Source organism: Bos mutus, chromosome X (assembly GCF_027580195.1).
Source record: "Bos mutus isolate GX-2022 chromosome X, NWIPB_WYAK_1.1, whole genome shotgun sequence".
Taxonomy (NCBI): Eukaryota; Metazoa; Chordata; class Mammalia; order Artiodactyla; family Bovidae; genus Bos; species Bos mutus.
In genome coordinates, this window is record NC_091646.1 from 32,520,025 (window position 1) to 32,580,015 (window position 59,991).

The 59,991-nt window shown below is 39.4% G+C and overlaps 1 protein-coding gene and 1 pseudogene across 1 annotated transcript; one reads left to right on the top strand and one right to left on the bottom strand.

The window, feature by feature from the left end:
* Nucleotides 1-20,302: 20,302 nt before the first annotated feature.
* LOC102267521 (histone H2A-Bbd type 2/3-like) lies at nucleotides 20,303-20,632 on the bottom strand (annotated as a pseudogene).
* A 14,057-nt stretch (nucleotides 20,633-34,689) lies between these two features.
* On the top strand, nucleotides 34,690-57,551 carry CLIC2 (chloride intracellular channel 2). The gene is made up of 6 exons (XM_005900054.2): nucleotides 34,690-34,983; nucleotides 47,872-47,981; nucleotides 48,107-48,232; nucleotides 55,559-55,665; nucleotides 56,351-56,532; nucleotides 57,141-57,551. The coding sequence occupies exons 1-6, from the start codon at nucleotides 34,927-34,929 to the stop codon at nucleotides 57,300-57,302; spliced, it is 744 nt and encodes a 247-aa protein (XP_005900116.2). The 5' UTR covers nucleotides 34,690-34,926; the 3' UTR covers nucleotides 57,303-57,551.
* Nucleotides 57,552-59,991: the final 2,440 nt, after the last annotated feature.

Genomic DNA, 59,991 nt, shown 5'->3' on the forward strand with positions numbered 1-59,991 from the left:
CTTCCCCAACCCAGAGATTGAACCCAAGTCTCTTGCATTGGCAGGCAGATTCTTTACCCTAAGCCATCTGGGAAGCCAATATCAGTCTCTAGGGAAAACTAGAATGTTCTCAATTGATTCCAGGTATATTTTAGTTTGTATTAGATCATGAGCTCCTATGAAGCTTCTCAAATGATGGAGCCCTTAATCCAGCACGCATCTAGGTCACCAATGACCTCTATTACTGAATAGCTGTATAACATTGGGAGAATCACTTTGCTTATCTGATTCTCAGTTTCCTCATCTATAAAATGATATTTAAAAGTAGTACCTACTTCACGAGGTTATGTGTACTAAAGGAAAGAATTCACATATTGTGCCAAGCAATATGCCTGGCACATAGTAAGTACTCAAGGAATGTTGGGTGTTATTATAAGAAGGGAAGGGAAATGGCCAAGTTAAGAATATGTAACTGAAATCAAAGCTCTTCTAATCTAAATGGTGTAGTCAAGCTATGCATGATTAATTTCTTTTCCATTTTACTCATATTTCCATGGTAATTACATATTGAATCTATTCTTTCCTCAAATAAAATTAGATATGTTTGCTTTTGAATACAGAGTTACCTGGACCCTTGCTTTCTGAGAAGTTGGGTCTTATCTGTCTAGCTGTGACTGACACACAGGTGGCATTTTCACTGGTCTTACCAATTAGAGTTGGACAAAAGTTTTCATCAGGGACTTTATGACCATAAAAAGCAGAAAGGATGCTGATAGATGTCTTTTGTGGGCAAGTGAGTCGCAATTTCTCTCCTTCACATGCATGTGCTGTATGGTTCTTCAAGACTTTCTTAAGATAGCCTGAAAGAATGTTAGAGACAAACAATGGAGCAAACACTGTATTATTCCCAAAGGATTTTGTGTAGGGTGTGGCTAGCCCTCCACATAGTTACTGCATATCTTTAACAGAATCCCAGCAATTGGTCATCTAGCATCTGCTTAGGCACTTTTAGGAATAGAAGATTTGAAATATGGCTGTTGGATAGTTGTATTAAAATTTCTTCTCATGTTAACTGAAACCCTGACCACCATGCTGTAACTTCTATTTAATGATCGTACTTCTATCACATGGAGTTATATAGAATTGGTCTGAGGACTCTTTCCCATGATGCTTCATTAGATGTTTAAGGACAGTGACTTTCTTAGACTTTCTTGAATCACAAACCAAATTTCCTCAACTTTTCTTCCTTCTAAATGGTCTTCAAATTTCTCACCATATTTGGAAATCTCATATGAATCCCATCTAGTTTGTCAATAAACTTCTTAAGGTTCTGGAAAAAATATGTGATGAGTCTGAATAAATAAAGCACAATGTAGTTTCTGGCAGCTACTGTTTTTTTCTATTTTGAAACCCAGGATATTATTCCATGATCTCATGTCTTATGAAACTGTATCAGACACTTTTAATAAAATACACAATATTTATTTCTCCTTTATTTACTAACAGAAGCCCTATTATTTTGTGTGTGAGTGGCAGTAATTTCCCCAGTCTCAAGTAAGATATTTACATTTCTTTGAATCATCTTCAACTTCCTTTATCATTGTTTTATACTTCTCAGTGTAAAGGTCATCATGTCCTTGGTTATATTTATTCCTAAGTATTTTATTGATATTTTATGTGATTTTTAAAATAGTTTTTTTTTTTTTTTTTTTTGCTTTTTATTTCTGATATTTCATTACTTAGTGTAAAGAAATGCAAGAGATTTCTGTACATTAATCTTGTATCCTGCTACCTTGGTAAATTCATTTATTAGTTCTAACAGCTTTTAAATGGAGACTTTAGGGTTCTTTATATAGAATATCATGTCGTCTGCAAAGAGTGACAGTTTTACTTCCTCCTTTCCAATTTGGATACCTTTAATATTTTTTCTTGTCTGATTGCTATGGCTAGGCCTTCCAATACTATGTTGAATAGCAGTAGTGAGAGTGGACATCCTTATCTTCTTCCTGAATTTAGCAGGAAAGGCTTTCAACTTTTCACTATTGGGTATTATTTGGGTTTGTCATAAATGGCTTTTGTTATGTTGAGATATTTTCCCTCTATACCCAGCTTGAAGAGACTTTTTATCATGAATGGATGTTGAATTTTGTCAAATGCTTTTCTGTGTCTATTGAGATTATCATGTGATTTGTTTTTACTCTTCCTTTGTTAATGTGGATTATATTGACTGATTTGCTAATACTGAACCATCCTTGGGTTTCTGAAGTTCAATTTGATCATGGTGTATGATCCTCTGTGTGTGTGTGTGTGTGTGTGTGTGTGTGTGTGTGTATTCCTTTCTCTTGCAATTACTTAATATCTCTGTGTCTGAAGTTACTCTTCTACCAAAAGGGAATAATAATAGTATGAGTTTGGTTCTGGACACTAGTGGCTTTGAGTTATGACCATATTTTCTAGAGTTGGAATGAGAACTTTATTATACTTTCAACAACAACAAAAATACAGTCCACAAAAATGAAACAAAAAAGGTATCAGCATCAAACTGGCATCAAACTGTTGACTCACCTAAATAACAGTAATGATGTTTCCAGTATTAAATCATGAGCCAGCATCTTATTTCAGGATAAACCGAAGAGCAATTAACTACTTAGGATCTCACAAGCTCTAGTAATGCTGTGGATAATATAAATCATCATATTGTTTAAAAGTGTAGATTTGGCTTTTACACTTACTTGTTCTCAGGGTCAACCATAGTTTCCCTGTCTATATAGTAAGGAAAGAATATATTTTCCTGACACCTAGGCCAGGGCTGATGTTCATCAGTGTCACTGTATCTAATGTCCCCAAGAGTCCTCTAGAGGGAAGCAGAGGGAAGGACTGTCAAAAGCTGTGGCTACGTAAACAAAATGGGAAGAAATATTTGTGGTGAATTTTGTTAATATAGGTATGGGTGCATGCTCAGTAACTCAATCATGTCTGACTCTTTTGTGACCCTATGGACTGTAGCCCGCCAAGCTTCTCTGTCCATGGGAGTCTCCAGGCAAGAATATTGGAGTGGGTTGCCATTTCCTCCTCCAGGGGATCTTCCCAACCCAGGGAATAAACCCGTGTATCTGATGTCTCCTGCACTGGCAGGTGGATTCTTTAGGACTGCATCACCTAGGAAGCCCTTAATATAGGTGCAAAACCCTCCACATCTATTACAATCTGTCCTCCACTCACAAGACAGCTAGTCTAAATCATTATTTTAATAGTATAGAGTATCTACTTTGCTCTGCTGGCAAAGACTCCATTTTTTTGTTCTCCAGAAAAGTATTTATTCTTGAACCCATTTCTTTCTCTGAAATACTTTTTTCTATAACCTGGCCTCTGGGGATATTTGCAGTATCAACAGGAAGAGATCTACCTCTGAAACATTCACAAAAGCCAAACAATACTTTGACCTCTGAAGAAAAGAGGTAGTCGGTATCCCTTTCAGAAGACTTCATAGGCCATTTATTCTTGACTTCCTTTTCTTGCTTTAGCAGTTCCCTGACAATATACAGTTTCCTGCTGTGTATAAACACAAGGCTCTCATGTACACAGAACAGCAAGAAATGCTTGAATAAAGTTGTTTTTTCTCTTTTTCAAGTGCCTCTCTTGTGTATATAATGAGGAAACTCTCAACTTCTATTCTCTTCTCACCTCAACTTTCTTATTCTCCCTTACATTTCCTTCCAAATTCAGCTTCATTCTGTGTGCTCTAAGAAGCCTTTGACTCAGTGCAGCCACCTTCCTCTTTACTGGTGCTGATCAGATGGTATGAGGAAGTATCAACTCACAGATATTTTCTATACTCATTCTACAACAGTAATAATATCTAAATAACTAAATGCAACAACTAATAATAATAAATAAATAAACATGTGTGGGGTAGGGAGGGAGCATGTCCTAGTATCAAAAGGAAAGAAAAGAGAAGGTCAGAAATTATCAACTCACCTGGAAATTCTGGGACTGCTTCCAGCACAACTGCCAAACAGAGACAACTCAGCACTGATCCAAAATGCAAGCCTTTGAAGCTCAGAAATTGTCCCAGAATAGCCATTTGGGGTCATGCTTCCTCACTTGCCTGCATCCAGCTCAGAATAGCACTGGAATCCAGAGTCACTAGCCTCAAACTTCTAAAAGACCCTCATTGTCCATAAACAAAGAGTCCACTCTTTGTCTCTTGTGTGTGTGTGTGTGTGTGTGCATCTGTGTGTGAAAGAGAGGGAGACAAAGAGACAGAAAGAGATCCATAGCTAGAGAGAAAAATGAAAAGAAGAAAAAGAACAAAAAGAAAGACTATTTCACACACATACAAAACAAATCACTTTAATTGGTCATCTGAAGGGCCGAAGAATTGAAGCTTTTGAACTGTGGTGTTGGAGCAGACTTTTGAGAGTCCATTGGACTGCAAGGAGATCCAACAAGTCCATTCCAAAGGAGATCAGCCCTGGGATTTCTTTGGAAGGAATGATGCTAAAGCTGAAACTCCAGTACTTTGGCCACCTCATGTGAAGAGTTGACTCATTGGAAAAGACTCTGATGCTGGGAGGGATTGGGGGCAGGAGGAGAAGGGGATGACAGAGGATGAGATGGCTGGATGGCATCACTGACTCGATGGATGTGAGTTTGAGTGAACTCCGGGAGTTGGTGATGGACAGGGAGGCCTGGCGTGCTGCAATTCACGGGGTCGCAAAGAGTCGGACACGACTGAGCAACTGAACTGAACTGAACTGAATTGAAGGGTCAACCGAGCCTAAGGAGGTATTGTGCATCGAACAAGTTTATGATTTTAGCTTTCACTAGAAAAATGAGGTCACTTAAGAAATAAGCGCGGGCGGCTGTGACCAGCACACTAAGTGCGGCCGAGAGGAGCTACCCCATGTGCGAGGTCAGGGGCAGAAGCCGGGAGGACCCCAAGCCTGAAGGGCGGCAGCCAAGAGGAGTTACCCCACGTCCGAGGTCAGGGGCAGCGGCCGAGAGTGCCAGGAGGAGCTACCCCACGCCCCCATGCCCAAGGCCAGGGGCAGCACGGGCGCAGGAGGGCCTAGAGGAGCTATCCCATGTTGAAGGTCAGGAAGGGCGGCGGTGAGGAGATACCCCTCGTCCAAGGTAAGAAGCAGCAGCTGCGCTTTGCTGGAGCAGCTGTGAAGAGATACCCCATGCCCAAGGTAAGAAGATAGGTGTTGCAAGAGGGCATCAGAGGGCAGACACACTGAAACCATACTCAGAAAACTAGTCAATCTATTCACACTAGGACCACAGCCTTGTCTAACTCAGTGAAACTAAGCCATGCCCGTGGGGCAACCCAAGATGGATGGGTCATGGTGGAGAGATCTGACAGAATGTGGTCCACTGGAGAAGTGAATGGCAAACCACTTCAGTATTCTTGACTTGAGAACCCCATGAACAGTATGAAAAGGCAAAATGATAGGATACTGAAAGGAACCCCCCAAGTCAGTAGATGCCCAATATGCTACTGGAGATCGGTGGAGAAATAACTCCAGAAAGAATGAAGGGATGGAGCCAACACAAAAACAATACCCAGCTGTGGATATGACTGGTGATAGAAGCAAGGTCCGATGCTGTAAAGAGCAATATTGCATAGGAACCTGGAATGTCAGGTCCATGAATCAAGGCAAATTGGAAGTGGTCAAACAAGAGATGGCAAGAGTGAACATCGACATTCTAGGAATCAGCAAACTAAAATGGACTGGAATGGGTGAATTTAACTCAGATGACCATTATATCTACTACTGCAGGCAGGAATGCCTCAAAAGAAATGGAGTAGCCATCATAGTCAACAAAAGAGTCCAAAATGCAGTACTTGGATGCAATCTCAAAAACGACAGAATGATCTCTGTTCGTTTCCAAGGCAAACCATTCAATATTACAGTAATCCAAGTCTATGCCCCATCCAGTCATGCTGAAGAAGCTGAAGTTGAATGGTTCTATGAAGACCTACAAGACCTTTTAGAACTAACACCCAAAAAAGATGTCCTTTTCATTATAGGGGACTGGAATGCAAAAGTAGGAAGTCAAGGAACACCTGGAGTAACAGGCAAATTTGGCCTGGGAATACAGAATTAAGCAGGGCAAAGACTAATATGGTTTTGCCAAGAAAATGCACTGGTCATAGCAAACACCCTCTTCCAACAACACAAGAGAAGACTCTACACGTGGACATCACCAGATGGTCAACACCGAAATCAGATGGATTATATTCTTTGCAGCAAAAGATGGAGAAACTCTATACAGTCAGCAAAAACAAGACCAGGAGCTGACTGTGGCTCAGATCATGAACTCCTTATTACCAAATTCAGACTTAATATGAAGAAAGTAGGGAAAACCACTAGACCATTGAGGTATGACCTAAATCAAACCCCTTATGATTATACAGTGGAAGTAAGAAATAGATTTAAGGGCCTAGATCTGATAGATAGAGTTCCTGATGAACTATGGAATGAGGTTTGTGACACTGTACAGGAGCCAGGTTTCAACAACATCCCCATGGAAAAGAAATGCAAAAAAACAAAATGGCTGTCTGGGGAGGCCTTACAAATAGCTGTGAAAGAAGAGAAGTGAAAAGCAAAGGAGAAAAGGAAAGATATAAGCATTTGAATGCAGAGTTCCAAAGAATAGCAAGAAGAGATAAGAAAGCCTTCTTCAGCAATCAGTGCAAAGAAATAGAGGAAAACAATAGAATGGGAAAGACTAGAGATCTCTTCAAGAAAATTGGAGATACAAGGGGAACATTTCATGCAAAAATGGGCTCGATAAAGGACAGAAATGGTATGGACCTAACAGAAGCAGAAGATATTAAGAAGAGGTGGCAAGAATACACAGAAGTACTGTACAAAAAAGATTTTCATGACCCAGATAATCACGATGGTGTGATCACTCATCTAGAGCCAGACATCCGGGAATGTGAAGTCAAGTGGGCCTTAGAAAGCATCACTACGAACAAAGCTAGTGGAGGTGATGGAATTCCAGTTGAGCTATTTCAAATCCTGAAAGATGATGCTATGGAAGTGCTGCACTCAATATGCCAGCAAATTTGGAAAACTCAGCAGTGGCCACAGGACTGGAAAAGATCAGTTTTCATTCCAATCCCAAGAAAGGCAATGCCAAAGAATGCTGAAACTACCGCATAATTGCACTCATCTCACATGCTAGTAAAGTAATGCTCAAAATTCTCTAAGCCAGGCTTCAGCAATACATTAACTATGAACTTCCTGATATCCAAGCTGGTTTTAGAAAGGGCAGAGGAACCAGAGATCAAATTGCCAACATCCGCTGGATCATGAAAAAAGCAAGAGAGTTCCAGAAAAACATCTATTTCTGCTTTATTGACTATGCCAAAGCCTTTGACTGTGTGGATCACAATCAACTGTGGAAAATTCTGAAAGAGATGGGAATACCAGACCACCTGATCTGCCTCTTGAGAAACCTGTATGCAGGTCAGGAAGCAACAGTTAGAACTAGACATGGAACAACAGACTGGTGCCAAACAGGAGAAGGAGTATGTCAAGGCTGTATATTGTCACCCTGCTTATTTAAATTCTATGCAGAGTACATCATGAGAAACGCTGGACTGGGAAGAAACACAAGCTGGAATCAAGATTGCCAGGAGAAATATCAATAACCTCAGATATGCAGATGACACCACCCTTACGGCAGAAAGTGAAGAGGAACTAAAAAGCCTCTTGATGAAAGTGAAAGTGGAGAGTGAAAAAGTTGGCTTAAAGCTCAACATTCAGAAAATGAAGATCATGGCATTCGGTCCCATCACTTCATGGGAAATAGATGGGGAAACAGTGGAAACAGTGTCAGACTTTATTTTGGTGGGCTCCAAAATCACTGCAGATGGTGACTGCAGCCATGATATTAAAAGACGCTTACTCCTTGGAAGGAAAGTTTTGACCAACCTAGATAGCATATTCAAAAGCAGAGACATTACTTTGCCAACAAAGGTCCTTCTAGTCAAGGCTATGGTTTTTCCTGTGGTCATGTATGGATGTAAGAGTTGGACTGTGAAGAAGGCTGAGCGCTGAATAATTGATGTTTTTGAACTGTGGAGCTGGAGAAGACTCTTGAGAGTCCCTTGGACTGCAAGGAGATCCAACCAGTCCATTCTGAAGGAGATCAGCCCTGGGATTTCTTTGGAAGGAGTGATGCTAAAGCTGAAACTCCAGTACTTTGGCCACCTCATGCGAAGAGTTGACTCATTGGAAAAGATTCTGATGCTGGGAGGGATTGGGGGCAGGAGGAGAAGGGGACGACAGAGGATGAATTGGCTGGATGGCATCACTGACTCGATGGACGTGAGTCTGAGTGAACTCCGGGATTGATGATGGACAGGGAGGCCTGCGTGCTGCGACTCATGGTGTTGCAAAGAGTTGGACACGACTGAGCGACTGAACTGAACTGAACTGAAGAAATAATATTGCAAAAAGAAATAATAATAATAATGTTTTAATGACAAGAAGGAAAAGATGTACCTCTCTTCTTGCCCTAACCCCATCTACTTTATATACCATGAGTGTTGATATGTAATTCAAAATTCTTGTCTATAGGTTGCATTGTAGCACTGCAGCCAATGAAGCCTAAGCATTATCACAGAGGGAATATATACACGAAGAATTTCCAAGAACTCACCTCCAGTTTAAGGGACTCATACAAATATTACTTGAGTTTTATTGCTATGTGTGAAAATCTTTTTTATAAAGTTTTTTGTATATGTATAGATTATTAGTTACTCATTATAAAATGTCTAAAGTATTATATTATTATAATAAAGAACAAGGAACATTATATATATATATAAAGAATATAATAAAGAAGAATATTTATTATACATTATAATAAAGAAGAGTATTAACTAAATGTTAAGCATAAGATAGGGGCTAAGGAAAATCTCTGAAGAAAAAGTGTCTGTAATATTAAGAAAACATGATCAGAGAAGATAGAGATGTGAAAATAAGATGTGTCCATCTACCCTCATTGGGTATTCAGCAGAAAGACAGATAGTCAAAGTTTCTATGTATAATAATACCAGTGTGATGATCTGAAAACTTTGAGACAGTTGCTAAGAAAGGAAGAAAATTCCTGATCTTTGAAAAAGAAACTTCATTTCAATCTTTGGCCGTTGAATCCTAGGTAGGCCTGGAGAAACATTGTTAATTTTTTTTGAACATTAGAGAGCTTAATCAAGATTTTTTAAATTCCATAAATCATTGTATATATAAAAGAAAACTATCTACAGCAAGAGATAAGAAGGGGAATGAGATGCTGAGTTCTCAGTCCTAGTACACGAGCATTTGGAAACCTATTATGCAAAGGCCATAGGGCAAAGAGGAGCAAAGGGTATTTTGAATTTTAATTCAAAGTAAAACATGGTTCTACCATCTTTAAAATATTGATAAGACTTACTTTCAGCTCTGGCAACATAGCAGACTAACATGATGATCATACTGTGTATAAAAGCAAGACAACTATATGCTGGCTAAATGCTCTTTAACACTACAGGTGAAGCTTGAGGACAATATGCTAAATGAAATAAACCATTCAGAAAGACAACTATGGCATGATTTCATTTATATGAGGTATCTAAAGTAGTAAAATGTGTAGAATCAAAGACAGCAATGGTAGTTGGCAGGTATTCAGGAGAGCGGCCATTGCTGCTGTTCAGTCGCTCAGTCATGTCTGCCTCTTTGCGACCCCATGGACTGCAACACAATAGCCTTCCCTGTCTTTCACCATCTCCCAGAGCTTGCTCAAACTCATGTCCATCAAGTCTGTGATGCCATCCAACCATCTCATCCTTTGTTGTCCCCTTCTCCTCCTGCCTTCAATCTTTGCCAGCATCAGGGTCTTTTCCAATGAGTCAGCTCTTCGCATCAGGTGGCCAAAGTATTGGAGTTTCAGCTTCAGCATCAGTCCTTCCAATGAATATTCAGGACTGATTTCCTTTAGGATTCACTGGTTTAATCTCTTGCAGTACAAAGGACTCTCAAGAGTCTTCTCCAACACCACAGTTCAAAGGCATCAATTCTTCGGTGCTCAGCTTTCTTTATAGTCCAACTCTCACATCCATACATGACTAGTGGAAAAACCATAGATTGACTAGACAGAACTTTGTTGGCAAAGTAATGTCTCTGCTTTTTAATACACCATACAGGTTTGTCATAGATTTTCTTCCAAGGAGCAAGTGTCTTTTGATTTCATGGCTATAGTCACTGTCCACAGTGATTTTGGAGACCAAGAAAATAAAGTCTGTCACTGTTTCTATTGTTTCCCCTTCTATCTGCCTTGAAGTGACGAGACCAGATGCCATGATCTTTGTTTTTTGAATGTTGGGTTTTAAGTCAATTTTTTTACTCTCTTCTTTCACGTTCATCAAAAGGTTCTTAAGTGCTTCTTTGCTTTCTGTCAAAGAGTGGTGTCATCTATATGTCTGAGGTTATTGATATTTCTCCCGGCAATCTTAACTCTGGTTTGTCAAGATTCCAGCCTGGAATTTCACATGATGTATTCTGCATATAAGTTAAATGAGCAGGGTGGCAATATACAGCCTTGAGGTATTCCTTTTCCAATTTTGAACCAATCCATTGTGCCATGTCTGGTGCAAACTCTGGCTTCTTGACTTGTTTGCAGGAGACAGGTAAGGTGGTCTTGGATTCCTATGCTAAGAACATTCCATAGTTTGCTGTGATCCACACAATCAGAAACAACACCCAGTTGTGGATGTGACTGGTGATGGAAGTAAAGTCTGATGCTGTAAAGAGCAATATTGCATAGGAACCTGGAATGTTAGGTCCATGAATCAAGGCAAATTGGAAGTGGTCAAACAGGAGATGGCGAGAGTGAACATTGACATTTTAGGAATCAGTGAACTAAAATGGACTGGAATGGGTGAATTTAACTCAGATGACCATTATATCTACTACTGCAGGCAGGAATCCCTCAGAAGAAATGGAGTATCCATCATAGTCAACAAAAGAGTCTGAATGCAGTACTTGGAAGCAATCTCAAAAATGACAGAATGATCTCTGTTTGTTTCCAAGGTAAACCATTCAATATCACAGTAATCCAAGTCTATGCCCCGACCAGTAATGCTGAAGAAGTTGAAGTTGAATGGTTCTGTGAAGGCGTACAAGACCTTCTAGAACTAACACCCAAAAAATATGTCATTTTCATTATAGGGGACTGGAATGCAAAAGTAGGAAGTCAAGAGATACCTGGAGTAACAGGCAAGTTTGGCCTTGAAGTACAAAACGAAGCAGGTCAAAGGCTGACAGAGTTTTGTCAAGAGAACGCACTGGTCATAGCAAACACCCTCTTCCAACAACACAAGAGAAGACTCTACACATGGACATCACCAGATGCTCAATACCAAAATCAGATTAATCATATTCTTTGCAGCCAAAGATGGAGAAGCTCTATACAGTCAGTGAAAACAAGACCAGGAGTTGACTGTGTCTCAGATCATGAACTCCTTATTGCCAAATTCAGACTTAAATTGAAGAAAGTAGAGAAAACCACTAGACCATTCAGGTATGACCTAAATCAAATCCCTTATGATTATACATGGAAGTGACAAATTGATTCAAGGGATTAGATCTGATAGAGTGCCTGAAGAACTATGGACAGAGGTTTGTGACATTGGACAAGAGGCAGAGATCAAGACCACCCCCAAGAAAAAGAAATGCAAAAAGGGAAATGGCTGCCTGAGGAGGCCTTACAAATAGCTGAGAAAAGAAGAAAAGCTAGAGGCAAAGGAGAAAAGGAAAGACACACCCACTTGAATCCAGACTTCCAAAGAATAACAAGGAGATATAAGACATCCTTCCTCAGCGATCAATGCAAAGAAATAGAGGAAAACAATAGAATGGGAAAGACTAGAGATCTCTTCAAGAAAATTAGAGATACCAGGGAACATTTCATGCAAATATGGGCACAATAATGGACAGAAATCTATGGACCTAGCAGAAGCAGAAAATATTAAAAAGAGGTGGCAATAATACACAGAGGAACTATACAAAAAAGATTTTCATGACCCAGATAATCACAATGGTGTGATCACTCACCTAGAGCCAGACATCCTGGAATGTGAAGTCAAGTGGGCCTTAGGAAGCATCACTAGGAACAAAGCTAGTGGAGGTGATGGAATTCCAGTTGAGCTCTTTCAAATCCTAAAAGATGATGCTGTGAAAGTGCTGCATTCAGTGTGCCAGCAAATTTGGAAAACTCAGCAGTGCCCAAGGACTGGAAAAGTCAGTTTTCATTCCAATCCCAAAGAAAGGCAATGCCAAAGAATGCTCAAACTACTGCACAATTGCACTCATCTCACATGCTAGCAAAGTAATGTTCAAAATTATCCAAGCCATACTTCAACAGTATGTCAACCGTGAACTTCCAGATGTTCAAGCTGGATTTAGAAAAGGCAGAGGAACCAGAGATCTAATTTCCAACATCCATTGGGTCATTGGAAAAGCAAGAGAGTTCCATAAAAACTTCTACTTTTGCTTTATTGACTGTGCCAAAGCCTTTGACTGTGTGGATCACAACAAACTGTGGGAAATTCTTAAAGAGAAGGGAATACCAGAGCACCTCACCTGCCTCCTGAGAAATCTGTATGCAGGTCAAGAAGCAACCATTAGAACTGGACATGGAACAACAGACTGGTTCCAAATCAGGAAAGGAGTCTGTCAAGGCTGTATATTGTCACCCTGCTTATTTAACTTCTATGCAGAGACCATCATGCTAAATGTGGGGCTGGATAAATCACAAGCTGAAATTAAGATTGAAGGGAGAAATATCAATAACCTCAGATATACAGATGACACCACCTTTATGGCATAAAGCAAAGAAGAACTAAAGAGCCTCTTGATGAATGTGAATGAGGATAGTGAAAAAGTTGGCTTAAAACTCAACATTCAGAAAACTAAGATCATGGCATCCTGTCCCATCAGTTCATGGAAAATAGATGGGGAAACAATGGAAACAGTGCCAGACTTTATTTTGGGGGGGCTCCAAAATCACTGCAGATGGTGACTGCAGCCATGAAATTCAAAGACGCTTGTTCCTTGGAAGAAAAGCTATGACAAACCTAGACAGCATATTAAAAACAGAGACATTACTTTGCCAACAAAGGTCCATCTAGTCAAGGCTATGGTTTTTCCAATAGTCATGTATGGATGTGAGAGTTGGACCATAAAGAAAGCTGATTGCCAAAGATTTGATGCTTTTCAACTGTGGTGTTGGAGGAGACTTTTTTTTTTTTTTTTCTAATTTTATTTTTAAACTTTACATAATTGTATTAGTTTTTCCAAATATCAAAGTGAATCCGCCACAGGTATACATGTGTTCCCCACCCTGAACCCTCCTCCCTCCTCCCTCCCCATACCATCCCTCTGGGTCGTCCCAGTGCACTAGCCCCAAGCATCCAGTATCGTGCATCGAACCTGGACTGGCAACTCGTTTCTTACATGATATTTTACATGTTTCAATGCCATTCTCCCAAATCTTCCCACCCTCTCCCTCTCCCACAGAGTCCATAAGACTGTTCTATACATCAGTGTCTCTTTTGCTGTCTCGTACACTGGGTTATTGTTACCATCTTTCTAAATTCCATATATATGCGTTAGTATACTGTATTTATGTTTTTCCTTCTGGCTTACTTCACTCTGTATAATAGGCTCTAGTTTCATCCACCTCATTAGAACTGATTCAAATGTATTCTTTTTAATGGCTGAGTAATACTCCATTGTGTATATGTACCACAGCTTTCTTATCCATTCCTCTGCTGATGGACATCTAGGTTGCTTCCATGTCCTGGCTATTATAAACAGTGCTGCAATGAACATTGGAGTACACGTGTCTCTTTCCCTTCTGGTTTCCTCAGTGTGTATGCCCAGCAGTGGGATTGCTGGATCATAAGGCAGTTCTATTTCCAGTTTTTTAAGGAATCTCCACACTGTTCTCCATAGTGGCTGTACTAGGAGGAGACTCTTGAGAGTCTGTCGGGAGCCGCGTTAGGCATTACTGACAAAATGGAAGCACGGTCCCCAGCCCCCTCTTCTCATTCCGCAGGCACTGATCCTGGGATGAAGGAGTTAGGCCTTGTAATTCTGACTTGTCTTTTCCTCTTGTTAGGTAGATAGAATAGGGAAAGGGGGTCCAAAATGGCGGTGGCTAAAAGACAAGGAAGGTCAAAGGACAGTCCGAAGACCAGAGTCAAGACTTTTCAGGCAGAACAAACAGCACTCCTGACTAAGCCCAATTTGCATAGGGCAGGCCCAGGTGGAGGAAAAAACATATAAAAGGAGGAGCCAAAGCGCTTTCTCACTCACTCTCTTTCTCTTCTGTGTGCATGTACACTTTCTCTCTCTCTCCCTCTCTCTCTCTCCCTCCCCCGTGCACTCCTCCACTCTCTTCTCTTCGAGTCTTTGGGTTAGCATGCCTTCACTCGTCAAGGATGAATTCTCCTGCTATCTTCTAAATAAAATAGAGCTGTAACACTGACTTGCCTAAGAGCTATAACATGGTTTACCAAGACCTGAGAGCTGTGACGCGCAGAGGGCTTTAATGTCCATCGCTCCAAATCTTTGTTATGATGAGACAAAGAATGGAGGAACATACACTTGCGTGACACTCTCTTTGGCTGAGTTGACTGAAAAGGAATATTAAGGTGTTTATTGTTCTTGAGAGGAGCATGAAAAGGCACAAAGCCTTCTGCCATTGTGCTCAGAAAATAATTCATAAAGTTAATCACTGACATTTGTTCAAGGACTTTTACAAAAGAGTGTTCCAGGATGAGCACATAAGCCGTAGCTTGAGGCCATGGGAGGGATTACTATCTGAAACTTAGTTGTGTGGAAAATGTTTATGGCAAAGGAGTTTACTGAATTTAGGGCTTAGAAATAATTAAAATAGAAGTTAAAGATTTAAGGACTGTTTTAAAGTTAGCATATTTTACTATAGCTTATAGAAGTTAAGAATTTTTAGAGACCCTATAGCTAGAAGCCTTTTTAAGAGATAGTGAGCTCAGGATGTTAAGGGCAAACAGGATTTAGGAAGATAAGTAGTAAACTGAAGAATGTAGTATGAGTTACAATGTAATCACAAGTTAACTATAGGACACATTAAAGGGGGTAGATAATAGATGATAAGGCTGATTCCAAGAGAATCACTGAAGTAGGAACTCTGTTTGAAGAGCAACAATGATTTATGGAGATAATAAATCTGGGAGAGGAGGAACTGAAAATGTCAAACCTCTGGTCTAATGTTTTTGTAAAAGTATAAAAGAGAATCTTAAACTTGAAATAAACAGGCAGTCCATAGAAAACTGAGAGGCTGTCTCATTGGCCGACACTGTCATCTCTTCAGGTTGAATCCCTGGTTGCTGGAGTTGGACTCTGGCAAGAGTCCCTTGGACTACAAGGAGATCCAACCAGTCCATCCTAAAGGAGATCAGTCCTGGGTGTTCATTGGAAGGACTGATGTTGAAGCTGAAACGCCAATACTTTGGCCACCTGATGCGAAGAGCTGAATCATTTGAAAAGACCCTGATGTTGGGAAAGATTGAGGGCAGGAGGAGAAGAGGACGACAGAGGATGAGATGGTTGGATGGTATCACCGACTCAATGGACATGCATTTGGGTGGACTCCGGGAGTTGGTGATGGACAGGAAGGCCTGGCATGCTGCTGTTCATGGAGTCACAAAGAGTCGAACACGACTGAGTGACTGAACTGAACTGAATTGAGAATGTGTAATCCATAATTATTTGAACCAACAGGCCTGTATATTGTTGCAATTTTTCAGTATTATAAACAATGATGAAATGGAAAAAAAAAAAAAGAAAGCTGAGTGCCAAAGAATTGATGCTTTTGAACCATAGTGTTGGAGAAGACTCTTGAGAGTCTCTTGGACAACTAGGAGATCCAACCAGTCAATCCTAAAAGAAATCATTACTGAATATTCATTGAAAGAACTGATGCTGAAGTTGAAACTCCAGTACTTTGGCCACCAGATGGGAAGAACTGACTCACTGGAAAAGACCCAGATGCTAGGAATGCTTGAAGGCGGGAGGAGAAGGGGACGACAGAGGATGACATGATTGGATGGCATCACCAATTCAATGGATATGAGTTTGAATAAGCTCCAGAGTTGGTTATGGACAGGGAAACCTGATGTGCTGCAATCCATGGGGTCGCAAAGAGTCGGACACGACTGAACAACTGAACTGAACTGAACACTGTTTTTCTGGAATACTGGCTGGGAAGGGGATGTTGAAATTTACTAGTCATTGTGCATTCAGTTTCAGATAAGCAAGATTAATTAACTCAAGATCTGCTGTATAACTTTGTATCTATAGGCAATGATAATATATTGTACACTAAAAAATGTAATAGGGCTTCCCTGGTGGCTCACCTGGTAAAGAATCTGCCTGCAATGAAGGAGACCTGGGTTTGGTCCCTGGGTCGCGAAGATCCCCTGGAAAAAGGAATGGCAACCCACTCCAGTATTCTTGTCTGGAGAATCCCCTGGACAGAGGAGTCTGACGGGTTACAGTCCATAGCAGTCACTAAGAGTTGAACACAAATTAGTGACTAACACACAGACAAATATTTTAAGAGAATAGATCTTATTTTAAGGTTTATCAAAATAAAATAAAAATTCAAAAAGACATGCTGTCTAAGCATGATGACAAAGAAAGATTGAAAGTAAATGAAATATAATATAAATATGTACTGCACAGAAGATTTGAGAAAGCTGAGGTAGTTCTTTTGATATTAGAAAAATAATAGTTATGTTGGATATTTTGAAATCACTTTTTTGGAAAATTGAAAATATCCTCAACATCTTTATTAATTGCTGCTGCTGCTAAGTCACTTCAATCATGTCCGACTCTGTGCGACCCCATAGACAGCAGCCCACCAGGCTCCCCCGTCCCTGGGATTCTCCAGGCAAGAATACTGGAGTGGGTTGCCATTTCCTTCTCCAATGCATGAAAGTGAAAAGTCAAAGTGAAGTCTCTCAGTCATGTCTGACTCTTAGCGACCTCATGGACTGCAGCCTTCCAGGGTCCTCTGTCCATGGGATTTTCCAGACAAGAGTACTGGAGTGGGGTGCCATTATTCATTATGTAATTTCAAATTAAAAATCACAATGAGATTTCACTATATATCCAACAAAATGACTGAAACTAACCAGTTGACAACATCAAATTTTGGCAAGGATATGGAACAACTAAAACCCCTATACACAGTGTAATATGGTACAAATACTTTGAAAAGTGTTTTTCAGTTTTTCATAAAGCTAGATATCTACTTATCCTACTACCTAACACTTCTGCTTTTAGAAATTACCCTAGGAAAATGAAAAAATATGAGTACATGGTAACTTGAACACAAATGTTTATAGCAGCTTCTTTCATAATAATAAAGAACTGAAAAGAAGCCAGATGTTCATCAACAGTTGAATGTATAAATCAACAGCAGTTTATTAATATAGCTATATAACATTTGGTGATAAAAAGGAATGAACATAGATACACACATCAAATATGAGTGCTTCTCAAAAGAGGCTTCACTGAAAGTGCTTACATGTATGATTCCATTATTTGAAGTTCCAAAACAAGCAAAATCAACATGTGGTGAAAAGCATAAGAACAATGCTTGCCCCTAGGGCATGAGAATGAGGCTAATTGTGAAGAGACCTGAAGAACCTTTTCGTATGATCCAGTCGCCCAACTCCTGGGTATATACCTTAGAGAAATGAAACTTGTTCAACATTGCCAAAAACCTGGAAACAACCAAAATGTCTTCCAATAGGCTGAAGGTTAAACAAACTGTGGTACGTCCACACAATGGAATACTACTCAACAACAGAACATAACTATTGATACACACAACAATCTTGATGAACCTCAAAAGCAGTATGTTTAGTGATAGCAGCCAGCCTCAAAAGCTGATAAACTTAATGAATCTACTTACAAGACATATGGGAAAGGTAGTTTTTTAAGAGATGGAGACCAGAGCAGCAGTTGTCAAGGACTAGGTTTGAAGAAAGAGTTTGACAGCTATTGAGAGTTTAAAGTACTCTATAATATCGCGTTCTTTTTGTGTGGCTAAGGGGCCTGCAGGGGCCTTGGGTGGACACAAATTTATCTTCAAGGGCATGCCCTGGATGACAGCCAGCAGAGTCATAAGAAATTGCAACTGAGATGACTTCCCCAAAGGCCCTGGCAATTTAACAGTCTCTTCTGCCTCCCAGCTCCTTCCTCTTGTGGGTCCGTTAGATAGAACTCCCACAGAGCTTACCAAAACTCTGCTGGCTTATTTATTTTATTTTATTTTATTTGGTTTTGAATTGACCAATTTGGCCTTATCCAGGGAACCTCAGAAACACTTAACCTATGGGCCCTAATAAAAGCTGTAAGTCCCAGTTCCTGCTGCCTTCTTTCTGCCTGTCCCCTCCCCTGACCTTCTGTGTGGCCCTCCAGGCATGCTTTGAACCTCCTCCAGGACTTATGAGTAATAAACTTCTCCATTTCACTTTCCCTTGTGGTATTTGTTGAATTTTTGCTCCCCATCCAACTCTCCACCCAGAGGTCTATTTAACCAACATTCTTTTTACAAAAATCAAGCACTTAAACAGGGACTGCTGTACCAGACCAGGGACTTGCTGGATTGGTGGAGCTGTTCCATGTTCTGAATATGGTGGTGAATGCACACATGTATACATGTGCTAAATTCATAGAACTGGGCTCCAAAAGAGGTTGATTTTATTGCATAATATAAGAAAACCAAAAACAAAAAAGAAATATCACAGTGCCATGGACTGCATACAGAACTAACCTTACTACTTAGTAAGTTTTTATTTTAGCACAGGTATACTTTTATATGGGCTTCCCTGGTGACTCACTGGTAAAGAATCCGCCCACCAAGGCAAGAGATGCAGATTCGATCCCTGGGTCTGGAAGATCCCCTGGAGAAGGAAATGGCAACCCATTCCAGTATTCCAGCCTGGGAAATTTCATGGACAGAGGAGCCTGGCAGGCTATAGTCCATGGGGTCGCTAAAGAGTCAGACATGACTGACTGCGTGAGTAAGCAACCTGTTTTCATATATTTTAAAAAGATCTTTTCTGTCCTATATTATGTATATCATATATGTGTAATTTCCTCTAATTCTTCTAACCATTATTCTGAAATGGTGGGCAGGTATTATGTTCTCATTATTTAAAATGAAATTAAAGGTCAGTAAAAGGCTAGTTCCTTATCAGGGAAGCAGCAGTCGGCATAAAGCTTCTTACTAATCAAATCCAAACTACCTAAGGCATAAAGAAATAGCATTAATTTTAAAACGTGGGTCTCAGATGTGATGACTACTCCAACTTTCTAGGCTAAAGCTCCATTTCCACCATGATATGCAAATCGAGTGGCCGGAGGCGGAGCCTGGTCCCACGAAAGTCACATATGTAAAATTAGAGTGGTGGCAGGGGTCCTGGCCACAGCCCACCATTACTAGGTGACAGCTTGATCCCGCAGGTTGCAAGCAGGGCGTCTCCTGGCATCTCTAAAGGCACACGACCAAAAAGTCAACTGGTGACCCCGAGTGACCCTGATTCAGAGTTTGCATACAGGCAGGTTGTGTCCCACCCCAGTCCCCATCCCACCACAGTCTTGTGGTCTAGGCCCCTGCCCCCATGGGAACTCCTGTCAAGCACGCTGTCCACTATCCCTGCATCCCATGCCGCCGGGCAGTCAGTCACCTTGGCACCTTCGCTCGACCACGATGCCGCCCTCTTGGTCTTGAGCATCACCGCCAGGACCCTGGTCCCTCTGGGGACTTGGCCTGGCTCCTACTTGCTCAGAGCCAACGGGGGAGCCTTCCTTTACCCGGCCTTCACCCCAGACTCCACTCCACCGCACCCCCACTGCAACCAGCCTCTCCCACCAAGGCCACTGCATGCGCTATCACCGTGGGCGACCACTCCTCTCTGCCTGCCATCCCCGACTCCACCCGTACCCACAACACTCCCACTCCACTCCAGTCAGACCCCCAACCCCCACCTCTCCAAGGAGGGTGTCCCATCACCACCTCCCAGGCCAAGTGACTGAAGCACACACAGGGATGTCTTGAAACACTTTGATTGATTTGACATGACTGGGCCCGATGCAACAGGCTGTGCGGTAGGTCAATGAGCAGGCTTGGCACCCGACAGCCGGGGGAAGGCCCGTCCAGGGGCCGGGCACACAGGACCCGGGACGCAGGACCCAGGGTTGAGCAGCTAGTGCCAGGCTGGGGCCACCAGGGAGATGGTTGTCATCCCAAAAAAGCCACTGAGCAGAGCATTGTGGTGGACCACCATGCCCACCAGCTCTAGGGTGATGTGCCTCTGACCGTTGTTCTGGGCCTCGTTGCCTGCCAGCTCCAGCACCTTGGTAGTCAGGTGCTACATGATGGCTGCTAGAAAGATGGGTGCGGACGAGCTCAGGCGCTGGGCGTAGTGGCCTTCCCGCAGGAGGCGCTCCATGTGGCTCATGGAGAAGGACAGCTTGGCACGGGCAGTGCAGGAGCGGCGACCAGACGACCTTTGACGGCCCCTCTCCCTGGGCATGCTGACCATTGAGCCCGCTTTCCCGGAGACCACGCTTTGCGGTGAAATGGGATGAGGTGTGGTGGGATGATATGCGGTGAGATGAGATGCAGTGGGATGAAATGCGGTGGGATGAGATGCGGTGGGATGAGATGTGGTAGGATGAGATGCGGTGAGATGAGTCAGCTGGTCCCAACCTCTCAAGACAACCGGTACTCTCAGACCTCTACTCTGTATCCTAGCAACCACGAGCCGGCCCCTCACTGGTCGGGGTGCACACTTTGTGACAGGCAGACCCCCTGAGATCACTGCTTTCCCATGCCTCTCCACCCCATCCTACTCCCACAGGCCTGGGCCTGGCCCTGCAAAGAAATGGCGCTGGCGGGATCCTGCTCACCCTGCCCATTGGACCCTCTCTTTGTCGGAACTCTCCCTTTCCATGGGAGGAGACTTTTGTACAGAGAAGGGAGCAGATCACCCAGTGGCACCAAGTATACACTGGCAGTGCTGGGCCACCATCACCACTGTGTCTAGTTCCAGAACGTTGGCACCACCGCAAAGAGAAACCCCTGTACTGGCCAGGCAGTCACTCCCCACTGCCCCCTCCTGCAGTTTCCCCCACCCGACTCTACCCCCATAATCCTCAGGCAACCAACCACTCATCAGCTTCCTATCAACAGCCCTTTGCCTGTTCTGGAGACTTCCTAGAGATGGAGGCATACAATAAATAGGTGGCCTTCTGTGTCTGGCTGCTGTCACTTAGCATAGGGTTTGTGCCCATGGAAGCATGAATCAGCACTTCTTTCCTTTTCCTGGCTGAATAGTATTCCACTGTATGGCTAGACCACACGTTTTCTATCTGCTCAGCAGTGGATGGACATTTGGGTGACTTCATCCTTGTGCCTACTGTGGTGGACATTCCTCTGTGGGGTTCTGTGTGAACGCCTGTTTTCAACTCTTTGGGATTTATATCCATGAATAGATTTACAGGTTTACTTCTAGACTCTTAATTATATTCCAATGATATAAGTGAAAACATGAGATATTCATTACCTTGAGTTATACAAAAAATTCTTAGGTGTGATATTCCAATTAAAAAAAAAGACTTAAATTGAATTTTATCAAAATTTAAAATTTAGCTCTGTGAGAAATACTGTTCAGAGTCTGGAAAGACAAGCAACAGATAGAAAACATATTTTGAGGTCATGTAACTGATAAAGTACACTTAGGATGTAGATATCTTAAAACTTATGATAAATAAACAAACAACCCAATTTATTTTATTTTATTTTTTTTTTGAAATAGTTGGACCTTGTATACATGTAAACAAAGGTTTAAATTATGTACCAATAAGATGCTAAATCAGCTATGTATATTCAAATGGAAGTTGGCCTGGCTGCATATACTAAAGGCACTCAGTACTCTGCAAGAGTTATTGGAATCCATATCTTAAGAAGAATAAATGGAGAAGAGGGTGGTGGCACTATTTATTTCATATCTAATTTCACATCATGGTAGCTAACATTATTTGGATGAAACTCTCTGGTACATATTATAATGATGAGTGATGAGCTGAGTTGTACAAACTCTCTAACTACCCTTCATGATGAAAAAAGGCAATAGACCCCAAGAAGGACTTCATTAAGTGTGTTTCTGGTCCAATAATCAGTTTCAGGACATACTGCTTCATCACCATCATCGAAGAGAAACTCTGACTGACCTCACAGACTCTAATCATGCTGAGTCACTTCAGTCATATCTGACTCTTTGTTGTTTTTTTTTTTTTCCTTGTTAATTTTCTGTTTAGTTGATCTATCCATAGGTGTGAGTGGGGTATTAAAGTCTCCCACTATTATTGTGTTATTGTTAATTTCTCCTTTCATACTTGTTAGCATTTGTCTTACATACTGCGGTGCTCCCATGTTGGGTGGATATATATTTATAATTGTTATATCTTCTTCTTGGATTGATCCTTTGATCATTATGTAGTGACCTTCTTTGTCTCTTTTCACAGCCTTTGTTTTAAAGTCTAATTTATCTGATACCAGTATTGTGACTCCTGCTTTCTTTTTGTCCCTATTGGCATGGAAAATCTTTTCCAGCCCTTCACTTTCAGTCTGTATGTGTCCCCTGTTTTGAGGTGGGTCTCTTGTAGACAACATATGTAGGGGTCTTGTTTTTGTATCCATTCAGCCAGTCTTTGTCTTTTTGGTTGGGGCATTCAACCCATTTACGTTTAAGGTAATTACTGATAAGTATGATCCCGTTGCCATTTACTTTATTGTTTTGGGTTCGAGTTTATACACCATTTTTGTGTTTCCTGTCTAGAGAATATCCTTTAGTATTTGTTGGAGAGCTGGTTTGGTGGTGCAGAATTCTCTCAGCTTTTGCTTGTCTGAAAAGCTTTTGATTTCTCCTTCATACTTGAATGAGATCCTTGCTGGGTACAATAATCTGGGCTGTAGGTTATTTTCTTTCATCATTTTAAGTATGTCTTGCCATTCCCTCCTGGCTTGAAGAGTTTCTATTGAAAGATCAGCTGTTATCCTTATGGGAATTCCCTTGTGTGTTATTTGTTGTTTTTCCTTGCTGCTTTTAATATTTGTTCTTTGTGTTTGATCTTTGTTAATTTGATTAATATGTGTCTTGGGGTGTTTCTCCTTGGGTTTATCCTGTTTGGGACTCTCTGGGTTTCTTGGACTTGGGTGATTATTTCCTTCCCATTTTAGGAAGTTTTCAACTATTATCTCCTCAAGTATTTTCTCATGGTCTTTCTTTTTGTCTTCTTCTTCTGGAACCCCTATGATTCAATGTTGTAGCGTTTAATATTGTCCTGGAGGTCTCTGAAATTGTCCTCATTTCTTTTAATTCGTTTTCTTTTATCCTCTCTGATTCATTTATTTCTACCATTCTATCTTCTAATTCACTAATCCTATCTTCTGCCTCTGTTATTCTACTATTTTGTTGCCTCCAGAGTGTTTTTAATTTCATTTATTGCATTATTCATTATATATTGACTCTTTTTTATTTCTTCTAGGTCCTTATTAAACCTTTCTTGCATCTTCTCAATCCTTGTCTCCAGGCTATTTATCTGTGATTCCATTTTAATTTCAAGATTTTGGATCAATTTCACTATCATTACTTGGAATTCTTTATCAGGTAGATTCCCTATCTCTTCCTCTTTTGTTTGGTTTGGTGGGCATTTATCCTGTTCCTTTATCTGCTGGGTATTCCTCTGTCTCTTCATCTTGTTTAAATTGCTGAGTTTGGGAGTCCTTTCTGTATTCTGGCAGTTTGTGGAGTTCTCTTTATTGTGGCGTTTCCTCGCTGTGTGTGGGTATGTAGAGGTGGCTTGTCAAGGTTTCCTGGTTAGGGAAGCTTGTGTCGGTGTTCTGGTGGGTGGAGCTGTATTTCTTCTCTTTGTTCAGTCGCGCTGTGGGGACGGAGGGAGGGATGCTGCAAACAAATGACACTGGCGTGCGCTTGCAGTGCCTCAGCCACACTGGGTCTGCCCCCGCTCACGGCGCGTGTAGCCTCCCTGCCCACACTGCTCAGACTCTAGGTTGTTCCGCCAGGAACAATCCGAGGCTGACCCTGGGTTGCATGCACCTCCCAGGTCCAAGCCGCTCAGGTTCAGGCACTCAGGTAGTCCTCAGAGGCGGAGACTCAGTTGGGCCTGCGTTTTGTGCTCTTCCCAGGTCCAAGCAGCTCAGGTGATGAGGTGTTTGGCGAGCGCCAATGCTGCGACTTATCGCCTCCCCGCCACTCGGTTATCTGGGTGTAAAACCGGCGCACCTTCTCAGGCAGATGTTGACCGTCCAGACCCCCAATAAGTTTTAGTTAGCAAAGAAGCCAGTTTTATAGATAATGTCTCTCTGGGGCTGCGATTGCCCCCCTCCGGCTCTGGCTGCCTGTCACCGGAGGGGGAAGGTCTGCAGCCGGCTATCTCTGTTTAGTCCTTTGTTCGTGCGCGGGCTGGCGGTGTCTTAGGTTAGGGCTGGCTTTTCGCATGGTAGATATCCCACAGTCTGGTTTGCTAGCCCAAATTATTTCGCTCAGATAGTGCTCAGGGTATTCAGGCCAGATTCTTACTCTCAGCGATGCAGCCCGCGCCGCGCCTCCCTGCCCAGCCCCCGCTTGCTAATGGCGGATGCAGGCCTCTGCGCTGCTTCTCCGCTGGGGGAGTTACCGTAGGGCTCGCAATCTGCGAGTTTTAATTGTTTATTTATTTTTTCTCCCTCAAACAACCCAATTTAAAGTCCAATTGTCCTGGCAGGTTACTTTGTAGATAGCAACAAATGGTTCTGAAGTTTATACAGACCCAGAATAGCCAACACAATGCACTTCCCAGGTGGCACTAGTGGTAAAAAAGCTGCCTGCCAATGCAGAAGATGTAAAGAGACACAGGTTCGATCCCCTGGAGGAAGCACAGCAACCCACTCCAATATTCTTGCCTGGAGAATCCCATGAACTGAGGAGTCTGGCAGGATTACAGTTCTCTGGATTACAGTGACTCTTTGTGACCCAGACACAACTGAAGTGCCTTAGCAGCAGCCAACAAAATATTGAAGGAAACGGAGAAGGTTGGAGGACTGACATTATCCTATTGAAGACATACCATGAAGCTAAAGTAATCAAAATAGTGTGGTATTTGTGAAAGAATAAACAAATAGATAAATGGAATAGAACAGAGTGCCCAAAAATGGACCTACATAAATATAATTGACTAATCTTTGATAAAGGAGCAAAGAAAAGACAATGGAACATAAATACTCTTTTAAACAAATGATACAGAAACAACTGAACATATACATGCAGAATGAATAAATAAATAAAGACAGACATAGATGTTACACTCAAAGGATGAACATCAAAGTGTAGATACTTTTTATATTTTGGATAACAATCTTTTATGAGATGTGTCCTTTTCAAATATTTTTCTCCCAGTCTGTGGCTTGTATCATGCTCTTGACAGGGTCTTTTGCAGAGAAGTTTTAAATTTTAATGGCATCAAGCATATCACTTATTTCTTTCACAGGTCATCTTTCATGCTTTATCTAAAAAGTCATCACCATACTCATGGTCCTCTGGGTTTTCTATGTTATCTTCTAGGAGTTTTAGAGTTTTGCAGTTATGTCTGTGATCCATTTTGAGAATGGGCTCCCAAAAATAGTTGTTGCCAGTGTCTGTGTCCCTAGGAGAGGTCCCCATTGCCTCCTACCTCTTTGGAGGTCTCTCCAAGATCAGCAAGTGGCTCTCTTCCAGGCATCATTCAAATTATTGCTTCTGACTTTGGTCTCAGAGTGTATGAGATCTTGTGTTCACCCTTTAAGTGTGGAGTCTCTATTTTCTACAGATCTCTCACTCTCCCAAAAGTAAGCCCCACTGACTCCAAATGCTTTAGTATCTTGTCCCTCTGGTACAGAACTCTTAGACTGAGGAGCATGATGTGGGACTCACTCCCTCTCTGTCCTTGAGGAGAACCTATGCAATAGTAATTATCCTCCCACTTGTGGGCTGCCTACCACAAGAATATGGGTCTTGACTATATCACGTCTTCACTCCTTCTACCTGTGTCACTGTGGTTCTTTCCTTCAGATCTTTTCTGCTAGTGTTCAAGTTATTCTTACCAACAGTTGCTCTGTAAATAGTAGTAATTTTGGTGTGTCAATGGGAGAGGTGAGCTCAGAGCCTTCTCACTCCACCGTCTTGGCCACTCCCCTATGGAAAAAAAAAATCCTGTGATTTTGGAGCAGAAGAAAATAAAGTCTGTCACTGTTTCCATTTTTCTGCTATTTGCCATGAAATGATGGGACTGAATGCCATGATCTTAGTTTTCTAAATGTCGAGTTTTAAGATAGCTTTTTCACTCTCCTCTTTCACCCTCATCAACAAGCTCTTTAGTTCCTCTTCACTTTCTGCCATAAAGGTGGTATTATCTGCATATCTGAGGTTGTTGATATTTCTCAGAAATCTTGATTCCAGTTTGTGCTTCATCCACCTGGCATTTCACATGATGTACTCTGCCTATAAGTTAAGTAAGCAGGGTGAAAATATACAGCCTTGACACACTCCTTTCCCAATTTTAAACCAATCCTTTGTTCCATGTCCAGTTCTAACTATTGCTTCTCCACCTGCATACAGATTTATACCTCTTAACAGGCAGGTTAAGGTGGTCTGGTATTTCCATCTCTAACAATTTTCCACAGTTTGTGGTGATCCACACAGTCAAAGGCTGTGACATAGTCAATAAAGCAGAAATAGATGTTTTTCTGGAACTCTTGTTTTTTCGATAATCCAGCGGATGTTGGCAATTTGATCTCTGGTTCCTCTGCCTTTTCTAAAACCAGCTTGAACATCAGGAAGTTCATGGTTCATGTACTGCTGAAGCCTGGCTTGGAGAATTTTGAGTATTACTTTACTAGAGTGTCAGATGAGTGCAATTGTGCAGTAGTTTGTGCATTCTTTGGCATTGCCTTTCTTTGGGATTGGAATGAAAACTGACCTTTTCCAGTCCTTGGGTACTGCTGAGTTTTCCACATTTGCTGGCATATTGAGTGCAGCACTTTCACAGCATCATCTTTCAGGATTTGGAATGGCTCAAATTCCATCACCTCCACTAGCTTTGTTCGTAGTGATGTTTCCTAAGGCCCACTTGACTTCACATTTCAGGATGTCTGGCTCTAGGTGAGTGATCACACCATCGTGATGATCTGGGTCGTGAAGCTCTTTTTTGTACAGTTCTTCTGTGTATTCTTGCCATCTCTTCTTAATATCTTCTGCTTCTGTTGGGTCCATACCATTTCTGTCTTTTATTTGTTCCCTTGGTATCTCTAATTTTCTTGAAGAGATATCTAGTCTTTCCCATTCTATTGTTTTACTCTATTTCTTTGCATTGATCACTAAGGAAGGCTTTCTTATCTCTCCTTGCTATTCTTTGAAACTCTGCATTCAAATGGGTATATCTTTCCTTTTCTCGTTTGCTTTTCGCTTCTCTTCTTTTCACAGCTATTTGTAAGGCTTCCTCAGACAGCCATTTTGCTTTTTTGCATTTATTTTTCTTGGGGATGGTCTTGATCCCTGTCTCCTGTACAATGTCATGAACCTCCATCCATAGTTCATTAGGCACTCTATCACATCTAGTCCCTTGAATCTATTTCTCACTTCCACTGTATAGTCGTAAGGGATTTGATTTAGGTCATACCTGAATGGTTTACTGGTTTCCCCTACTTTCTTCAATTTAAGTCTGAATTTGGTAATAAGGAGTTCATGATCTGAGACACAATCAGCTCTTGGTCTTGTTTTTACTGACTGTATAGAGCTTCTCCATCTTTGGCTGCAAAGAATATAATCCATCTGATTTCAGTGTTGACCATCTGGTGATGTCCATGTGTAGAATCTTCTCTTGTGTTGTTGGAAGAGGGTGTTTGCTATGACCAGTGCATTGTCTTGGTAAAACTCTGTTAGCCTTTGCCCTGCTTCATTTTGTACTTCAAGGCCAAACTTGCCTGTTACTCCAGGTATCTCTTGACTTCTCACTTCTGCATTCCAGTTCCCTATGGTGAAAAGGACATATTTTTTGGTGTTAGTTCTAAAAGGTCTTCCAGGTCGTTATAGAACAGCTCAACTTCAGCTTCTTTGGCATTAGTAGTTGGGGCATAGACTTGGATTACTGTGATATTGAATGGTTTGCCTTGGAAACAAATAGAGATCATTCTGTCATTTTTTAGATTGCACCCAATCTCAATTAATTAATATTAGTCATTAATTAATTAGTCATTAGAGAAATGGAAGCCAAAATCAAGATGAGATAACACCACTGCTACGTCCACTGTAATGACTATATTTTTTTTAAAAAACTAAAGATCAAGAGTTCAATCCAGTAAGAAGACATAACAATTGTAATTATTTATGCACCCATCATAGGAGCACCTCCATGATAAGGAAATTGCTATCAGCCATAAAGGGGGAAATCAACATTAACACAATAGTAGTAGGAGACTTTAACACCCCACTTACACCAGTAGATCATCCAGACAGAAAATCAATAAGAAAACACAAGCCCTAAATGATATATTTGACCAGATAGAATTAATTGGTATTTATATGCCATTCCATCCAAAAGCAGCAGAATACAACTTCTTCTCAGGTGCACACAGAATATTCTCCATGATAGACCATATCTTGTGTCATAAATCAAGCCTCTGTAAATTTGAGAAAAATAAGATCACATCAAGCATTTTTTTCTGAGGTTACAAATCAATTACAGGAAAAAAAAGATTGTAAAAAAACATTAACACATGGAGGCTAAACTATACCCTACTAAATAACCAACAGAATACTGAAGAAATCAAAGAGGAAATAAAGAAAATATCTAGAAACAAGTGAATGAAAATGAGACAAGCCAAAACCTGTGGGATGCAGCAAAAGCAGTTCTAAGAAGGAAGTTTAAGTTTAAAATTTCAAATAAACAGCCTAACCTTACACCTAACACAATTAGAGTAAGAGGACCAAACAAAACCCAAAGTTAGCAGAAGGTAAGAAATCATAAAGATCAGAGCAGAAATAAGTGAAATAAAAATTTAAAAAACAGTTGCAAAGATTAATGAAACTAAAAGCTGTTTCTTTGAGAAACAAAATTGATAAACGTTTATCCAAACTCATCAAGAAAAAACAGGAGAGGACTCAAATAAATAAAGTTAGAAATGAAAAAGGAGAAGTTACAACTGATACTGCAAAATTCAAATGATCATAAAAGAATACTCCAAGCAACTATATGCCAATGAAATGGACAACCTGGAAGAAATGGATAGATTCTTTAAAAGGTACAAGCTTCTAAGAATGAACCAGGATGAAATAGAAAATATCAACAGACCAATCACAAGTAATGAAACAGTGATTAAAACTCTTTCAACAAACCAAAGTCCAGAACCAGATGGCTTCACAGGCAAATTCTGTCAAAAATTTAGAGAACAGCTAACACGTATGCTTCTCAAGCTCTTCCAAAAAACTGCAGCATAAGGAACACTCCCAAGCTCACTCTATGAGGCCACCATCACCTGATACCAAAACCAGACAAAGATATCACAAAAAAAGAAAATTACAGGCCAATATCACTGATGAACATACGCACAAAATTCCTCAACAAAATACTAGCAAACAGAATCCAACAACACAGTAAAAGGATCATACACTCTGATCAAGTGGAATTTATCCCAGGGATGCAAGGATCCTTCAATATATGCAAATCAATCAACATGGTTTACCATATTAAAGAACAATACAAACCAGATGATCACATCAATAGATGCAGAGAAAGTTTTTGACAAAATTTAAAACCCACTTATGATAAAAAAAAAAAAAACTCTCCAGAAAGTGGGCATAGAGGAAACCTACCTCAACGTAACAAAGGCCATATATGAAAAACCAATAGCAAATATCATTCTCAGTGGTGAAAAACAAAGCATTCCCCTTAAGATTAGGAACAAGACAAGGATGTCCATTCTCACCACTATTATTCAGCATAGTTTTAGAAGTTCTAGCCAGGGCAATCAGAGAAGAAAAAGAAATAAAAGGAATGCAAATTACAAAAAAAGAAGTAAAATTGTCAGTGGTTGCAGATGATACAATACCATACATAGATAATACTAAAGATGCTACCAGAAAACTACTAAAGCTAATCAGTGAATCTAGTAAAGTTGCAAAATTAATGCACAGAAATCCTATACAATGAATCCTAACAATGAAATGTCGGAAAGAAACTAAAGAAACAATCCCATTTACCATCACAACAAAAAGAATAAGATACCTAGAAATAAATCTGCCTAAAGAGACAAAAGACCTGTACTCAAAAAACAATAAGATACTGATGAAAGAAATCAAAGACAACACGAACAAATGGAGAAATATACCATCTTCTTGGATTGGAAGAATCAATATTGTGAAAATGACTGTACTATCCAAAGCAATCTACAGATTCAATGCAATCCCTATCAAAGTACCAGTGGCATTTTTCACAGAATTAGGATGAAAACTTTACAATTTGTATGGAAACACAAAATACCCCAAATAGCCAAAGCAATCCTGGGAAAGAAAAACAGAGCTGGAGGAAGCAGGCTCCCTGACTTCAAACTATATGACAAAGCTACAGTAATCTAGAGAGTATGGTACTGGCACAAAAACAAAACTATAATTGGAACAGGATCAGCTCAGTTCAGTTGCTCAGTCGTGTCCAGCTCTTTGTGACCCCATGGACTGCAGCATGTCAAGCTTCCCTGTCCATCACCAACTCCCGAAGCTTGCTCAAACTCATGTCCATCAAGTCGGTGATGCCATCTCATCCTCTGTCGTCCCCTTCTCCTCCTGCCTTTAATCTGGAACAGGCTTTTTGAAAGCCCAGCGATAAGCCCACATACCTATGGTCACCTAATTTATGACAAAGGAGACAAGAATATACAATGGACAAAAGACAGACTCTTCAGTATGTGGTGCTGGGAAAACTGGACATGCTACATGCAAAAGAAGGAAATTAGAATACTCCCTAAGACCATACACAAAAATAAAGTCAGAAATGGATTAAAGACCTAAATGTAAAGCCAGAAACTATAAAACTCTTAGAGGAAATATAAGCAGAACACTTTCTGACACGAATTGCAGCAAGACCCTTTTTGATCCACCTCCTAGCATAATGGAAATAAAAACCAAAATAAACAAATGAGACCTAATTAAACTTAAAAGCTTTTTCACAGCAAAGAAAATTATGAACAAGATGAAAAGACTACCCTCAGAATGGGAGAAAATAATTGCAAATGAAGCAGCTGACAAAGGATTAATCTCCAAAATATACAAGTAGCTCATGTGGCTCAATACCAGAAAAACAAACAACCCAATCAAGAACTGGGCAGAAGACCTTAATAGACATTTCTCCAAATAAGACATACAGATTCCTAATAAACACATGAAAAGATGCTCAATCTTGCTCATTATTATAGAAATTCAAGTAAAAACTAGAATGTCGTATCACCTCACATGAGTCAGAATGGCCATCATCAGAAGATCTACAAACAATAAGGGCCAGAGAGAGTGTGGAGAAAAGGAAACCCTCCTACACTGCTGATGGGAATGTAAATTGGTGCACTCACTATGAACAGTATGGAAGTTTTTGAAAAAACTAAAAATAGAACTGCCATATGATCCAGCAATCTCAGCCCTGGTCATATATCTATCTGGAGAAGTCCATAATTTGAAAAGGGACATGCACTTCAATGCTCACTACAGCACAATTTACAGTAGCCTCAACATGGAAGCAGCCTAAACATCCATTGACAGTGGAATGGATAAAAAAGAGTGATACATATATACAATGGAATACTATGCAGCAATAAAAAACAAAATAATACCATTTGCAGCAACATGGATGAACCTAGAAATTATCATACTAAGTCAGACAGAGAAAGACAAATATCATATGGTATCACTTACTTGTGTAATCTAAAAATAGGGGGTACAAATGAACTTATTTGCAGAACAGAAATAGAGTCACAGATATAGAAAAGAAGATAATGGTTACTGGGGGATAAGGGAGGGAGAGGGATAAGTTGGGAGATCGGGATTGACATATACACACTACTATGTATAAAATAGACAACAAATAAGCACCTACTGCATAGCACGTGGAACTCTACTCAATATTCTGTAATGGCTAATATAGTAAAATAATCTAAAAAAGAGTGGATATATGTATATGTATAAACATTTCACTTTTCTGTGCATTTGAAACTAACACATTGTAAATCAATTGTACTCCAATAAAAATTTAAAAAATAAAAATGAATTAAAAAAGAAAATAAGTATTTTGGAAAAATTAAAATTGTCATATGCTGCTGGTAGGAATATAAAATGGTGCAGCCACTGTGGAAAAGTTTTGCAGTTACTCAAAGAATTCAACATAGAGTTACCACATGACCAGCAATTCTACTGCTGCTACCCAAGAGAACTGAAAACATATGTGCACCCAAAATCGTGTGCATGAATGTCCATACCTGCCTTATTCACAATAGCAAAAAGGTGGAAATAACCCAAATGTCCATAAAAATAAGGTGATATATACATGTTATCTACCATTATTTGGCCATAAGAAGTAATGAAGTATCCATACTACAATATGGATGAACCTTGAAAATGTCATGCTAAGTAAAAGAAGCAAGTCACAAAAGACCACATACATGTGATTCCATTTATATGAAATGTTCAAGGTAGGCAAATCCATAGAGACAAGAAGTAGACTATTGATTGGGGTGGTAATGGGGACTAAGTGCACATGGGCAAGAGAGATGCTATTGAGGTGATAGAAATAGCTAACGTTGGATGCAGTGATGGTTGCACCACTTGATAAATTTACTAAAAATCCTTGAAGGTACAAGTAAAAGGAATCAAATTTATGGTGTGTAAATTATATCTCAATACAAAATTTTAAAAACACTTTGGGAAGGAGAGAAAAACAGAAAGTTCGTGTGTTTGATTATTCATTAGGGGTCATATACGCCTCATTGAGCTGCTGTGTGTTGTTGATGTTGCTGCTATTGCTGTGGTTATGGTAGGAGTGGAGATTTTTCCCCTGAGGACTGAGGGTCAAGCAAAGACTTGGGTCCTTTAATACAGTTTTGTAATTAACAGAAAAAGAAAGAGTGTTGCTGGGTTGAAATTCTGAGTAACAGGGGAGGAAAGAGAAGTGAGTGGGTTTACAAAAAAATATTCAGGACGCAGAAGTGGCAAGATTTTGCACTGATCAGATATTAGGAATGAGGAAGAGTGAGGATGCCGCGGACTTAGCATGCTTCAAGTTGAATTTCTGTTGTCCTCTCAAAATTACTGTCCTCCTGTGCTGCTCATCTCAGAGTGGATCAGCATCCTGGCACAGAGGAAGTATTCACTGATTGTCTTCCGAGTGACAGTGTGAATGAACAGAGGAAAAATTTGACCAAAGCCTCCACGGGGTCCTGCCAAACAGCCAGTCCTATGTTCACCCACGAGGTCAGCTCAGCAGATGTCTAGCAGAAGTTCCCTCTCACCCTGTTGATCACTTGGGAAATCATCAGGTCCCCCATCCTAAAGGACATTCAAATTTATAACCAGCGGCCACTCCTTGTTTAAACCCTGCGGGCGTGGCAGAGACCAGATTTTGCCCAAAGCCTGTAAATTGTCCTGCAAATTATTTACATGTGGGCAACAGCAGGTGCATGTACAGCCCATATGAGCATGGGGGACATGTGGTGTTGTAGAGAGGGTCGCAATGGTGCCCAGCTTGTGGATCCATGTTCACTTTGGCTCCAAGTAGAAAGAGACTCTTTCCATCAGAAGGGTGTATTCACCCAGGGCCTGAGTCCACCCCACCCCACCTCATCCTGACAGGCAGAAAACACAGCTGCCAGAAACACTGCAGAGAATGAGTGATCAGTTAGGATATTTTACTGCTGTTTCCAAAGTTGACAAGCAGAGATACAGAGCTGCTTGTGGTTCCTCATACAGATACTAAAACCAGGAAGTGATCCCTTCTAGTCCACCATTCCCAGAAACAGAGAATGAGTCCACTATTCCCAGAAACAGAGAAACATGCAAAAGACGCCCCCAGACTCAACCCTTCCGTTGAACATTCCCCGATTATAGAAGAGAAGTGAAATTTGCACCCCAGAGGGGAAATCTGGCTGTGTCAGCAGTAGAATTGAGGTTGGAGACTTTTGATGAAGTATACTTCTTTTCAAACCAAAGGCAGTGTCATTAGATAAACATCCTTTTCAATGTTAAAACCTGAATGATTTCTGGACCTTTTCCTGGAAGAGCTTTTTGCTGCTGTCAGGTTACAGAACAGCATAAGGGGCCATTTTCTGGGCATGAAGCCCAGGATTCAAAGGGAAGCTCTAGAGAACATCTGGTCTGCTTGATATATTGAAAATGCTTGTGTATTTGTGTGTATGTGTTTCTCTATGCTGACTCATAGCACTGAAGCGTCTCTGGAAACACCCCCACCCTTCTAGCCAGCCAGTTTATACACACCCAGTTGGCTCCTCCTTGATTCAAATGTTAGGTCAAGAGGAAGAAGGAAAACAAATTCAAGAGCCGCTCTCAACCATCTAGAATTTTCTGCACCCCTCCTCTTGAAGAGAGACTAGCCCAGTTCTGACTATTAGAAGCTGGATTTCCCTCTTAAAGCACAACCTGCATTTAAGCCTTTGGATAAAATTGGAAGAAACCAATCTGTGAGTACTGTGGACTGTGCAGAAGGCAGAGGGCTGACAACTGCCACTAAAAACAGACAGATGGCAGGCCCAAGGCCCAGCAGTGAAGCAGACCCTGAAATTGAGCTTTTTGTGAAGGTAAGTTTCTAGCTCTAATGACAGCATACAGAATGTATTTTTTCTTGACACTGGACCTCAGCTCCTTTTTAAAAAGTCAACATTTCAGCTAGAGATAGGAAATAAATTTGCGATTATGTACCTACTCTGAGTCCTTGAAAAATGCTTGGGTGTTTGGCTGCTCTTAGATAGCAATAGAAAAACATCCCATCTGAAAAAAGCAAGAAGATATGGTGGAAAGACAACTAGACTGGTTAGTAGTCAGAACAACTAAATTGTATTCTCAGTGGCTTCCTTTGTAACCGTGGACCTCTTTGTTTCTCTATCTATACAATGAAGTATCCTGACAAAATGATCCTTAATTCTTTCCAGGTCTCACAATCTATGTTTTATTGGATAGATTTTCGAAGGCCTGAATGTGAGGAGAGGGCCAAAAATGGCCCAATAGCCTCATTCCCACCCATGATCCAAATAGAGCTTTCTAAAATTCTCTTACAATGGATGAACATCACAGCAGTGTCACATGAACACCATAGGAGGGAAAAGCCAGGAGTGTTTATGTGCCTGTTATGTGAGCAGCAGGCATTTTGCCTTGGTTTTTTTTAAACATCTTAACTTTTAAGAAAAGCCCTTTGGAAAACCCCTAAAGCAGGAGAAAGGAACATGTGTTTCTAAATTAGCTCATCAAGAAAAAGAAACAATTTGTATGGGTTATTCCAAGTAGAAACTACATAGTTTCCTAAATCTTTGCCTATATTAACTATTTTCTATATATTTTCATTTACTATTGGAAGTATTCAGGATGATGATAATAATAACAAATTCATATTATGCTTGACCCTTTTCTAAACACTTTACATATATTATATCCTTTAGTTTAGGAGGATAGGTTAATAAAAGTAAAGTAGTATTATACGTAGTATTGGTAGTAATATCGTTCTCATGATTTCTAGATAAGTAAGCTAAGGAAACAAAGGTTAAGTAATTTGCCTCTAAAACTACATCTCCTCTTGATGGCCTACAAAGACACAAGTAAGGCGTGCTTACCAAATATTAGATTAAACACCTGTTAGCCAAAGTAATACTTTTATACCCTGGTGACTCAGACAGTAAAGAATCTGTCTGCAATGCAGGAGACATAAGAGACGCACATTAGATCCCTGGGTCAGGAAGATACCTTGGAGGAGGGAATGGCAACCCACTCCATTCTTCTTGCTTGGAGAATTCCACGGACAGAGGAGCCTGGTGGGCTATAGTCCATGGCGTCACAAAGAGTCAGACACGACTGAGAGACTAACACTTCTACTTTCACTTTTTTTTTTAACATATATACACCAAGTACATAGTTAATCTGCCTTTTCAAAATTATGGGGGAGAGAGAGACTCTTGAATTCCTACACAGAAAAAGAATGCAACTAAGTGTTTGCTGGACTGTGGGGCATAAGAGCCACTTCTCCTACCTCTTGTTATTGCTGTTTAGTCACTCAGTTGTGTCCAACTCTTTGCAACCCCATGGAATATAGCCTGCCAGTCTCCTCTGTCCATGGGATTTCCCAGGCTAGAGCCTAGAGTACTGGAATGGATTGCCATTTCCTTCTCCATCTCCTACCTCTAGATTCCAGCAAATCTAAATAAGCCTTAACTTCCTAACTGGCTTTTTATACCTACCAATTTCAAACCAGAGGTAATAAGTCTCTTCATAGGGTAACTAGTGTCTTTTGTCTAAACTTATTTATTCAATCCAACAAAATTCCTCTAACCCATTGCTGGCACTGATCTGTGTGTTTATCTTCATAGACTTCCTATGATTTGCATGGTTATCTAGACAGTAGAAGTTAGGAAGTCACACGTTGGAGGAGCAAATGTTAAATTAAACAATAACTTTCAGGTTAAAAACTGATAACTTACTGAGTACTTACTATATGTCAGGGCCTGTGCTAAGTGGTTTATTATTAACTCTATTTTATGGGTACAGAAATTAAATAAAAGAGTAGCTAGGTGGTTTTGCCTAAGGTTACATAGCTAATAAATGGCTGGGTTAAAATTCCAGTCCTTTTAAATAGCTGTTTTGTGTGTGCATTTTCAGTGGCTAAGTCATGTCCAACTCTTTGCAACCCCATGGACTGTAGCCTACTGGAGTGGGTTGCCATTTCCTTCTCTAGGGGATCTTCCAGACCCAGAGATCAAACCCACGTCTCTTGCATCTCATGCATTTGCAGGCAGATTCTTTACCACTGTACCACCTGGGAAATTAAAATAGCTGTGCATAATCTTAATTATTTTCACTTGGGCACACTTTTTAGTAAAATTTCTCAGAATTTCATTAGATGAAATCCTCTAGATGTAAGCTTATCTAATGATGTTGACACAAGTCACAGATTTTCTGAAAGAACCTTGACTATCATCTGGTCTGGGTTTTTGTTTTGCTTTGCTTTACAAGTGGTGCCAGTGGTAAAGAATCTGCCTGTAATGCAGGAGACATTAGAGAGGTGGGTTCAATCCCTGGGTCGGGAACATCCCCTGGAGAAGGGAATGGCAACCCACTCCAGTATTCTGGCCTGGAAAATCCCGTGGACAGAGAAGCCCAGCAGGCTACAGTCCATAGGGTCGCAGAGTTGGACATGACTGAGTGACTTAGCATGCACACATGCAAGATTGATTCCAAAGATCTCTAGAAATTCTGTAGAAGATACTATGAGGGAGAATAGGGATTGAGAGAAGTGAAAATGTTAATGACAAAGCTTAAAAAGCAACTGTATCTCATTTATACTGTGGTGTCTTTCCCAGGATTAAATAACTGCAATTTTCCCAGCTACCTCTAGGAAACCTACCACAATTTCCCAATAGCATTGATGGGATCCCTAAAAGAAAGTAAGTTTTTTCCTATCACAATTAAGAATTCATATCACACACACCCCTGTGTTCCATGTAGCTAGTGAAAACATTGCCTTTCACCTCTGAATGACTTGGGCAAGATTTATATCTGGGAACTAAGAAAGGATTTTCTAAAAGAACACATTTTATTTTTTCTAGATGCAGAGGTTGTCTTATTTGTTTGCTGTTCACTGATAAATGGAGTTTTTGTGTTCTCTACTCTACTGGTCTAATGGAGAAGGAAATGGCAACCCACTCCAGTATTCTTGCCTAGAGAATCCCATGAATAGAGGAGCCTGTTGGACTGCTGTCCATGGGGTCACACAGAGTTGGACACGACTGAAGCAACTTAGTAGCAGCAGCAGCAGCTACCAGTCTAAAATTAAGTTTTCACAGATTTGTAGATAACATGTGTGCTATGCTTAATCACTCAGTCATGTCTGACTCTTTGCAACCCCATGGACTATAGCCCTCCAGGCTCTTCTGTTCATAGAGATTGTCCAGGCAAGAATACTGGAATGGGTTACCATGCCTTTCTCCAGGAGATCTTTCCAACCCAGAGATCAAACCCAGGTATCCCACATTGCAGGCAGATTCTTTACCATCTGAACCACCAGCAAAGCCCAAGACTACTGAAGTGGGTAGCCTATCCCTTCTCCAGAGGATCTTCCCAACCCAGGAACTGAACCGAGGTCTCCTGCATTGCAGGCAGATTCTTTACCATCTGAGCCACGAGGGAAGCCCATAACATTATAGACTTTAACATTTGGGCCAAAATCCTGAATAAAATATTTTTGTCTTTATTGATAAATTTGAGATAGAAAATGATACTATTCTCTAACCAGACTGTTTTCAAATTAGAACTATTATAAAGACAATCATAAAGACTTTGTTGTTGTTGTTGTTGTTGTTGTTCAGTTGCTCAGTCATGTCTGACTCTTTGCAACCCCCATAGACTGCAGCACGCCAAGCTTCCCTGTCCTTCACCATCTCCTGGAGTTTGCTCAAACTCATGTCCATTGACTCGGTAATGCCATCCAACCATTTCATCCTCTGTCATCCCTTTTACCTCATGCCTTCAACCTTTACCAGCACCAGAGTCTTTCCTAATGAGTCAGCTGGCCATCAGGTGGCCAAACTTTTGGAGCTTCAGCTTCAGCATTAGTCCTTCCAGTGAAAATTCAGGGTTGATTTCCTTTAGGTTTGACTGGTTCAATCTCCTTACTGTCCAAGCGACTGTCAAGAGTCTTCTCCAACACCACAGCTTGAAAGCATCAATTCTTCGGTACTCAGCCTTCTTTAGGGTCCAACTCTCACATCCATACATGACTACAGGAAAAACCACAGATTTGACTCTACAAACATTTGTCAGCAAAGTAATGTCTCTGCTTTTTAATATGCTGCCTAGGTTTGTCATAGCTTTTCTTCAAGGAAGAAGCATTTTAATTTCATGGCTGCAGTCAGTGTCTGCAGTGATTTTGGAGCCCAAGAAAATAAAATCTTTCACTGTTTCATTGTTTCCCCATCTATTTGCCATGAAATGATTGGACTGGATGCCATGATCTTAGTTTTTGGACTGTTGAGTTTTAAGCAAGCTTTTCCCCTCTCTTCTTTTACCTTCATCAAGATGCTCTTTAGTTCCTCTTCGCTTTCTGCCAAAAGGGTGGTGTCATTTCTTATCTGAGGTTATTGATAATTCTCCCAGAAACATTGATTCCAGCTTGTGATTCATCCAGCCTGGCATTTCACATGATGTACTCTGCATAGAAGATAAATAAGCAGGGTGACAATATACAACCTTGGCATACTCCTTTCCCAATTTTGAACCAGTCTATTGTTCCATGTCCAGTTCTTCTTGACCTGCATACAGGTTTCTCAGGAAGCAGGTAAGGTGGTTTGGTATTTCCATCTCTAAGAATTTTCCACAGTTTCTTGTCATCCACACAGTCAAAGGCTTTAGCATAGTCAATGAAGCAGAAGTAGATGTTTTTTTCTGGGATTTTCTTGCTTTTTCTATGATTCAAAGGATGTTTGCAATTTGATCTCTGGTTCCTCTGCCTTTTCTGATTAATAACAAATCCAATAAAAATATTAATTTGGAGAAAGCAGGGTTTAAGGAGTGTGGGTTCTGCAGTAGATAGTAATGGATTTGCTACATGAGAAGAGTATATGTGTTCAACTCTTGTCTAGGTGAGAGTACTTGAGCAAGTCAGCTTCTCTGAGCCTCTTTCCGTATCTGTATGGAGTAATGATAGAACCTCCCTCACAGAACCATCTTCACTGTAAGGATTAAATCAAATAAATACGTAAGACACCATAGTTTTTAACATAGTAAACAATAAATGTCAGATGTTGCAGTTGTTGTTATTTTTTACACTTAGAAACTTAGATCACAAACACAAAGAGAAAATGTTCTGGTGAATGACCACATCCTGTCTTTGCCAGCTGGAAGTAGGTAATTTATCAATCAGGCTTCACAATTTGTGTGTGTATGTGCTCACTCACTTAGTCATGCCCAACTCTTTGTGACCCCATGGACTTCAGCCCGCCAGGCTCCTCTATCCATAGGATTCTCCAGGCAAGAATACTCAAGTGAGTTGACATGCCCTCCTCCAGTGGATCTTCTGGATGCAGGGATCTAACCTGGGTCTCTTGTGTCTCTTGCATTGACAAGTGGGTTCTTTACCACTAGTGCCACCTGGAAAGCCCAACATTTTGTGTAATGGCACTTTATTTTTTATTTAATTTTTATTTTATATTGGAGTAGAGTTGATTTAGTTTCAGGTATACAGCAAAGTGAATCAGTTATACATATACACATATTCATTTTTTTCAGATTCTTTTCCCATTTAGGTTGTTTATATAATTTTGACCAGTGTTTCCTGTGCTATACAGTAGGTCCTTACTGGTTATCCATTTTAATTTTGAAATTAATTTATTTATTATAATTGGAGGCTAATTACTTTACAATATTGTGGTGGTTTTTGACATACATTGACATGAATCAGCCATGGGTGTACATGTGTCCCCCTGTGCCAAACTCCCCTCCCACCTCCCTCTGCATCTTATCCCTCAGGGTTGTACCAGTGCATTGGTTTTGAGTGCCCTGTTTCATCGAACTGGGACTGGTCATCTATTTTACATATAGTATATACATGATTCAATGCTATTCTCTCAAATCATCCCACCCTGGCCTTCACCTGGTGGTGATTTAGTCGCTAAGTTGTGTCCAACTCTTATGACCCCATGGACAGAGGAGCCTGGCAGGCTACAGTTCATGGGATTCTCCAGGCAGGAATACTGGAGTGGGTAGCCATTTCCTTCTCCAGGTGATCTTTCCAACCCAGGAATCAAACCCGGGTTTCCTGCATTATAGGTGGATTCTTTACCAACTGAGCTACAAGGGAAGCCCTCGCCATCTCCCTCAGAGTCCAAAAGTCTGTTCTTTATATCTATGTCTCTTTTGCTGTCTAGCATATAGGGTCACCGTTACCATCTTTCTAAATTCTGTATATATGCATTAATATACTGTATTGGTGTTATTCTTTCTGACATACCTTACTCTGTGTAATAGGCTCCAGTTTCATCCACCTCATTAGAACTAATTCAAATGCTTTTTAACAGCTGAGTAATATTCCATTGTGTTTATGTACCATGGCTTTCTTATCCATTTGTCTGCTGATGGACATCTAGGTTGCTTCTATGTCCTAGCTATTGTATACAGTGCTGCGATGAACATTGGGATACACATGTCTCTTTCAATTCTGGTTTCCTCGGTGTGTATGCCCAGCAGTGGGATTGCTGGGTCATATGGCAGTTCTATTTCCAGTTTTTTAAGGAATCTCCACACTGTTCTCCATAGAGGCTGTACTAGTTTACATTCCCACCAACAGTGTAAGAGGGAGCCCTTTTCTCCACACCTTCTCCAGCATTTATTGTTTGTAGACTTTTTGAAAGCAGACATTCTGACTGGTGTGAGATGGTACCTCGTTTTGGTTTTGATTTGCATTTCTCTGATAATGAGTGATGCTGAGCATCTTTCACGTGTTTGTTAGCCATCTGTATGTTTTCTTTGGAGAAATGTCTGTTTAGTTCTTTGGCCCATTTTCTGATTGGGTCATTTATTTTTCTGGAATTGAGCTGCAGGAGCTGTTTGTATATTTTTGAGATTAATTCTTTGTCAGTTGCTTCATTTGCTATTATTTTCTCCCATTCTGAAGGCTGTCTTTTCACCTTGCTTATAGTTTCCTTTGTTGTGCAAAAGGTTTTAAGTTTAATTAGGCCTGGTTTGTTTAATTTTGCTTTTATTTCCAATATTCTGGGAGGTGGGTCATAGAGGATCCTGCTGTGTTTTATGTCGGAGAGTGTTTTGCCTATGTTTTCCTCTAGGAGTTGTATAGTTTCTGGTATTACATTTAGATCTTTAATCCATTTTGAGTTTATTTTTGTGTATGGTGTTAGAAAGTGTTCTAGTTTCATTCTTTTACAAGTGGTTGACCAGTTTTCCCAGCACCACTTGTTAAAGAGATTCTCTTTTCTCCATTGTATATTCTTGCCTCCTTTGTCAAAGATAAGGTGTCCATAGGTGCATGGATTTATCTCTGGGCTTTCTATTTTGTTCCAGTGATCTATATTTCTGTCTTTGTGCCAGTACCATACTGTCTCGATGACTGTACCCTTGTTGTATAGTCTGAAGTCAGGCAGGTTGATTCCTCCAGTTCCATTCTTCTTTCCCAAGATTGCTTTGGCTATTTGAGGTTTTTTGTATTTCCATACAAATTGTGAGATTATTTGTTCTAGTTCTGTAAGAAATACCGTTGGCAGCTTGATAGGGATTGCATCGAATCTATAGATTGCTTTGGGTAGTATACTCATTTTCACCATATTGATTCTTCCAATCCATGAACATGGTATATTTCTCTATCTATTTGTGTTCTCTTTGATTTCTTTCATCAGCGTTTTATAGTGTTCTATATATGGGTCTTTTGTTTCTTTAGGTAGATTTATTCCTAAATATTTCATTCTTTTTGTCACAATGGTGAGTGGGATTGTTTCTTTAATTTCTGTTTTCTCACTGTTAGTGTATAGGATGCAAGGGATTTCTGTGTATTAATTTTATATCCTTCAACTTTACTATATTCATTGATTAGCTCTAATAATTTTCTGGTGGTATCTTAGGGTTTTCTATGTAGAGGATCATGTCATTTGCAAACAGTGAGAGTTTTACTTCTTCTTTTCCAATCTGGATTCCTTTTATTTCTTTTTTCTTCATTGATTGCTGTTGCTAAAACTTCCAAAACTATGTTGAATAGTAGTGGTGAGAGTGGGCACCCTTGTCTTGTTCCTGACTTTAGGGGAAATGCTTTCAATTTTTCACCATTGAGGATAATGTTTGCTGTGGGTTTGTCATATATGGCTTTTATTGTGTTGAGGTATATTCCTTCTATGTGTGTTTTCTGAGAAGGTTTATCTTAAATGGGTGTTGAATCTTGTCAAAGGCTTTCCCTGCATCTATTGAGAAAATCATATGGTTTTTATTTTTCAATTTGTTAATGTGGTGTATTACATTAATTGATTTGTGAATATTGAAGAATCCTTGCATCCCTGGATAAAGCCCACGTGGTCATGATGTATGATCTTTTAATGTGTTGTTGGATTCTGTTTGCTAGAATTTTGTTGAGGATTTTTGCATCTATGTTCATCAGTGATATTGGTCTGTAGTTTTCTTTTTTGGTGTCATCTTTGTCTGGTTTTGGTATCCGGGTGAAGGTGGCCTCATAGAATGATTTTGGAAGTTTGCCTTCCTCTGCAATTTTCTGGAAGAGTTTGAATAGGATAGGTGTTAGCTTTTCTCTAAATTTTTGGTAGAATTCAGCTGTGAAGCCGTCTGGACCTGGGCTTTTGTTTGCTGGAATTTTTTGATTACAGTTTCAATTTCTGTGCTTATGATGGGTCTGTTACGATTTTCTATTTCTTCCTGGTTCAGTTTTGGAAGGTTATACTTTTCTAAGAATTCGTCCATTTCTTCCAAGTTGTCCATCTTATTGTCATATAGTTGTTGATAGTAGTCTCTTATGATCCTTTGTATTTCTATGTTGTCTGCTGTAATTTCTGCATTTTCATTTTTGTTGATTTGATTCTTCTGCCTTTTTTTCCTGATGAGTCTGGCTAATGGTTTGTCTATGTTATTTATCTTCTTGAAAAACCAGCTTTTAGTTTTGTTGATTTTTGTTATAGTCTCTTTGTTTCTTTTTACTTATTTTTGTCCTAATTTTTATGATTTCTTTCCTTCTACTAACCCTGGGGTTCTCATATCTTCTTTTCCTAGTTGCTTTAGGTGTAAAGTTAGGTTATTTATTTTATTTTTTTCTTCTTTCTTGAGGTAAGTTTGACCATCCCCTTAGCACTGCTTTTACTGAATCCCATAGGTTTGGGGTTGTCATGTTTTCACTTTCATTTGTCTCTATGCATATTTTGATTTCCTTTTTTATTTCTTCTGTGATTTGTTGGTTATTCAGAAATTTGTTGTTTAGCCTCCATATGTTTGTATTTTGAATAGTTTTTTCCCTGTAGTTGACATCTAATCTTACCATTGCAATCAGAAAAGATTCTTGAAATGATTTCAATGTTTTTGAATTTACCAAGGATAGATTTATAGCCCAGGATGTGATCTATACTGGAGAATGTTCCATGTGCACTTGAGAAAAAGCTGAAATTCATTGTTTTGGAGTGAAATGTCCTATAGATATCAATTAGGTCGAACTGTTTGATTGTATCATTTAAAGTTTGGGTTATCCATTTGAAATATAGCAGTGTGTCAGTGTCCATCCCAATTTCCCAATTTATCCCTCCTCCCACCTTCCCCCTTGGTAACCATAAGTTTATTTTCTAAGTCTAAGTCTGTTTCTGTTTGGTAAATAAGTTAATTTCCATCATATTTAGATTCCACATATAAGTAATATCATATGATATTTGGCTTACTTCACCCAGTATGACAATCTCTAGGTCCATTCGTGTTGCTGCAAATGGCATTATTTCATTCCTTTTTATGGCTGAGTAATATTCCTTTGTGTATATATACCACATCTTCTTTATCCGTTCATCTGTCAATGCACAATTAGGTTGGTTCCATGTATTGGCTATTGTAAACAATGCTGTAATGAACATTGAAGTGCATGTACCTTTTCAGATTATAGTCTTCTCTGAATATATGCTAAGGTCTGGGATTGCTGGGTCATATGGTAGTTCTATTTTCAGTTTTTTCAGGAACTTCCATACTGTTCTCCATAGTAAATGCACAAACTTACATTCCCACCAACAATATAGGAAAGTGAAGTCGCTCAGTCGTGTCTGACTCTTTGCAACCCCATGGACTGTAGCCTATCAGGCTCCTCCGTCCATGGGATTTTCCAGGCAAGAGTGCTGGAGTGGATTGCCATTTCCTTCTCCAGGGGATCTTCCCGACCCAGGAATCGAACCTGGGTCTCCCGCATTGCAGGCAGACACTTTACCGTCTGAGCCACCAGGGAATATAGGAGGGTTACCCCTTTTCTTCATATCCTCTCCAGCATTTATTGTCTGTAGATTGGTGATGGCCTTTCTGGCCAGTGTGAGATAATACCTTGTTGTAGTTTTGATTTGCATTTCTCTAATAATGAGAGATGTTGAACATCTTTTCATGTGATTATAAGCCACCTGTATATTTTCTTTGGACAAATGTCTATTTAGACCTTATGCCCACTTTTTGATTGGGCTGTTTGGTTTTTTTATACTGAGCTGTTTGGGCTATTTGTATATTTTGGAAATTAATCCCTTGTCAGTTGCTTCATTTGCAAGTATTTCCTCCCATTCTATGGGTTGTATTTTTCTCTGGTTTATGGTTTCCTCTGCTGTGCAAAAGTTTTTATATTTAATTATATCCCATTTGTTTATTTTTGCTTTTATTTTCATTACTCTAGGAGGTGGATCCAAAAAGATCTTGCTCCTATTTATGTCATAAAGTGTTTTGCTTAAGTTTTCCTCTAAGAGATTTATAGTATCTGGTCTTACATTTAGGTCTTTAATCCATTTTTAGTTTATTTTTGTTTATGGTTTTAGAGAATATTTTAATTTCATTATTTTACACGTAGCTGTCCAGTTTTCACAGCACCACTTATTGAAAGGAGACTGTCTTTTTCTCTATTGTATATTCATACATTTTGTGTAATGGCACTTTAAATCAGCATTATTATAAACAACAGAAAAAGTTTCAGTTTTCCTGTAAAATTGTACTGCATTTCCCCCACACCTCAGTGTTCTGCCTTTCCTTTTACCAAAAGCAACCCGCCCTTCCTGCTGTAACTATTATCAGACTTTATTGTTCTTCCTGCCTCCCACCGGTAATCAAGATTCCATTCACTAACCCCATTTATGATTGGATCTTTAGTCTGACTTCTGTTACAAAAGAAGTTCAGACTGCCAAGACTGGTTGTCTCTTCCCATATCTCTTCACTCTCAGACGCCACAAAGAGCAACAATGAATGCTATTTCCTCTGTTGCAGTCACTGCCAAGAAAAAGAAAACTTACCAAAATATAAGAATTATGTCCAAGATCAAGGTTGCAGAATGGTCAGTTTCAGGTGAAAACGCTGTTCCTGTTTTATGATAGATAAGTGCCTTCTTTGCTTCAAACTTGTATGCATGGTTGTAGGGGAAAGTGAAGAAAGAGCAATGCAGGGGAGGGAGCTCTCTGATCCCTTCTTATATGGCCATTAATCCCATCATAAGGGTTCGACCTTAATGACTTCATCTAATAATAATTTGCATCTGCTAATCCCAAACTCCCACTCCATCCCTCCCTCGACACCCTCCTTGGCAACCACAGTCCCTTCTCTACATCTGTAAGCCTTTTTCTGTTTTACAGATAAGTTCATTTGTGTCATATTTTAGTTTCCACATATGAGTGATATCTATATTTATCTTTGTCTGGCTTACTTCACTTAGGATGATAATCTCTAGGTTCATTCTTGTTGCTGCAAATGGTGTTGTTTCCTTCTTTTTATGGTTGAGTAGTATTCCATTGTATATACACACCATATCTTCTTAATCCATTCATCTGTCAATGTACATTTAAGTTGACTCCATATCTTGGCAATCATAATAAGGCTGCAATGAACATACAGGTGCATGTATCTATTTGTAAAATAATAACAATAATAAAGCTGGAGTCCCAACACACTACTTATGTGAAAATAAATTCTAAATATTAATAGATGAAACAAATGTAAAAAGAAAACCCTAAAGGTAGTAGAAAAAAACACAAGAGGACATGTTTATAGTAAAACAAAATAAGAAAATATTTTTTTTTTGCAATTCTGATGTATATAACAGCTGTATACACATATCAGAAAAAAACAGATTTTACAAAGCAAAACAGTGTAAGATTTTATTTAAAATTTTAATTTTACATGAGACTTCAAAAAATTACATGTAATGTATCAAAAAGAGTTAGTGTCTTTAGTAGACAAATAATTTTTCCAAACTAATAAGGAAAAAGTCATAATCTTAATAAAAAATATAAAATTGTCATGAGCAAACAGTTCACAGAATAAGGAAATCAAATATCCAATGAAAATATGGAACACATATTTCAAGAAAGAAATTTGGCAGGATTATCAAAATGGAAAATGCAGTTAATGTTTAGTCAGCATTCTGATTTTAAAGATGAATTCTAAATATATAATCTTAGAAATGGAACAAGTTGTATGCTTGGAAACATTTGTTACTGAAGTATTTAGAGTAACAAAATTTTGGAATATCTGAAATGGTTATATAAATATTGGTAATGTATAAAATTTATCATTATTATAAACTCATCACATATTTTATATACAATAAAATTATTTGCTTCATTAGCACTCTCTGCCCACAGATTGTAGAATCCTTGAGATTAAGGACTTCCAACTTTGTCTCTAACAACTTGCTCATTTCACAGTAAGCATTCAGTAAATATTTGTTGAGCAAATGAATGAAGGAAGCCTTTCTTTATCTTAATAGGCTGGAAGTGATGGGGAGAGTATTGGAAATTGTCCCTTTAGTCAACGCCTTTTTATGATCCTCTGGCTTAAAGGAGTTAAATTCAATGTGACTACTGTTGACATGGCCAGGTAAGAGAAATCAGGACATGTTTTATTCTGGGGGTTAAAATCAGTAGACACCAATACAATCTTGGTGTTTGCATAATATGTACTTTATCTAGAAGCCTAACTCTGCTTATTTTCAATAATCATAGAAAGCCCGAAGAGCTGAAGGACTTAGCCCCAGGCACCAATCCGCCCTTCCTGGTATATAACAAGGAGTTGAAAACAGACTTCATTAAAATTGAGGAGTTTCTAGAGCAGACACTGGCTCCTCCAAGGTACAGCATTTTTACAGGATATTATTGTTTGAGATGATCTATTTTATCAGCTTATTTATTGCAGGTTGAGGATTTTTCTAGACATTTCCTTTTCAGTTTTGCTCTTTCTAGAAAAGTTTGCAAAGATCCCCCCGATCACTCCATATATGATTAGAAAACTTTTGTTTTGTTGTTGTTATTCAGTTGCTAAGTCGTGTCTGACACTTTGCAACCTGATGGACTGCAACACGCCAGGCTCCCCTGTCCTTCACTGTCTCCCAGAGTTTGCTCAGATTTATGTCCATTGAGTCAGTGATGTTATTTAACCACCTCATCCTTTGCCACCCTTTTCTCCAATTTTGCCTTAAGTCTTTCCCAGAATCAGGGTCTTTTCCAGTGAGTTGTTTATATTTTTCCTGGCAATTTTTATTCCAGCTTGTGATTCATCCAGCCCAGCATTTCATATGATGTACTCTGCCTATAAGTTAAATGAGCAGGGTGAAAATATACAGACTTGTCAAACTTTTTGCCCAGTTTTAAGCCAGTCAGTTGTTCCATGTTCAGTTCTAACTGTAGCTTCTTGACTCACATACGGGTTTCTCAGGAGGCAGGTAAGGTGGTCTAGTATTCCCACCTCTTGAAGAATTTTACACAGTTTGTTGTGACTCACACAGTCAAAGGCTTTAGTGTAGTCAATGAAGCAGAAGTAGATGTTTTTCTGGAATTCTCCTGGTTTTCCAATGCTACACCGGATGTTGGCAATTTGATCTCTGGTTCTGTGCCTTTTCTAAAACCAGCTTGAACATCTGGAAGTTCATGGCTCACGTAGTGTTGAAGCCTGGCTTGGAGAATTTTGACCATTACTTTAGCATGTGAGGTGAGTGCAATTATGTGGTAGTTTGAGCATTCCTTGGCATTGCCCTTCTTTGGGATTGGAATGAAAACTAACCTTTGCCAGTCCTGTGGCCACTGCTGAGTTTTCCAAATTTGCTGGCATATTGAGTGCAGCACTTTAACAGCATCATCTTTAAGGATTTGAAATAGCTCAACTGGAATTCCACCACCTCCACTAGCTTTGTTTGTAGTAATGCTTCCTAAGGCCCACTTGACTTCACATTCCAGGATGTCTGGCTCTAGGTGAGTGACCACACCATCGTGGTTATCTGGGTCATTAAGACCTTTTTTGTATAGTTCCTCTGTGTATTCTTCCCACCTTTTCTTAATCTCTTCTGCTTCTGTTAGGTCCATACAGTTTCTGTCCTTTATCATGCCCATATTTGCACGAAATGTTCCCTCGATATCTCTAACTTTCTTGAAGAGATCTCTGGTCTTTCCCTTTCTGTTGTTTTCCTCTATTTGCATTGTTCATTTAACAAGGCCTTGTTATCTCTCCTTGCTATTGTCTGGAACTCTTCATTCAGTTAGGTATATGTTTCCCTTTCTCCCTTGTTTTTTGCCTCTCTTCTTTTCAAGCTATTTGTAAGTGTTCCTCACCCAACCACTTTACCTTTTTGCATTTCTTTTTCTTTGCAATGGTTTTGGTCACTGCCTCCTGTACAAAGTTACGAACTTCCGTCCATTGTTCTATAGGCACTCTATCAGATCTAATTCCTTGAATCTATTCATCATCTCCACTGTATAATCATAAGGGATTTGACTTAGGTCATACCTGAATGGCCTATTTTTAGACCTCTATTTTGTTCTTTCTAGAAAAGTTTGCAAAGATTCACCCTGATCACCCCATATATGATTAGAAAACTTTTACATATATTAAAACTTTATGAGATGCAAGTAGTGTGTTAAAATTTTAATTTAATTTTAGCCACATTGTCTAATCCATAATGAGGTTTGGGGACACTTATACTAGCAGAAATCAGATTTATTTTATTGTATAGCCCTCAGAAGATCTACAATTTTGAAATAGCCTTTAATTCAGTCTGATCTCTTAGTTCTGCAGGGGAGAAATATTATGTCTATCATGCATAAACTTCCCCCTTTGACTTCAAAGACACAAAGACCATCAATATAACATTTAAAATTATTTTTAAAATGCATAACTTACTTAAATTAAAAAAAGTAAATTCTCTGTAGTCTAGAAATAGAGAAGAAACCATTGGAGGGTTGGGAGTGAGGGTATGGGATAATAGCAGTGTAAAGTCCATGAGGACTGATGAAGACTAGCTCATTATATCACTGATGGCATGAAAAGAGAACATACCTAACACAAGAAAACCAGGCAACAGGTATCTCTCAATTAGCTAGAGGCCATAACTGCAATGTCTACACTTGAATGACAGCTCTACGTCTCTGCCCACCCAGAATAGTGTCTGAAAATAATAAGACTACTGTATTCATTTTAAATTGTTGTTCAACAAACTCAGTGTCTTAAAATATCACTCATTTATTATCTCACAGTTTTCATCAGTCAGAAGTCTGGCTGTAAGCTTAAAACTGCTCTAAAAAAGTAAAGTCTTAATGTTTATGTATACATTATAAATAAAAGGGTCTATCAGTACAAAATTCTTCCTACCTAAGAAACTAGGGATAATATTTAAGATTCTTTTCTGTGTTCCTATACTATGTCTCTTTCATCCATTAGTGATGGCTTCCTGTATTTTAAGCACTTGTTCCAAGTTTGTCCTTTAAGTATGGAGTCTTATTTTGTTATTTTCTCCTCATCCATCTTCCTCTACTACTGAATCCCCTCAAACCACCTGCTCCCCAACCTTTTCGTGATCCCAAAGGTAACTAATGAAAAATAATCTATGATGTATGTTTCTATACCCTTCTTATGCTCATATAAACACAATAATAGTAAGCATAATTTATGCGTCTTGCTTATCTGGCTTCAGAAAGCATTTTTTAATATACATCAACTCCACTAGTGTAGATTTATGCTTACTATAATTGTGCTGCAAGTTGCCAAATGATTCCTCTACTGATGGACATTCCCTTTCCTTTCAGTTTTTTTATCACTACAAACTGCTATAAATAACATCCTTTCTCATGTGTCCTTATGTACTGGTGTTTTTATTCCTGTGGAATAGATTCACAGGAACAAAATTCAAATGGCATATATCTTTTAAAAATTTTTACTGCTTTATCCACAAGGATACACTTTTTCAAAGTATCTTTAATACTATGCATTATCATTCTTTTAACATCTGTGTCACCCAGATGGGTTTAGTGATAGCTCACTGATACATCAGTTTGCATTTCTTCTAACATGTGATCTCGAGTAAACTTCTGGTTCCCAATGTATAATAGCTTGGGTCCCCGCTGATGTCTTTTCAGAAGATCTCAGCTGTCTCTGAGAGATCCTTCAGGACCCATGGCCCACATGCCCAGTGGAAAGCTCCTTCAAGTCTTTTTTAAAGGCAAAATGTTGGCTTTTAGTAAATATGGATGGTGGGTACATGGGCATTTCTTTTTTGTATGCTATTCTCTGTATCTTTTGTTAAACTTCAAAACTTCAGAATTAGCAATGAATTTTCATGCCTCCATACAATGGAATACCATACAGTCATTGAAAAATGTGTCTGAAAAGTACTGAAGTATAGTTGTCATATAACATTGTGTAAGTTTAAGGTATACAACATGTTGATTAAATACGTTTACATATTACAGTATGTTTACCAACCTAGTATTAGCTAATACCTCTATTCCATCACATAATTATCATTTATTTTTAGTGGTAATAATGGTTAAGATCTACTGTATTAGCAACTTTGAAATTTATAATACAGTATTATTGACTATAATCTCTAGGCAGTGGATTCAATTTCCTGAACTTATTTATATACTAGTTGCAAGTTTTTACTTTTAAATAACATCTTCCCAATTCTTCCATTCCCCATCCTGTCTCTTGTGACCACCATTCTACTCTCTATTTTTATGAGTTTGGCTTTTTAAGGTTCCATATGTAAGTGATATCATATAGTATTTGTCTTTCTCTGTCCGACTTACCATAATGTTCACAAGATCCATTCATGTGGGCACAAATGGCAGGATTTCCTCCTTTTTCATGGCTAATATCCATTGTGTGTGTGTGTGTGTGAATAAAACCACATTTATTCATCCATCCACTGATGGACACTCAGGTTGTCTTAAGTGTCTGGTGTTATTTGGTGAAATTTTGTAGATTTCTGTTTTTATTTTGGTTCTATACCTTTCATATTAAATTATTTCTAAATATTTTTTATATCTGTCACTTTTGTAAGTGGAATATGTTACTAATATCCATTTTGTTATGGCTATTTCTTTAATGTTTGATTTGTATTTAGCCACCTTATCAAAATATCTCATTAATTCTAGCAATTATTTTGGCTAGAAAAGGCAATCTTGTCTTGCATTTTATAGGTATACAGTTATATTATTACTTCTCTTCCAATAATTATACTGATTGCTTTATGTTGTTGTTTTTCTCCACTTGCTAAAACCTCAGAAAATGTCAACTATAATAGCAATCATAGGCATTTCTGTCTTGTTGCCTAAACTTTATGTACAAAATGTAGTCACCCCCAGAATGGTATTTTTCCTTGTCTCACAAGTTAGTACATTCAGCACAATATTGAAGAGCCATAGTTATCATGATTATCCTCATCCTTTACTGACTTTAAAGGGAATAGTTGTGACATTTCACCATTTAAAATACTTTCTGAAAGTTGTTGATGGATACATTTGACCAAGTTAAAGAAATTAATTGACTCATGTCATCATTTAACAAATGTTTACTGAATATTTATTATGTGTCAGGTACTATTCTAGGCACTTGGGACACATCAGTGAATAAAACGGGCAAAGTCTCTCTGCCCTAGCAGAACTTACATTTTAGTTAGGGAAGACAGCAAATAAGCAAGAGAAAAAGCAAACTATGAACTATTTTAGATGATGATAAATATGAAGAAAAAGTAAAGCAAGGGAGGGAAGTAGTGGGTATTTGGGACAAGGGAGAGGTTGCAACGTCAGATAAGGTGGCCAGTGAAAGGCCTCACTTAGGAGGAGATATCAGATTTAAAGACCTGAAAGAAGAGGGAAGCAGGCCATGTGCATATACGAGGGAAAGCTCTTTATGTAAAAGGAGATCAAGTGAAAAGACCTGTGCTGGGACCTTGCCTTGTCAGGCCTATTTGAAGAAAAGCAAGGCAGTCAATGGGAATAAGGCAGAGAGTGGAAGAGATGAAAGCAGAGAGGTAAGGTGGGATCAGATCACACCACTGTGAAGACTTGGGCTCTGGCAGCAGGTGCAGAATATTCTGAGAGTGTGAGGGACAAGCATGGGACAGGGAGGATACAGGAAGTTCCCTACATACAAACAACTTCTATTCTGAGAGCATGTTCATAAGTCCAATTTGTTTGTGAGTCCAGTGAAGTTAGCCTGGTGGTGGTGGTTTAGTCGCTAAGTCGTGTCCGACTCTTGCAATCCCATGGACTGTAGCCTGCCAGGCTCCTCTGTCTATGGGATTCTCCAGGTGAGAATACTGGAGTGGGTTGCCATTTCCTTCTCCAGAGGATCTTCCCCACCCAGCAATCCAACCCAGGTCTCCTGCAATGCAGGCAGATTCTTTACCACCTGAGCTATGTACCCAATAACCTAGAAAATCCCATGGTCAGAGGAGCCTTGCAGGCTACAGTCCACAGGTCACAGAGTCAGACACCACTGAGCACGCACCAACCCCCAATGACACAATCAGCTATATAGTACTGTATTGTAATAGGTTTTTAATACTTATCACACAAATAATACATAAAATGTAAACAAGCACAAAAAAACAAAGGAAACATTTTTAATCTACAGCACAGCACCTTGAAAAGTGCAGTACTGCAGTACAACAGCTGGCATCCAGGAGCTGGCATCCAGTAAACAGGCAAGAAGGGTTACTGACTAGAGGAGGGAGACAAGGTGGGAGATAGTAGAGCTGAAAGGTCTCAAGAGCAGTAAGAGACAGAGGGTGCGCTGCAATGTCACTCATGCCTGCATTGATGGCACAGTGTCTGGCTCCTTGATGGACTCAATTCCACCCACCCTCTTGAAGAAACAGTCCAGTGATATCAGGGTAGTTACTCTATATCTCGCCATAGATGACACAGTAGCAGTGGATTGCATTCTGAACACCTGCTGCAACATTCATGTACCATTCTAGGTTCAGGTCCTGGGTTTCAAAAGCTGACAGTGCCTCCTCAAATAAAGAAAATCCCCTTGCCATTTGCTGTGTTGTAAACCTCACCCGTTCTTCACTTACTTATTCCTCTGGCCTCTCTGTCCTTTCTCTGGCCTTCCATCAGGTCTTCATTAGTGAGCTCCTTGTGTTGCACAGCAAGGAGTTCAATGAAGTCATCCTCCTGCAGATCTAGCTCATATCTTTTAAAGTTTGAACCTTGAAGATTCGTATGTTGGGGAATTACTGTAATCAAAAATGGTTGCAGTAATATAGGCTTGGGACCAGGCAGGAAGCAATGGATGTGGCAAGTTGTGGACAGATTATAGATACATTTTTAAAGGTAGGCTGGCTGGACTTGCTAATGGATAAAATGCAGGGATAGAGACAAAGAGGAATCAAGGAAGATGGTTAAATGTTGGACCCAACCATTTCTAGTTGCTAGTGCAGGGTTTTCTGAATAGGAATTGATTTATTGATTGGACACTTTTCAGGCATCTGTTCATGATCATACAGCTTTTGTTCATTTGTTAATGTGGTGAATTACATTATTTTATTGTATTATGCTAAGTTAACTTTGTATTACTAAGAGGAAGACATCTTCGCTTCTTTTCCCCACCCTCTCCTCTACACTTTTATGTGTTTTGTTATTTGAATCCATGTTTTTTGTACTACTTATCTTCTGCCAAACAGGTTTTTAAGATCAAGTATGTGGGGTTTCCCTCATAGCTCAGGCGGTAAAGAATTTGCCTGAAATGCAGGAAACCTGGGTTCGATTCCTGGGTCAGGAAGATCCCCTGGAGAAGGAAATGGAAATCCACTCCAGTATTCCTGCCTGGAAAAAATCCCATGGACAGAGGAGCCTGGTGGGCTACAGTCCATGGGGTCACAATAGTTGGACATGACTTAGTGACTAAACCACCACCATGGGGACCCAACAGTCATTTGAAACATTGTTTTCACAGATAAAGGAACTTTAAATTCCAAATAGCTGGTTTCCCAGTGAATTTTAACCACTAAAGTATTCTCAGACTGGAAAAAAGACACATTTTCAATGAAAGGTTTCTCAGGACCTTCAGTTTCCAGCACGATTTTCCAAAACTTCTATTCTCAGTAGAGTGCAAGCTAGGACACCTGGTGTATGCCTTGTTATATGTGAATGTCATGTGCAGTGATATTTCTTTTTAAGGTATCCTCACTTGAGTCCCAGGAACAAGGAGTCCTTTGATGTGGGCTGTAATCTCTTTGCCAAGTTTTCTGCATACATTAAGAATACACAAAAGGAGGCCAATAAGAGTAAGACATCTTTATTTAAATCTTTTTGTTTTTCTCACATTGTCACAATCACATTCTGACTCAACTAAAATAGGGTTTTCCTGAATATATAATATATATTGGGAAATACTCTTCATCTTGTTCTCTTTTCTCTCTTCCGAAATTCCCTTGAATGAAGTTTTATTGGATTTAGAACCTAATATTCAATATAGTAATCACCAACTTAGCTCAACTCGAACATTGGCATGCCAGATGTGAACTAACTACAGGATTGTATTTCTTAACCCTCCAACTCTCCCAGCTGTGTGTACCTTTAAGGTTTCTTAAACCATAGCAGCTACCATTTCCCACAAACACTCTTGAACAGGTTTACTATTCTCTGAATCAGAAGAGCTATGAGTCTCTTTTCCCACTTTCTGACTCTCCTTTAGTGATAATATGCATCACCTTTCTTTCTTTGACTCTCCTCCCAATGTACTTCCTCAAGAAAAGTCCAAAAATATTTCCACTTGCCATTTGATTAAACATCTGCCTCTGTCTTATCAGTGTGTAGTTGAGCATTTTGGTTAAATATATAGATTTTGAAGAGTCAGTGTAAGCAATATGAAAAGACAGAGATATCTAAATGTGTGAAAAGTGTATTGAGAATGTATTCAGTCATGAAGACAACAAATGTATATGTAACCCTATTATTTCATTGCCTCAGCCTTTGAAAAATCTCTGCTTAAGGAATTTAAGCGTCTGGATGACTATTTGAACACCCCACTTCTGGATGAAATTGATCCAGACAGTACTGAGGAACTCACAGTCTCCAGAAGATTGTTCTTGGATGGCAATCAACTGACCCTGGCTGACTGTAGTTTGTTACCCAAACTGCACATTATTAAAGTAAGTCTTTACGGGGTGGGCTGAATGATTGAGAAGGGTCTGGGGAGTCGCCAGCAGGAAGCACAGTGACCATTCAGTGTGAGGTTTTTATATTATTGATTTTTCATCATTGTTATGCATAGTGTATGTCTCCTTTCCTCCTCAGAGGAAAAATCCATAATGATCTCCACTGGAAAACATAAACACTTCTTGCTTCTTTCTTCCTAAATCAGAAGGTGTTTTCCTACTGTCTTGTCTATAAAACAAGGGTACATATTGCACAGAATTGTTGAGGAGTAAGACACTGTTGGAACCCTAAACAAACTCTTAGTCCAGTAAAGAGATACAAGCTCTTTATCTGTGCTTCCTTCTTCTAAATATATTTATAATTAAATATAGCATAAATATAAAAATAATTACAAACATGACGTTTTGTTTACATATGTAGAAAAAGAACATTAAAGTAGTAAATCCAAGATTCTTTAAGTTTATTTTGTACTTTTTGTGTAGATAATATGTCCTCAATGATCTGGACCTTTGAGATATATTTTTACACAGTTGGCATGTTACTGATGCCCCTCACTACCAACTGCTTTTCCTCTTTTTTTTTTTTTTTCCCAAAACCCTAGGTTGCTGCAAAGAAATACCGTGACTTTGACATTCCAGTAGAATTCTCAGGAGTCTGGCGCTATCTCCACAATGCCTATGCCCGTGAAGAATTTACCCACACATGTCCAGAAGACAAAGAAATTGAAAATACCTATGCAAGTGTGGCTAAACAGAAGAGTTAGGACAGCCCTTTCAGTAGAAAAATCTCTCTTTTCACTTGCTATCATACTAGAAAGTCTTTTAGAAATAAGAATATGGAAAATGCTGTTTCCTCTATTCAACTTTCTTATGAAAAAGAATACTGTATTTTCTGTACCTAGTTAATCCAAACTATCTGCTTACTGTGTATTTTACAGGTCTTCATATTTCATTTTTTAATTCCCATGGCACAACCACTGCAATTTTAAATTATATGAAAAGTGTCAATATCTTTTACCATTTGACTGAAATCCTAGAAGGTATCATGTGTGCAAGCTCAACCGATGGCTAAAGTTACAAATGACATATAGTCATGGTTTCAAACTGTCCCTTAGAGACATTTCCACCTAAATCATTAAAACAATTTTACTAAGACATCTGACTGACCAAAAGGTCTTCTTGCTATTCACTAAAGGGTAAAGTAAACCATTCTTAGAGAATAATCATAAATTTTTCTACAGAATTTTAAACTGTTCCATTATTAAATGTACTCAGATGTCCACCTTAAAATGCAATCAAATCACTCAAATCTGAAAACAAAAACTGAACTTTACTCATGGTCCTTCAGAGAAGAAACAAAGTTCAGCTTCAAAAAAGAAATACAGGTGCTATTATATGTCTTGGTGGGAGTTAGATAAAATTTATTTATTTATGGCCAACCCCAGGGCATGTGGGATCTCAGTTCAGTTCCCCAACCAGGGATGGAAACCATGCCCCTTACAGTGGAAGCGCTGAGTCTTCACCACTAGGGAATTCCCTAGAAAAAAATCTCAATGAAGCAGTGTTTTAATAGGTTCAAACAAAAGTAAGGCAATGAGTACAGAGTTAACAGGTACATGAAATAGGCACATGAAAAGATGCTCACTATCGCCAATTATTAGAGAAATACAAATCAAAACTGCAGTGAGGTACCAGCCCACACTGGTCAGAATGACCATCATTTAAAAGTCTACAAATAACAAATGCTGGATAGGGTGTGGAGAAAAGAGAACCCTCCTACACTGCTGGTGGGAATGTAAACTTGTGTAGCCACTACAGAGAACAGTATGGAGGTTCCTCAAAAAACTAAAAGTGGAGCTACCATATGACCCTGCAATCCAATTCCTGGGCATATATTTAGAACTATAATTTGAAAAGATACATCCACCCATATGTTCATAGCAGCATTATTTACAATAGCCAAGACACTGAAACAGCCTAAATGTCCATCAACAGATGAATGGATAAAGAAGATATGATGTGTGTGTGTGTGTGTGTGTGTGTGGTATGCTAAGTTGCTTCAGTCGTGTCTGACCCTTTGTGACCCTACGGACTGTAGCCTGCCAGGCTTCTCACGCCATGGGATTCTCCAGGCAAGAATACTGGAGTGGGTTGTCATGCCCTCCTCCGGGGGGTCTTCCCGACCCAGGAATCGAACATGACTCTTTTATGTTTCTTGCATTGGCAGGTGGGTTCTTTACCAGTAGTGCCACATGGGATGGCCTTGACACATGCACACTACTATATATAAAATAACTATAAAGACCTACTGTACAAGAAACTCAACTTAATACTCAGTAAAGACCTATATGGGGAAAGAATCCAAAAAAAGAGTGAATATATGTATAACTGATTCACTTTGCTGTACACCTGAAACTAACAAATCATTGTATACTAAATATACTCCAATAAAAATTAATTATTAAAAAACAGACTACTTTGCAGACCTCATGCAAATAAACTTCAAAACCTAGATGATAGGAATAATTTCCTAGGTAAGCAAAGATTACCAAAAATAACTCCATTATAGATTAAAAAAAAATTTAAAGACCATCTCACAGAAGAAATAGAGACCAATATTACCTTTAAGTGTTGATATAAAAGTACTAAATAAAATATTATCAGCATCCAATCACAAGTAGAATTTATTCCAAGAATAAAAGGTTGTTTTTAATATTAGTGATAATAATACATAACAGATAATAATAGTAATAGTAATAATAGTAAATATATGCATATATTACTTATTAATATGGTATATAATATTAACACATATATGATTATCATCACAAATCCTGAAAAAGCCTTAGACACATACAATACCTGGTACAAACAGTTAAGGAAGAAGAAGTCAATGGTTATATTCTTATCATAATAAATTATATATCAGTTCAGTCGCTCAATCGTGCACGACTCTGCTGCCCCATGGACTGCAGCATGCCAAGCTTCCCTGTCCATCACCAACTCCCAGAGTTTATCCAAACTCATATCCATTGAGTCGGTGATGCCATCCAACCATCTCATCCTCTGTCGTCCCCTTCTCCTCCTGCCTTCAATCTTTCCCGGTATCAGGGTTTTTCCAATGAGTCAGTTCTTTGGATCAGGTGGCCAAAGTATTCAGCTTCAGCATCAGTCTTTCCAATGAATATTCAGGACTGATCTCCTTTAGGATGGACTGGTTGGGTCTCCTTGCAGTCCAAGGGACTCTCAATAGTCTTCTCCAACACCACAGTGTAAAAGCATCAATTCTTCAGCCCTCGGCTTTCTTTATAGTACAACTCTTACATCGGTACATGACTACTGGAAAAACCATAGCCTTGACTAGAGGGACCTTTTTTGGCAAAGTAATGTCTCTGCTTTTTAATATGCTGTCTAGGTAGGTCATAGCTTTTCTTCCAAGGAGAAACTGTCTCT

What these genes read in the sequence shown, in the direction of transcription:
- CLIC2 (XM_005900054.2), top strand. Translation starts at nt 34,927, where the DNA reads ATGGCAGGCCCAAGGCCCAGCAGTGAAGCAGACCCTGAAATTGAGCTT. An exon ending in ACTACTGTTGACATGGCCAG is followed by an intron (nt 47,982 to 48,106) that starts GTAAGAGAAATC and finishes CAATAATCATAG; the next exon opens with AAAGCCCGAAGAGCTGAAGG. An exon ending in CCAAACTGCACATTATTAAA is followed by an intron (nt 56,533 to 57,140) that starts GTAAGTCTTTAC and finishes CCAAAACCCTAG; the next exon opens with GTTGCTGCAAAGAAATACCG.